This window comes from Corylus avellana, chromosome ca7, assembly GCF_901000735.1.
Source record: "Corylus avellana chromosome ca7, CavTom2PMs-1.0".
Classification (NCBI taxonomy): Eukaryota; Viridiplantae; Streptophyta; class Magnoliopsida; order Fagales; family Betulaceae; genus Corylus; species Corylus avellana.
The window spans coordinates 4,104,963-4,170,512 of record NC_081547.1 but is presented as its reverse complement, the minus strand read 5'-3'; the positions used below and the strand labels follow the sequence as shown (position 1 = coordinate 4,170,512).

General features: G+C 36.2%; 9 protein-coding genes across 13 annotated transcripts; 3 read left to right on the top strand and 6 right to left on the bottom strand.

Annotated features, from left to right (window-relative positions):
* Positions 1–515: 515 nt before the first annotated feature.
* On the bottom strand, positions 516–3,004 carry LOC132188693 (uncharacterized). The gene is made up of 6 exons (XM_059603221.1): positions 2,693–3,004; positions 2,031–2,581; positions 1,718–1,910; positions 1,371–1,435; positions 1,064–1,274; positions 516–978 (listed from the first exon to the last, which is right to left on the bottom strand). The coding sequence occupies exons 1-6, from the start codon at positions 2,852–2,854 to the stop codon at positions 706–708; spliced, it is 1,455 nt and encodes a 484-aa protein (XP_059459204.1). The 5' UTR covers positions 2,855–3,004; the 3' UTR covers positions 516–705.
* Positions 3,005–11,575: 8,571 nt separating this feature from the next.
* Positions 11,576–14,438, bottom strand: LOC132188363 (uncharacterized). The gene is made up of 6 exons (XM_059602790.1): positions 14,374–14,438; positions 13,294–13,844; positions 13,005–13,197; positions 12,812–12,876; positions 12,088–12,298; positions 11,576–11,938 (listed from the first exon to the last, which is right to left on the bottom strand). The coding sequence occupies exons 2-6, from the start codon at positions 13,599–13,601 to the stop codon at positions 11,576–11,578; spliced, it is 1,140 nt and encodes a 379-aa protein (XP_059458773.1). The 5' UTR covers positions 13,602–13,844; positions 14,374–14,438.
* A 2,245-nt stretch (positions 14,439–16,683) lies between these two features.
* On the bottom strand, positions 16,684–22,020 carry LOC132188550 (tRNA-specific adenosine deaminase TAD1). Of its 3 annotated transcripts, none has more exons than XM_059603039.1 (11): positions 21,882–22,020; positions 21,658–21,778; positions 21,315–21,505; positions 21,064–21,198; positions 19,838–19,951; positions 18,906–19,075; positions 18,751–18,827; positions 18,505–18,624; positions 18,345–18,432; positions 17,299–17,413; positions 16,684–17,084 (listed from the first exon to the last, which is right to left on the bottom strand). In XM_059603039.1, exons 1-10 carry the CDS (start codon positions 22,015–22,017, stop codon positions 17,303–17,305), a joined length of 1,263 nt encoding a protein of 420 aa, XP_059459022.1. In that variant the 5' UTR covers positions 22,018–22,020; the 3' UTR covers positions 16,684–17,084; positions 17,299–17,302. The 3 variants fall into 3 exon arrangements, with proteins under 3 accessions (XP_059459022.1, XP_059459023.1, XP_059459024.1); XM_059603040.1 differs by having other exon boundaries at positions 18,915–19,075; XM_059603041.1 differs by having other exon boundaries at positions 21,351–21,505.
* A 3,291-nt stretch (positions 22,021–25,311) lies between these two features.
* Positions 25,312–27,964, top strand: LOC132188656 (remorin-like). The gene is made up of 5 exons (XM_059603176.1): positions 25,312–25,487; positions 26,233–26,271; positions 26,662–26,749; positions 27,094–27,175; positions 27,508–27,964. Exons 1-5 carry the CDS (start codon positions 25,355–25,357, stop codon positions 27,700–27,702), a joined length of 537 nt encoding a protein of 178 aa, XP_059459159.1. The 5' UTR covers positions 25,312–25,354; the 3' UTR covers positions 27,703–27,964.
* A 911-nt stretch (positions 27,965–28,875) lies between these two features.
* Positions 28,876–32,126, bottom strand: LOC132188413 (transcription factor MYB17). The gene is made up of 3 exons (XM_059602855.1): positions 31,433–32,126; positions 30,281–30,410; positions 28,876–29,925 (listed from the first exon to the last, which is right to left on the bottom strand). Exons 1-3 carry the CDS (start codon positions 31,566–31,568, stop codon positions 29,241–29,243), a joined length of 951 nt encoding a protein of 316 aa, XP_059458838.1. The 5' UTR covers positions 31,569–32,126; the 3' UTR covers positions 28,876–29,240.
* A 4,507-nt stretch (positions 32,127–36,633) lies between these two features.
* Positions 36,634–44,621, bottom strand: LOC132186835 (DEAD-box ATP-dependent RNA helicase 8). The gene is made up of 10 exons (XM_059600929.1): positions 43,620–44,621; positions 42,127–42,187; positions 40,821–41,055; positions 40,353–40,591; positions 39,537–39,788; positions 39,264–39,444; positions 38,694–38,782; positions 38,541–38,614; positions 38,310–38,426; positions 36,634–36,976 (listed from the first exon to the last, which is right to left on the bottom strand). The coding sequence occupies exons 1-9, from the start codon at positions 43,940–43,942 to the stop codon at positions 38,348–38,350; spliced, it is 1,533 nt and encodes a 510-aa protein (XP_059456912.1). The 5' UTR covers positions 43,943–44,621; the 3' UTR covers positions 36,634–36,976; positions 38,310–38,347.
* A 1,853-nt stretch (positions 44,622–46,474) lies between these two features.
* LOC132186823 (acetyl-coenzyme A carboxylase carboxyl transferase subunit alpha, chloroplastic-like) lies at positions 46,475–51,313 on the bottom strand. 2 transcript variants are annotated; one of them, XM_059600909.1, is made up of 11 exons: positions 51,135–51,313; positions 50,420–50,886; positions 50,085–50,159; positions 49,288–49,395; positions 49,040–49,200; positions 48,698–48,812; positions 48,449–48,603; positions 48,172–48,223; positions 48,015–48,083; positions 47,803–47,880; positions 46,475–47,609 (listed from the first exon to the last, which is right to left on the bottom strand). In XM_059600909.1, exons 2-11 carry the CDS (start codon positions 50,801–50,803, stop codon positions 46,602–46,604), a joined length of 2,205 nt encoding a protein of 734 aa, XP_059456892.1. In that variant the 5' UTR covers positions 50,804–50,886; positions 51,135–51,313; the 3' UTR covers positions 46,475–46,601. The 2 variants fall into 2 exon arrangements, with proteins under 2 accessions (XP_059456892.1, XP_059456893.1); XM_059600910.1 differs by having other exon boundaries at positions 50,420–50,872.
* A 1,545-nt stretch (positions 51,314–52,858) lies between these two features.
* On the top strand, positions 52,859–59,109 carry LOC132188771 (uncharacterized). Of its 2 annotated transcripts, none has more exons than XM_059603307.1 (14): positions 52,859–53,232; positions 54,189–54,267; positions 54,372–54,573; positions 55,163–55,237; positions 55,358–55,459; positions 55,662–55,690; positions 56,028–56,141; positions 56,441–56,555; positions 56,669–56,859; positions 56,955–57,071; positions 57,299–57,379; positions 57,576–57,814; positions 57,951–57,990; positions 58,335–59,109. In XM_059603307.1, the coding sequence occupies exons 2-14, from the start codon at positions 54,220–54,222 to the stop codon at positions 58,914–58,916; spliced, it is 1,935 nt and encodes a 644-aa protein (XP_059459290.1). In that variant the 5' UTR covers positions 52,859–53,232; positions 54,189–54,219; the 3' UTR covers positions 58,917–59,109. The 2 variants fall into 2 exon arrangements, with proteins under 2 accessions (XP_059459290.1, XP_059459291.1); XM_059603308.1 differs by having other exon boundaries at positions 54,186–54,267.
* A 1,080-nt stretch (positions 59,110–60,189) lies between these two features.
* Positions 60,190–62,593, top strand: LOC132187714 (LIM domain-containing protein PLIM2b). The gene is made up of 5 exons (XM_059602120.1): positions 60,190–60,705; positions 61,151–61,250; positions 61,358–61,386; positions 61,599–61,688; positions 62,149–62,593. The coding sequence occupies exons 1-5, from the start codon at positions 60,571–60,573 to the stop codon at positions 62,410–62,412; spliced, it is 618 nt and encodes a 205-aa protein (XP_059458103.1). The 5' UTR covers positions 60,190–60,570; the 3' UTR covers positions 62,413–62,593.
* Positions 62,594–65,550: the final 2,957 nt, after the last annotated feature.

Here is a 65,550-nt window from a genome sequence, read left to right as displayed (position 1 = left end):
AAAAGAGCTTACTAAAACGCTCCAACCACAAAGACAAAAAAGAGCTTAAGAGCTTACTAAAAAGCCCAAACGACAAAGACAAAAAAGAGCTTACTAAAAAGCCCAAACGACAAAGACAAAAAAGAGCTTACTCAAAAGGCCGAACCACAAAGACAAAAATAGGTGACCACGAGAGAGTAAGCCCCGTTCAGTTAGTCCAGGCGGACCAAGTGGATAACTGTGTGACAACGGCCAAGACTTCTTCGGCGGAAGTCCGCTGGGGCTCCACACGTGTCTCAGCCCCTCGCAACAAGGCGCGAAGGAATCTTCCGAAACCGAAGAATTACTCGTTTCCGAGCCTGCATCGCTGCAGGACTGGGCCCGGGGACTTTCCTAGGTCTGGTCTTATAGGCGAAAATACAAGACCTAACCACCTCTCGTCTCGTGGTTAAGTTACGATAATACAGTAGGTTGTTGTATATAAAGCGACAAAAAAATACTTGTAGAATCGATGTGGGACGGAACAACTTTTGGGCTCGATCGTAAATATCATCTGGAATTCTTTATTCAAACCAAAATCAACAAATATATCTTTTTTCGGGGGTCTTCAAGTAACATTATTAGATGTGTTTTCGTACGTTGGCACTCCTAATAAATTATTGTGTCAACTATCTCCACTTTACTACCTTTTCTTTTTATGGTGGTTTCTAGCTAGAGCTGTAAACATCATGGGGAGGAGGATGAGGAGGAGGGCATTGTACATGGGAGTGTATCCTTGGGGGACATCACCATGGATTCCATCATGAACTGCCTCCACGGACCATTCTGAGGACATGCCATTGTCTCTGAACAAACCTCCACCGCTCCTGGAGGAATTGTTGGTGTAAATCTCATCAGCTTTGCGTATTCTCTTAACAAGTGATATGTGTAATCGTACACAAACTCCATCTTCAAATCCTCTTGAATGAATTTGCTTGCCGCTTCTCCAATTGCTTGTGCCTGCACGTCAACAAACAAACTTAAAACATCTTTATTAAGCAACGTACGTCATTGATGATCATTCATGTTCACGTGTCAGGTTTACCTTGTTAGTGTTATTATTGCCCCATTCGACGGCAGACTTAATATCCCTGCACAGATTTGAGGGGCTGATGGGCCAGTAGTGTTGCTTTGCCACCAAGCTTCTTGTGAAGAAGTCAAAATACTTGGGCTTCACTAGCAATGTCATGGAATCACAACCCAAAATGTACTTATCACTCACTGACCATGCTACTCCTTCTATGAATATTTTATACCTTCCAAATATTACTCAAACAAAACAGAAAATTTCATCAATAAAAACATTTATTGAAGAAAATTATTATAAAAAAAAAAATGTAGATAATGTATACCTGTGGGTGCATTGATCTTCTAGATGTGACTGCTTGAATCCTTGTTCAGTTTCTTTTTGCCAATCCTAAATTCAAAGAAAGAGTTAAAAATTACATTAATTCTCCAAATTTCTCTCTCTAATTAAACTTCTAGCTAGCTAGCACTCTCTAGAAGATTTCATATATCTTGAAGAAAGAAAAGCTAAAGAATTGTAACACAAATATGCTAATACCACTTAGATAAAAATATTGTATGACAAGTTTGTCGTCTTTCTTCTTTTTCAAAAGAATATAATGGAGCCTCTCTTCTGTTCAAAGGATCCGGTTCCCTGCTGATGAAAGTACCGACATGATCAAAGAAATTTTACCTGCGCATATACCCGAGCATTCCAATCTTGTTCGCCGGAGACATTGCATTTCATAAGGTCAGCTCTTCTCCCGGAGGTAGATGGGTTCCCTTTCCAGAAAGCATAGGGTTTTCTGTCCTTCCACCTTATCCTCTTGTTCGCTTCCCTTAGACCCCACAACATCGTACCCCATGGCCTTATATTTATCTCACCCCTTCCACATTAAAAAAAACAAAAGATATATATTAACCTTTTTACATGTTTTATTTTTTTTATTAACGGGTGTTTTTATTTTTACACACAAAGTATATATATAAAATGAAAGAGGCTTTACCAACCCCAGAAGGACCAATCAGGGAAGGGAATGTCCAGTGATTCATCGTCTACGCAATAATGAAACACCGGCGGCGCGTACGTGGCATGGTAGTCACGTTTTTTTATCACAGGCCTGTCACCGCACGCAAACAAGAGCTCCAGGTCCGGTACTTTCCCAGGGTACAGCCTCAGAAGCTGCAAAATCCCCCATACTGTAAACACGTCCCTTGTTTGAAAAGCCTTCCTATACATCTTAACGTAGGCCTTCCCCTTGACGATCACGAGCCTTAAATCTCCATATTTGTTTCCTCTTTCCACCATCTGCCTCGTGATTCCCGTGTCCCTCCACGGCCGTAGATCTTCGCGGATCCACCGGAAGTACTCTGGGCACGCCACAGCCCATGTGGACGCCTTGCTCTCATAGTTCACGGGGTAGTTGGCTGGGCACGTTAAGGTTAAGGCCTCGTTGATACACTTGAGTGGGTACTCGACTTTGACCGGCGGCTTATTGGGAGGAGTCCTGCTGCTGGAAGTAGACGTCTTGAAGAAGAAAGTTCCAGTTATAGCACGCTGAAAAATAATCGGAAAATTATATAAATATATAAATACCCAGAATTAAGGTGAATAAAAAAAAACATGACAATATTTCAATCTAAAATTCAAAAAACTCAAGAGACTTACAACATCAGTCCAATAGATGAAGCTGCTGGTGAGGAGGACGATGGAGAAGACGAGAAGGGCGGCGGAGGCCCATCTCTTCCCCGGAGTCTCTAAGAAATATTGGCTGCACCGTCGAGCTGCTTTTGACCAAAGCCCACGAACTGAATCGAACCAATTTCCCATGAATATTATTCACAGTAACATGAACTTCTCCATTCTTCTTCGTTCAAGCTTGTTTGCCCATTCATTGAAAAAAAAGTATACTTCTGATAATGGATTAATCAATCAGGAGCCAGGCTTGTGTATTGAAAGATGGGTGTGGCTTGACTGAATTTGGTGTTGGGCCACCTTTGTTGACCAACTCCTGGGAGGGCATTAAGGGCAAGGTGCACTTGGTAAATACCCAGTGGGCATGGCCCCGCTAAACGTGATCAAACGTCCCATTCTTCGAGTACAACAAACTATAAAAATAATAATTATAATAATTATAATTTCTTGAACCCAGCTTTAGTAGATTTTGACGCATAACGCAACAAATTTAAGTAGGACTTTTTTTATTTAATTAAATAATTTTAATTTTAATTCATTTTTGTTAGGAGGCGGTTAACTTCAACGTATATCATATTGTGTTGAGCTACATGTAATTTTTTTTATATAAAATTTAATTTGTTCTAAACATTATTTAATGAATGAACTTAGTCGAGATATTAGTTTTAATTTTAGATGAAACTATGAGTTTAGTAACTTCTTTATTAGGAGGGCAATTAATGTGACTCTTCATTTTTCTCTTTCCTTTCCTTTAAAGAAAGGGATTAAATTCAACTAGAGAATAGCCGGTCTCTTCATTTAAAATGGCAGAATTATCATTTTATAATTTTTTTAACAATTATGCCCTTCATTTAGAAGGGACCGGCTCCGCTTTAGTTGAATTCATCTGGAGAGGATCTTCTCCTTTAAAGTCTTAATATCTTATAATTTAATTGTTTGTATTTATATTTACAGTAATTGGAGCCTTAGTTAAAAGCATTTACTAACTTTTTTGTCATAATATTAATTTTTTACCATAATTGAAACCGTAATTAAAGACAATTGACTAACTTTTTATCATAATTGAGGCTCTAATTATTTTTTTTATAAAATAAAATATAATTATATTATAATTATTTGGGGCCTTAGGCGATTGCCTAATTTGCCTAAGAGTCTTTTTAGGATTTAAGAAATAGAGCTTTTAAATCAGAAATCGCTTTTTGGGTAAAAGCTTTATTTTTAAACTTTTGCCAAAAGTGCGTTTTGACCATTTTTAAGCTTTTTAACCCTTAAAATCGCTTTTAATTTTCTTACCAAATGAGTACTTTTTTCTTCAAACGAACCTCTCGAGTGTTAAACGCATTTTTAGGTCCCTCAAACATAATCTCAAACAGACTCTAAAAATTAAGCCCCAACACTGCTTTGGACCCTTCCCAGTTCCCAGCAGTCTAAATTAATAAATCTCCAAGAAATTGAAAGAAAGTCCCCCTAATCCCATAAAAAATATGGGTGAAAAACAAAATCCCTAATAACCCCAAAATGGAAAGAAAAAAGAAAATACATAATATTTATATTTATTATAATATTTATTTCGATCTCATTTTTAGGAGCTCATGTTCCAATATGCACTACTATTTCCCCAGATATGTTGTCCATTGGGTGCTTTTTTAAGACAGCTGCCGTTGAGTATACTTCGGCTGCCTGAAATGATTTATAAGTTACTTTCTTAATAAATGCAATTTTTCCGACCCAATAATATGCCATGTGTGTTTTTTTTTTTTTTTTAATGTTTTTTTTTAAGATGTCTACACAAAAGAAGAGGGAGAAAGATTTAAACTAGTGGCTTCTACTTTATGAGCCATAATCCACAGTTGATTAACTTTTTTTAATTTCTTTTTTTTTTTTTTTTTAATTCAGATTTTGATCATGTGTTTTTGGGATTTTGCCAGCGGAGAACAGGAAATCGCCATCAATGGAAATAAAATATTTGTGTTGAATCACGTACATATTGTTTGTTCCCAATGTGTGATATATATATTTTATTTCTTCTTCTTGTCTACCATTCAAAATTTTGATTTTTGAATCCCGTTATAGATGGAAGGGAAAAATAGTTAATTCTATCATTTACCTATTCCACCATATTCATGAGTACGTAACGTAGTTATCTAGCTAGCCCTTGAATGTCTGGAGAAAGTATTTTCTTGAGTTTGACTTTGATAGATGAGATGAGAGTTTTAATGGTCCTACCATCATATTAATTACCCAAAATGTCCTTTTTCACTGTAGCAAGGGAACCATTGTTTTTTTTTTTTTTTAGAATAACAAGGGAACCATGAGTAATGATACAATGCACGCCAGGCACAAAATTTTTTTTTTTATTATTTTATTATTTTAAAAAAAAAAAAATTTTGCACTGGCGTGCGTGGGCGTGCCACACACGCCGCATGCATTGTATCATTACTCAGGGAGCCATTGTTAATTGATTGTCCATGTTAGAGAAGTTGACACCTTGGTAGTATCTAGTATCTAGTAGTGAATTGACACCTTGGAAGTTGACACCGTGATATAGATTAGCACGCCCTGTAATCTATGTCTCGGCCCATCCTCTAGTAGCTGCATTCTCATTTCTTTATCTCTCTTTCCTATTTTCTTGTCCTTGGTGAAAAAGACCTCCTCCTCCTCCTTGTCTTCTTCGTTATTTTTTATTTTTATTTTTATTATTTTTTTTTTGAGAATATTGCATTGTATTATGTATAACAAATAGGTTGGCCCACCGCTAGAGTCGAAGTCAATTATATTATATTAATAACTCACACTTACGACAACACTTTAGGAGTATCTAGTGAGTTGCGACTATAATAGGTTGGACAGCTACTCACCAATCCTTTACTAGCTGCATTCTCATTTCTCTATCTCTCTTTCCTCTTTTCTTGTCCTTAGTGAAAAAGACCACCTCCTCCTCTTCTTTGTTTTTTTTTTATCTTTTTTTCTTTTTTTCTTTCTTGTTGCTAATATTGCATTGTATTATGTATAGCAAATAGGTTGGCCCACCACTAGATTCAAACTCAATTATATTATATTAATAACTCACACTTACGACATGTCTATATTACAGAGCTCAGACTTTTTATATCTATATGTATATATATACTCAATAATCTCCTTATAACTTGTACGTCACATCTACGTACACTCCCTTCTTGATCTAAAGCTATGCCTTGTTAATGTTATGGGTTATCTCTAGGACAACTTTTGTGGATATGAGCTTTCTCCTTGTTAATGTTATGGGTTATGTTGGAACAATTGACTCATATTCTACTACTGGCCCATTGAATATAATTAGTTTATGTGGGCCTGGAGACAAATAAGTTATGGGGGGGTATTTTGAGATTTTTCAAAGTACTTATAATTAGAATTTTCCTATAAATATGTTATGTTGTAACCCTAAATTGTTGAATAGAAAAATATAGCCGCACTCTTTCGTGTGGATGTATGCACATTGTCGAACCACGTAAATCTGTGTCTCAACTCTTGATCTCTCTCTTTTCGATTCTATATTATTCATCATTGTTGTGCACGGTAATAACAATTGGTATCAGAGCCTAATTATGCGATGGCTGGGATTGGCACATATTCTGCGAAATTCGACGTGATGAAGTTCGATGGATCCAGAAATTTTGGGTTATGGCAGAGACGTGTCAAAGATTTGTTGGTGCAACAAGGGATGGTGAAAGCGTTATATAAGATGAAACCAGAAGGGATGGCAGACATAGATTGGAAGGAACTTAAGGCGAAAGCGGTGGCTACTATTCGGCTTTGTCTAGGAGATGACGTGATATATTATGTCATAGACGAAGAATCTATGGCGGCAGTTTGGTTGAAACTAAAAACTCGGTATATGTTAAAGTCGTTGACGAACAAGCTCTATCTAAAGCAGCGGTTGTACGGCTTGAAAATGGTGGAGGGCTCGGATCTGAGCCAACACATCAACGCATTCAATCAGAGAATTAGAGATCTGAAGAGGGTTGATGTAAAGTTCGAAGACGAAGACAAGGCGTTGATGCTATTGAATTCACTCCAAACTTCTCCTACGTATGAGAATTTGGTTACAACTCTGACACGTGGGAAAGAGTCCTTGGAGTTAGAGGATGTTACAAGAGCCATGTTGGCTTTTCATCAAAGGAAGAAAATCAATGATGAAAGTTCTCAAGGAAAAGGGTTACTTGTAAAGGGTAACCAAGAGTGTGGAAGAAGCATTAACAAGGGTGGTTCGAATGGCAAGAATTCTTGGTCAAAGTCCAGGAGGAGAAAGGACATCATCTGTTATAAGTGCGGAAAGAAAGGGCACATGAAGCGGGATTGTCTAGACTAGAAGAAGAGAAATGATGACGAGAATGAAGGTTTCTCAAAATCTGCCAACGTAGTGGAAGACAATTCAGATGATGCTGATGGTGATATGCTTTCTGTTGCATCAAATTCAGAGCATTCTGTAGATTCTTGGATTCTGGACTCAGCATGTTCGTTTCACGTAACATCCAACAGAGATTGGTTTGACACCTACAGGTCAGTTAATTCTAATATAGTTACTATGGGTAATGGTGCACATTGTAAAATTACTGGCATAGGTAATATCAGGATTAAGATGTTTGATGGTGTTATTAGAACGTTATGTGATGTTAGACATGTACCAGAAGTGGAAAAGAATTTGATTTCATTAGGAACCTTAGACTCAAACAGTTATGGTTTTAAGTCTGAAGGTGAAGTAATAAAGGTGACTAAGGGTGCGATGGTAGTGATGAAGGGGCAGAAAAGTTCAAAGAATATCTATAAACTGTTAGGAAGTGCAGTTGTAGGTGAAGTCGCTTCTGTGGAGTCTGTGTCAGATTGTACTGTTTTGTGGCATATGCGGTTGGGTCATATGAGTGAGTGGGGCATGTTGGAGCTTCATAAGAGAAATTTGTTGAAGTGTGTTAAAACGTGCAAGCTTGAATTATGTAAATTCTATGTTTTGGAAAAGCATAATCGAGTATAATTCAAGACAGCCACACATAAGACAGATGGCATTCTTGACTATGTTCATTCTGATGTTTGGGGACCAGTGAGGATAGCATCACGGGGAGGACATATGTATTTCATGATCTTTATTGATGATTTTTCCAGAAAGGTTTGGGTGTACTTCATGCGGCACAAATCAGAAATGTTTGCCAAGTTCAAATTGTGGAAAGCTGAAGTGGAGAACCAGACTGGGAAGAAGGTTAAGTGCCTCAGGACAGATAATGGAACTGAGTATACAAACGACAAGTTCAGAGATTTCTGTGAGTAGCATGGTATAAAGAGACATTTCACAGTATGCAAGATACCACAACAAAATGGTGTGGCGGAAATGATGAATAGGTCTATTGCAGAGAGAGCACGATGTCTCAGGTTGAATGCTGGACTTGCAAAGATTTTCTGGGCAGATGCAGTAAAGATGGCATGCTACTTGATCAACAGGTCACCGAGAGTAGTATTAGATGGGAAAGTTGCAAAGGAGGCGTAGACAGGTAATAAGGTACATTACTCTGGTTTGAGAGTATTTGGTTGTCCAGCGTATGTGCACATACCTAGTGAAGAACGATCGAAGCTTGATCCAAAGTCTAGACAGTGTGTCTTTCTCGGATATGGGAAAAGGGTTACAAGTTTTTGGATCCGAAGGCAAACAAGGCGATAATCAGTAGAGACGTGGTATTTGATGAAAATTTCATGTTGAAGAGTAGTAGAGTACTCAGGATAAAGAGAAGCAGGTGCCAAAAAGCAGTAGCAGTGATAAGTAGGTGGTGCAGGTGGAGTTAGAGACTCTTATGCAGGAGAACACTTCTTAGGGTACAGAGACCTTTACTTCAGGAGTTAAGGAGCATCACACTATAGCCACAAACAGGCCTAAACGCACTATCAGGCCACCAACCAGGTATGGTTTTGAAGACATGGTTTCTTATACTCTTGTCATCAGCAGCGGAGATCCTACTACTTTTCAAGAGGCTGTCAATAGCCAAGAGAACAGCAGATGGGTGGGTACTATGGCGGAAGAGATGGAGTCTCTGCATAAAAACCAGACATGGGATTTGGTGAAGCTTCTAGAGAAGAAGAGGGCGATAGGGTGTAAATGGATGTTCAAGAAAAAGGAAGCAGTATCAGAAAAAGGGGGAGAAAAGTTCAAGGTTCGCCTAGTAGCAAAGGGTTATTCACTGCAGAAAGGGGTTGATTATGAGAAAATATTTTTCCCAGTAGTCAGACATACTTTCATCAGAGCGGTATTGGCGTTGGTAGCTCATTATGACATGGCATTGGAGCAAATGGATGTGAATACAACTTTTCTCCATGATGATTTGGAGGAGCAGATTTACATGGAGCAGCCAGAATGGTTCAGTCAACCTGGACAGGAGCACTTGGTTTGTAAATTGAAGAAGTCACATTATGGGCTGAAGCAGTCTCCAAGGCAGTGATATAAGCGGTTTGACTCCTATATAATCAGAATTGACTGCAAGAGATGTGAGTATGACTGTTGTATGTATGTGAAGAGCCTTGATGATAACTCATTTATTTTTCTGTTACTGTACATGGATGATATGCTTATTGCAGCTAAGAGTATAGTGGAGGTTAACAAACTGAAAGTTTTGTTAAGTAGAGAATTTGACATGAAGGATTTGGGCGCAACCAAGAAGATTCTTAGGATGAAGATTCGCAGAGACAGGGATACCAAGAGATTGTGGTTATCTCAAGCCGACTATGTGAAGAAGATGTTAAAGAGGTTTAGCATGGAGAATACGAAACCGGTAAGCACACCTTTGGCGAATCATTTTCGTTTGTCTAACTTACAATGTCCAAAGACAGTTGAAGAAACTGAAGACATGTTTAAGGTCCCATATGCCAATGCAGTGGGGTATTTGATGTATGCTATGGTATGTACCAGGCCAGATTTGGCTCATGCAGTCAATGTGGTGAGCAAGTACATGGCGAATCCGGACAGACAGCACTGGGATGCAGTCAAATGGATTTTCAAATTCTTGAAAGGTACTACAGAGTATAGCATCACTTTTGTCAGACAGTAAAGTGATTTGTTAGTTGTCGGATATGTGGATGCAGATTATGCAGGGGATTTGGATGACAGGAGGTCGACCACGGGTTATGTGTTTACTCTTGCAGGAGGACCCATATGTTGGAGGTCTATGATCCAATCTACGGTTGCGATGTCCACGATTGAGGTGGAGCACATGGCAGCGGTTGAGGCTGCAAAGGAAGCTTTGTGGCTTACAGGGTTAGTCAGGGAGCTGGGTATTCAGCAAGGCGGAGTTCCGTTGTATTGTGACAGTAATAGTGCCATTTACTTGTTTAGGCTTTTGGGCTAGAATTGTGTTCAATTATATATATTAATGTACTATAAGTAAAAACTCTGTAACCGCTTTATCTCTCAACAGGTTATCTCTAGGACCACTTTTGTGGATATGAGCTTCCTTTGTACCATATATGCACATTTGTCTCTACCCTAATTGCAAAAGAGACCCACTATGCATGCATGTGCACCATTTCGGTTGTAGTTGCCAAAACGATTATCATCTCTAACATATCATACATCATTACTAGCTCTAGTACCATTACGAAGATTGGCACATACGCGAGTCTTCTAGTGAGACTATAATAGAACATGGTGAATATTACTTAATCCAAAACTTAAGCCTATGAATTTAAGCCTGACCACTTATGTTATATTAATTTCTCCATCTTATAACTAGAAGAAAGGGGGAAAGGGAGTGAACCACCTCAATGGCCATAAGTGTGGTCAAGTCACCCCCAAGTGGCCTGAGGATGGTTCTAGCCACTCTAGACCGGTTATAAGAAATGGTCAAATCACCTCATGACCAAATGGCTCTTAAATTTGTCTGATCTCATGAATGAGGAAGGGATCAACTAGTCTGTTGGTAGGATTAAAAACTCTAAGGCTAATCCATCAACCATGAGGATGTCATTATCATTTATCATACCTCCTTTTTTTTTATTTGAAATAATCATTTATCATACTTGGTTGCACTTCTTTGCATGCTTTCATTTTCTTGGTCCATCCGTTATTGACAGTTGACACCACTCTGATTTCGACCAGTGGTCCAAGTGCACGATTGAAGGCCTTTTCACTACGTTTAGGAGGATAATATTGTCTTTATTTTTTAAGGGGTAAATTTTTTGGACAAATTTGTCCTAAATAAATACACTAAATGAATACTCTTCATTTCAAATGAAATGGAGAGGATTCGTTTCCCACAACTAGATACATTTCTGCCTTTTCAACTGAAAAAAGGAAAATTTGAAAATAAATAAATAAATAAATTGCATTTAATACTACCACAACATTTAATGATAGAGGAATGCTACAGTTTACTTTAGTGTTCTTTTGATCCTACGTGGATGTTGTTATAAAAAATAATAATAATAATAAAAAAAAAAAACCTTATCCCACATGTCACTCATTTTATTTTATTTTAGAAAATAATATATACGTTGAATCTGGAGAACATCGGAAAAAACCATAGCATTTATCTTAATGATATTACATCTAACTTTGTAAATGATGGAACTAAATCCTCTCCTCTCGTATTGCAATTTTTTAAAGCTTGGGAGAACATTGCAAATAAAGTGGTAGTTTGAGGGTATAAGTACAGTTTCCATATCTATTTTTGTTTGAAAAAAAAAAAGAATATTTAGGTTTGAAATCTTTTAGAATGTTACCTTTAAAGTTAGAAGATAACATTCATTAATGAGTACACTAACATCTCCAAGCACTTAGAATACAATTAAGCATTAGTTTGAAACATATTTTAAAAAAAAAAAAAAAAAAAAAACTCTTATCTATTGCTTCTTGTTTCGATTTTGCCAGTATTCGTTTTCCCACATTTCCACTTGCTTTATAGATATATCCTTTGTCTCTAGATATGCTCTTAGTGAGGAAGGGTCAAAAGGAGGAGGCATGGCGCATGGGGCTGAAGCGGCAGGAGACTTCACCATGGAATCCTCCATGAATTTCTTCCACGTACCATTAGCCAGGCATGCCATTGTTTCTGAACACAGCTCGACAGCCCCTGGAGGAATAGATGGCTTGAATCTAAAGAGCTTCCCATATTCATTCAACAAATGAAACATGTAGTCGTATATGTACTCCATCTTTAGACCCTCTTGCAGGAACTTGCTTCCTGCCTCCCCTATGGCCTCAGCCTGCATGTCAAACACAAAAGGAAAAACAAAACAACAATAATCAAATGAAAACATCAACACATTTTGCTAATGAGAGAGAGAGAGAGAGAGAGAGAGAGAGAACACATTTTGCTAATGAGAGAGAGAGAGAGAGAGAGAGAGAGAGAGACCTTTTGTGTGTGATTGTTGCCCCATTCCACAGCAAACTTGAGAGAGGTGCATTTGGTGTTGTCTCTAATGGGCCAGTAGTGGTGCAATGGCACCATGCCTCTAATGAAGAAATCATAGTAACGAGGCCTTACCAGCAAGGCCATGGAGTCACATGCTAGAATGTATTTCTCACTTACCGACCATGCCCATCCTTCTATGTATATCTTATATCTAATTCCATATCAAACTTTTTTAGGTCAAAAAGAGAAAAATGGAAATTTGCAACCAAAAAAAAAAAAAAGTTTTAAGGGAAATTAAACTTCACAAAACCCTCAACGCGTTTTGAAATTACCTTGCCAAAGTTTAAAAACTCTCGATTTAGGGTATCGAATTTTCAATTTTTTGCAATGTCTCGCATCGTTAGGATTTTCTATTAAATCTTGTCAAAATTTCCAAAATACTCCTATTTTTTATTACATAAAAACAAAAACAAAAATTGCAAAGATTCAACGCTTGAATCTTTGCAATTTTTTTTTTCCATAAAAAATGGTATTTTGAGAATTTTAACAAGATTTAATGGAAAATTTTAATGAAGGGGGACATTACAAAAAATTGAAAGTTCAATACCCTAAATTGAGAGTTTTTAAACTTTTGAAAGGTAATTTCAAAACGCACGAAAGTTCAGGGTTTTGTAAAGTTTTTCCTCGTTTTAATTTGGAACATAACTAAATTCTTGATATCTACCTGTGAGTGCATTGGTCTTCTAAATTTGATTGTTTGTACCCTATTTTGGATTCTTTGCCCCAGTCCTGAAATTAGAACATATGATACAAGAAATGTTTTTATTCATCATGATCAACATATTGAATTAATTCTTTTTTATTCTTTTTTTTTTTTTTTGTGAATAATTCATGACAAGAGAATTTGTATTATTAACCTGTACATAGAGGCGAGTGTTCCAGTCATCTTTGTCTGAGGCATTACATTTCAGAAGGTCTTTCCTAGTTGGAGCCACAAATGGATTCCCTCTCCAGTAAGCATAGGGTACCCTGTCCTTCCACTTGCTTCTTTTGTTGCCTTCTTTTATGTCCTCCAACATGCTTCTCCATGGCTTTATATTGGTCTCAGCCCTACAAAAAAAAAAAAAAAGTTAAAAGCTTAATTAATTACAATTTTTTTATTAATTAAGGATAATGTGAATTTATTTAAAGAGATTTTATTATTACCAGCCCCAAAAAGACCAATCCGGGAACACAATATCCAAACTCCATCCGTCCGAACAATAGCGAAACAAAGGCGGTGGGCCCGCATTTGGGCCCCGAAAGTCCTTAGATCGGATGACGGGGCGATCATCACAGTCAAACATGAGTTCCAAATCGGGCAATCTCCCAGGGTACCACCTCAGGAGCTGCAAGATGCCCCACAAAGTGAACATGTCTCTGGTCTGGATCGACGGCCTGTACTTCTCCACGTAGGCCTTCCCGTCCACGATCAAAAGCCTGAAATGGGCGGTCCTGCGGGCCCGCTCCACCATGTCCCTTGTGATTCCCGTGTCCTTCCAGTGCCGTAGATCCTCGTGGATCCAACGGAAGTATGATGGGCACGTTGTGTTTAGTAGTGGACGGTCAGGATTGGTGGGTTTGTGGGTGGTGGGGTAGTCTCTTGGACATGTTTGTGTTAGGTTTCCTTTGGTGCATTTGAGTGGGAATTCTTGCTTTTGTGGTGATTTTTTTAATCCTGGTATTGTTTTCAAAGTGCAACTACCAGAAAACACCGACTGCCAAGCACACAGATAACAATTAATAAATCAGATACCATTTGGGTTTCACAAAGTTGGTCATCTTCTTCTTGTTATTATTATATACCGAAATTAATAGACAATCATGATAACTTGTTTCGGATAAGTGTGCGAGACAGATAAGTCTGGTGACTCTTCTTTATTTAGAGAATGATTCTCAACTGAAAAGGAGCCGGTTTATTCTAAATAAATGACAAAATTGTTAAAAAAATTATAAAATGACAATTCTATCCTTCTAAACGAAGGGACTGGCTCCTTTTCGGTATTTTCCTCTATATAGGGTGCCCGAATTGCAGTGCAATTTGAACACCCCAATTACAACGGATCTTCGTTCAAAAAAACAAAAAAAAGATTGAAATTCATGAAAGTAATAACAAGTAATTATAATAGAAACACATGAACTTGAGAAAATAAGAATGCTATTTATAATTTTTTTACAAAACAGATATATTAAGTGGGATTTGGGGTATATATGTATATGATGAAAAGGTGGTAAAAAAAGACTTACAGCATCAATCCAGCCTTCAAACACCAAGACACAGACAAGGAGGAGGAAGAAGAAGAAGATGGCAGTAAGTGTTGCAACATTCTTCTTTACTCGTCGCCAACGGGATCCAGCAAGATGCCTGGGAAGCCCTGACCCACTACTCCATAACTTATTAACTTGTTTCTCATTACTCCTTTTCATACTGCTTTAATTTTGCAGCTGATCTTCGATCTCTAACCCCTTCAAACCAAAATGCACCTTAATTAATTCCCACAACATCTACTAGTACTGTTGGACCTCATCATATATATATTGTCAGCCTTCGGGCGTGGACTTTGGAGTTTGGAGTCCTTGGAACGTACTCCATCACATAAACTCTCCCTCTCTCTCACGCATATTCACGTTGATACATCTCAAGTTGAAAGTGATGAAAGTTGTGATTCCTTGACAGTGAAGGTAAGTTCACGTTTCATGTCCGTAATTTGCTGCCTGATTCTATGCTAGGCTTTCACAATTAATTAATATACAACACTCTCCTGCCTCTCTTTTCAAGTCCAGGCCTAACATGGGGACAAAATTGGAAGTCTCATGTTAGGCCACAATCACAACACAAAAAGACATGGTGCTCTTATTTTTCTGTTCAACGAAAAACAACTCATGAAATCACTATCATTGCTAATTAACTAATTAAAGTGTTTTTTGTTATCATTGCTAATTAACTAATAAGATGCTACTTTTTTATTCGTTTCTTCAAGTCAGCTTACCTACTACCAAAGGGTGTCTTAAATTAATTCCTAATAAATTAAAATGTGCCCCTATGTCACATATATTTTGTGTCGTTTACTTAATCACAAATTAAGGATATTTAGTAATTTACTTTAAATTTTGTGAAATTTAAATTAGAATAGTTATATTCTTAATGAGATGAATAAATAAAAGGGGTAACTTCATTGAAAACCTCTGAACTTTCACTCGATTTAACAAACCCCCACCCCCAAACTTCGAAATCTCTCAATTTAGTCACTTAATCTTTCAATTGCAATCAATTTGGATCACTCTGTCAGATTTTAAACGTTAAATGATGTTTATACCCTTGACTTTTTTATAAAATTCCAACTTTACCCTTAATTCCAAAACCTTTTTTTATTTATTTTTAAAAATGAAAATTTGGGATATTTTGGTCTTTTTTGGTATTTCTAACAGTTAAATTTGACGGAGAGGTTCAAATTGAGAGCAATTGAAAGTTCAGGGGACTAAATTGAGAGATTTTGAAGTTTATGGAGGATTTGTCGAACCGAGTGGAAGTTCAAGGGTCTTCAATGATGTTACCTATAAATAAAAATAATATTCTAATTGAGGATCGTATAAATAAAGAGCCTATATATATATATTAATTCTATCAATATGGGTCTTATGTAAATCTTTTAACAAAATATCAACTCAGTCACCCTTCGGTAGGTAAGCTGACTTGAAGAAACGAATAAAAAAGTAGCATCTGATTCTTGTGAGTCAAATTTTTTTTTAATTAATAAAAACAAAAAATGCAAATCCAAACCATCCCCCACGTTCAAATTAACGTCATCTATTAATTCCAAGTCTAAGCTTATCTACTGAGGGAGGTACGTACGTAGCACTAGGGGATGGGATTGGGTCCAATAAGATTGCCATGTGGAAGAACATGCATTGCCTAAAGCAAGATGAGTTTGACGGGTTAAAAATGTTAACTTCTTATAATAGTGACGACTACGGTTGGAATTGGGTCCTCTCTATTTCAATTAGTTATTTTATATTTAAAATTTTGTTTTAATGTATTTAATGATGCACATAATGAGAGGCCGAGAATATATTGTCATGTCAATTAAAAATTTTAAAAGATGCAACATTATATAAACCGTTAAAGGCAAAATAAAATATTAACTATAAAATGATCGGGGATGAAAAAATTGTAAGGGTTGTAAAAGAGAATCTCTTAATTGAATAAAAAGCTTACCCGTTCAAACAAGTAATAACAAAGATCTCCAATTATTGAAAATCTCCTTCCCAAAGAGAAAGACACATTACTCCTCACCTTAGGAGAAAAATCCACGACGGGCTTCAAATCTTTTACTTATTAGAAAGTAGGTTTTGTATTGTCAAGACAAGACATTTGCCTAAAAAAGAAGAAAAAAATTATCATAAGAAAACCAATGATTTCTCTTTTTGACTACCATCTTTTAACAATTAAAAAAATTGGGCTAAATTGATAAAAAAAAAAAAAAACACTCTACAGATTTTACGAAATTAGTTTTCAAAATAGAAGAAAATGAAGACAAGAAGACGATTAGACGAATATAGTAGGAAGTAAAATGGCTCCTCTCTATTTCATTTGAAATCTCTCCCATAAATTTCAAGCGGTTTTTCTCCAAGTCCAGCGTAATATTGTTAGTAAGATATCCAAAACCCTTCCAAAAATCAGTCAAATTGTCCAATAATCAAACTAATTCTGATATTTTTAACCTGTTAAAGGTGACCCCTCCCAAAATAGGCCCTGTTGAAATCTTACACATGCCTCGGACTTGTCCACATCATGGGCAGATGACAGATATCAGCATGGATGAACATTTACACCATGAGGATTTCTATATGCAGGACTGGTCCCCATCATGGCAACAAATAAGCCGTAAAGAGCAGTAATAACAGCTTAATCATCATGCCCTTCAAAGGAGCTCCAGACTACTGCTTCCTTATCTAACCTGGATGGCATAAAAGAAACAAGTAAAGTTACTGCAAACCTCTGTTTCACCCAAGTAGTATTTTTTTTCTATGAAAACTGGGTTATGCATCAGCAGTTCATCTACAACTATTTACCATCACTCACTTTAGAGGAAGACTGCAATTCAAGTCGAACAATTTACCATCTCTCAGTAATGTGCTAATAGAATTAAGAACAGAGTAGCACATTCTAACCTTGCTATCTGAAAACGGAGAAGGCCTCGTAGTCTACCGGTTTCAATAGCCAATTGCTAAAAGGTGGACTTGCTTTGAAAATTTTTGAAGCAAAAATGTATTCCTGAGCCCTTTCCTGCAGAGGAATTATTATGTCAAACCAGTGAAAAGATGGAATGTAATACGCAGCCATTGCTACCAGATAAGTGAAATCCATTTTTTCGCCTTTTCAGATACGGCAGAGATCAATACAATTGCTAAAACCAGCACAAGTGCATTAGCTTGATTGTACATTTAACATCTCATGTAGGATGCCAGCTTATGCTCTCTTCAACAGGACTCACCAAAAAATTACAAAACTGATATACACGCTTGCAGCTTTTGTCTCTTGTTCACGCGTTCGTTTCACTATTAGATTTTCATTAACAATAGTTTCTTCATTGAATAAACATCTTTTGGTAATTAGGCAATTCATTTATGAATGTGGCATCATTAATGTTATCGGCATTCACTCTATGTCACAACTAGAGTAATTTACAATATTAATGTCTGAGTCTTACAAGAAAGAAATGCCGGATATGCGATAAAATAGTGAGAAAAAAATTATTGAAATAAACTTACACTTGTTGCAGGCGAATTTTGAAAATAAACTCCTTTTTATACATATCCCCAATTGATACAGCCTTAATGCTTCAACTGACAATTCGACCATCTTGCACAAGGTGACACCTATAGATACAATATTACAGGTCATCCTAGTCTACCACCAAGAACACCAAAACTTCATTAGGTGTCATATAATACTTAAGTGAATCACTATGACCACAAAATGCTGCCTCAATTTGTAAACCATTTCAGAGACTAAGCTGGTGCATGGTTACCTATCATAACATGTGAAAATCACACTGAAACTATCCATTATCTTAGGATTCAAATGCACAAATTTGCCAGATGAACCAAACACAACTTTTTTCCTTAAAAAATCCTGAAATTACGTTATCATCAGGCTAACATAAAATTCAATCGACAACAGTCTGCAAATCAGCACCCAGAAAAGTAAATATTACCTTGAGTGCTCGATAAGAAATCTCATTGGATGGGTATTTCATTTGGCATTCATGTCCTAGTGACAAGAAAATCTCCAATAACCGCTTTCTGCACAATAATAATGATGGTGATTTATGCCTTCTATAGGTGAAATTTTTTTAAGTATATTTGTTAGCTTACTTGCATAGAGAGGACTCAGTAGATGGATAAAGTGCTCCTTTGGCGGAGGCGCCTTGCTTTCTTCCTGTGGTTCCAAGAATGACTTCATGCAAGCCAGACTTATTCCAACATATTGAATACCTGGCAATCAAAGTATACAGAAACATGTTTTTTTCTTTAATATATAAAGTACATGGAAACATGTAACAATCAAACAATTATAGGATAAGGTGTAGAACTAGAACTGATCAAATTTAATTGACGTACCCGCATGTCAAAGTGCTCAAAGCTGACTCAGCATGCTGGAACTCTTTTGGTGGTACTGGGGCAGCCGAGAATATTGGCTGCCAGTGGAATTAGGGTACTGTTGTCAAAAATCTGCCAAGTTTCCTTATTACAGAGATAATACACACTTTACAGACCTGGTTCACCTGAAAGGGACTCATTAGCTTGTTCAACAATGGTTGGATTCGATCATATAAAGCTCTTTTCAAGCAATCCTCTAAGAGAAACGTTTCAGGACTGCTAGGGGATCTCCCAACAGTAACAGAAGAAAGGTAAACAGGTTGAAGGAAGTAGGAAAGCAGAGCTCCTGAAAGAAGAGAATGAATGACCTTTCCATTTGATATAAATGATAATACTGCCTTACAATCTACAAAGCACTTTGAGTAAAACTGTAAACAATTGCCAAAGTGTCTAACCAAGAAAAAAAAAATGAAAGAAACATGCATGCCAGTATAATGCCACTCTAAAATTAGCATGTCCACTTGTGCCCACACACACACATCAGCTACACAACCACACAATTTATATTAATCAATTATCCAAGCATTCCCTCGACCTTTCGAATTATTTTTCAAGTGTGCACTAAATCCTTCAATGGCGCGGTGTCAAATGCTAGAAAATTAATTTATAATAAATAATGCTCCCAAGAAGCTCCATACAGTAGTTCAATTATTCCTCTAATTGGCTATAGCAAAATGTTGTGATGCTCTTCTATATGGTATTCATTCTTGTTCGGCACTTGGAATCACATGAAGTGGTGGTTGGAAGCTCCACAAAATCTAACCACTTTCACCTACTTCATCGCCCCTAACCATTTCTCATACCTTTACTGAGCAGAATGGTTTCATGTTCCTTCATCAATTGGTTATTCCTCTCCATTAGTATCTCTTTTTCCAATTCCAGTCTCAATTAGTTGACAAGATTTAATGAGTATAGTTAGGATTAATGATATTTAAAACAGTATCAAGGTAAATATCTAAAAACAAAATGGTATCAAGATAAGATTAGTAAGTTTAAAGGAGACCAGTAATTATCTGGGCTAGAACATGGGATTGTTTAAAAGATAAACCTTGAACTCCTACAACATTCCAACGAGCTATCTTGTCAGAGCAGCTAACTGACAATGTTGAATCACCACGACCAGGCTTTCTCTGAACCGAGCCAATGAGTTGTGAAGCATCATCTGAAAAAGAATCCACTTATAGACTCTTCATTTAGACAAAATAGTTAGTCTTCTAAAAGAAATAATAATTCTCTTAGGAAAAGAAAGAAAGAAAAGAAAGACGCAACTGCTACTAGTACGGCACAAAACAGAATTCCATTATGAAAATATTGAAGCAACCACAAGAAGGTAAAGAAGGACACCATGTGACTTAGAGTAAGTAATAATCACATAAATCAGCAATCAAAACAGCACAAGATAGAGGGTAGACAAAAGCTATTATTCAGCTGACAATGTTGCTCAAAGTTTGCCTTTAACCTCTCTAGCAATACAAGGTTTTAATCATAAACGAGAAATGTTACATATGGGGGTGTTTGTTAAACAACACCCCCCACCACGGCACTGTTTATGTGTAAAAAAAAAGAAAAAAGAAAATAATGATTGATATGGGAAAATGAAAAAAGTAGTATTGGAAAGTGAAAAATTTTGTTTTATAGTAATTTTTTTATTTGAATAGTAATAAAAAGTAAATGATGTGATATAAAAAGTAAATGATTTGATATAAAAGTAAGAATGTTTTTTTTAAAAAAAATGAAGTGAATAGTGTGGTGGAGTGTGGGGGGATGGGGTGGGGTTTAACAAACAAGGCCTATCTAATGGTGAAAATTAGATGGTCAAGTGCTTACTCCTTGACCCACACAGTGAAAATTATCATAGGATTCAAAATCTAATGGTGATCCATCCAAAATCCAATGGTGATTTTTACTGCCACATTAAAGAGTAAGCACTTAAAAGTATATGTAGCAGTTCTCCTATATAATATCACAAATCTGCAACATATTAGGGGCTCACCAACCGTACTCTGTACTTCACTAAAGTAACATAAAAGTTATAATTCAGGATGAAAATGGTAGTCTTAAGCATGATTGGAACCACAATGACTACATTATAACAGAAAACCATCAACCCAAAAAAAGATTAATAGAATGTGAAGAGGCAGAAGCCAAGCGTCAGCAGAACTAGAAGTGAGGTAGCGTGAATAACTCAGACAATAGATAACATCCAAGTAATTTAAGAAGAGGAGAGTATGAGGAAGAGGAAGAAGGGAGAAGATAACCAAAATCTAATGTTACCATTATTCTCTACCGAAGCCTCCGGAGGTTCACTCATGGAACTGTTAACATCGCCGATATGCGATCGTGAATCCATTTCTCTTGGCAGATTACTTTCAAGAGGAGACAATGGACAACTCAGCGAAGCTTCCCCACCTACAAGAAACAAAAGACGAATAGTTTAATCACAATTGAACCGTGTCGGAAGATCAATAAAAAGTTTTAGTCAATGCTATAACCAAAGAGAAATGAAAATCATCACAAAGAATTACATGGTAGTTGTGATATGTAGAGATGTAATTGCCAACCGGGTTTCATCGAATATTTTCCCTGCCCAAGACTATCTGGGTCTGGTTGGAAGGGAAAGTTGTTGACATCACCACCTTGCAGCTCGTTGCTTCCATCAACATCCTTTTGCTTATTGTAAAAACGAGTTAGACATTGAATCTGTGCATAGAAAAACCTGGCGCCATAGAAATAAGAAAGTTAAAATCCTCAAAACACCCATAACAATACTTTGAAATACCAAGAAGAAAAATGTCAGCTTTACATGTTATACTAAGCCATAGACCATTATATCAGCATATAAAACCGAAGCGAGCACAAAGAGAAAACCTCAATAAAGCCCGCCGTGCAATAATTTCAGCGTGCGAGTCATTGACAGCGTCGCCGCGCGGGTTCAAGAGCGAGCGCCCAAGACACTTGGTCCCAGTTCCCAATGCCACAACTTCCAGGTCTGAAATGCACACACCCAAAAAAAAAAACCCAGAAATTGGATACATTATCGGAAAGCAAACATAACTACAGAAGTATAGTTAGTAATTTGAGAAAGTGGCCACCTTGGGAAGGAGAAGAGAGCAGAAAAGCGGCCAAGACGGTGACTTCGCGGCCCTGAGGTTTTCCTTTCTTCGGGAGAGAGTTGTAGAGAGAGTACACCTTGTCTGAGACTTTCTCTCCCCAACTCTTCCCTGCCATGTTTGAAACAGTGACGATGTCAATGGGTCAGAGTAATCGATGGGCGGGTATCGGCCACAACAACTTCGTTTTGGGCCGGGTTTGAGGGAATAGGATCCACCCATTTCCGGGTTTGCCTAAATGCAGCCCTAGCATCATTTCTTTTCTTTCATTTTTTTTTTTTTTTTTTTTTTTTTTTTTTTTTACACATGTCCACACAAGAAAATAGGGAGTAGAGATTCGAACTAATGACCTCCACTTCATGAGGCATGGTTCACAGCGGATTGAATTACCCTTTGGACATCATTTCTATTTTCTAGTTGATCAAGATGTTCTATAATTTTTATGGAACTTTATTATATATTCAATTTTTTTTCAAGATATTAGTCATTAATTTTAAATTTAACGAGTGAGATTTTTAGTATTATTGGTCATATTTTATTATATTTTAAAAGTGATAAATATTAATATAGCAAAACCTTTTCTTTTTCTTTTTCTAATCAAATTGATTAATATAGCAAAACCATAACTACAATAGTTGGAATCTAAGAACTTGTATATTGTAGAACACCATATGAATAATGAAAGATATTGATTCTTTCTTGTTCGTTTAAGATTTTGATAAATTTGTAGGTTCCCAAAAAAAAAAAAAAAACAAAAAAAAAAAACAAAAACAAAGGAGAAGAGAAGGAAATGGCCTCCGTTATATGAAAAAAGGTATTTCTTCGATCTTTTTCGATAGGGAGGAGGATGGCATATTTTTCCCACTCCTCTAGCAATCATAACCATATAGAGGGCGTGGAGAAGGTGGAGGCCTATCCCTCTCTAGTGGTCTACCTTGTAGAGAGAGATTGACCATCGTAAAATGGGAGAGAGTGAAGGCTCATCCCTCCGAGCCTTCATACCACCCTTTCTCCTTTTCCGGAGTGAGGCGAGGAGATGTACAGTACCTCCCCGCATAATGTTATATATTATTTATTGTATCACCTTTGTAGCACTTCAAAAGTTAAGGTGATGTAATTTGAAAGGATCACGACACATCAATTTTAAAGTGAGACATGAGTGATTTATGACACTATTTGTACCTCCCCTATGCAAAGGAAGATTATCGGATGGGGGTGGTGGCAAAGGGCCCACCTTTTGTCCTATCTATTTTTTTGCCATGTCAAGTTGGGTCTACATTTGATTCAACGACACAACTTTTGTTACAAAAACTTTATAAAGTATGTATAGGACCTAATTAATAATGAGCAAAAATAGAAGTACCTCCTATATAAATTTTGAACCACACTTTTAGAAACGATAAATCACAATAACCAATTTAATAATGGTTTTTCCAAAAAATAAAGTGATATGAATCATATGATAGTATAGTATGAAAGTGTATAATCACCTATAGAGAGGGAAATTACTAGGGCATAGTATTATTATTAGTATCAAAGTAACAAGATAATTGAAATACGATTAATCTTTTATCAATTTCATTAACAATCTCATGAGAATCTTGAAAGTAAGGTTGGAGGAACCAAAAAGTGGGTTTGTCAAAAGAAAAGGCTGGATTGATAATTGATTAGTACAAGGTGGATTAAAAAGAAGCTTTATTTATTTATTTATTTATTAATTCTTTTATTGGGAGGCACCCATCTTTATGATAACACAGAAAAATTCAAAGCCCATTGGCCCACCAAACATGCCAATTTGCCACCGATTTGCTAGTTAGTCACCAGCACACATCTGCTTGAATGCCATTATGCCCATTGGGCCCTCACTCACATCACATGGTGATTGGTGACCAGCCTAGATATCTTTGATACGAGATGGCCATTAATTACTTGCATTTTACATTTTCTAATGTACACAAGGCATGCTCTATTTCTTCATATGAATATTGTCTAATTAAAAAAAAAAAAAAATTGGGAAAAAAATAAAATATCATAAAACTATCTTATCAGACATATACCCAATTGATCTTTAGGTTTGGGGGTAAAACTTTTTATAAAAAAAAAAGATGGAGAGGTAAAAATTTGACTTTAAAGGGATTATAGGGGTATTTTTAAAAAATAAAGAGAAGATAATTATGATTCCATGTAGTTTGGCCCCTACCTTTAATCATTGACCCCATACCAATAAGGTGATAATTAACTTCTGTTAATATTTGCTTTTAGAGAAAATATTAAAATTATATTTCAGATGAATCTTAGAATTTTCTTCTAAATCTATTGTTAGGTTGGTGGCTTTGTATCCAAGTAAAGATCAATAGTAAAAGATTCATGGTAACTACCACTAAAGGATCTATCTATCCAATCTCATTTTAAGCAATCAATAAAAAATCGAATAGTCAGTAAGAATATATAGCATTTAAAAACTTTATATTATATGAGGAAAAAAAAAAATGCTAGGCATGCAATTCCTTTACAAATTTTTTACAATTTTTGACACGTGTCATCATGTGATTGGATAATATAGCTTCAATCACATTTGACATGTGTCAAAAATTCCTTTGTAGTATGTGTATGTAAACCTATTAACATGAACTTTATATATATAAAATCATATCATCATGGTGAAAGCAATGGATTTGAATCCTCTGGAATTCATAAGATAATTATAATTTCTGAAATTTTAGATTCAAACCATTCATTTTCATCAAAGAGTCATTATCTTGTCACGTGTCCCACTACTAATAAAATAATGATGATTATTAATATCATTAAAAATTTAAATATTATTTTATTATTTTATTAGTAGTGAGACACGTGGCAGGATAATGGCTATTGAATAAAAATAAATGACTTAAATTTAAAATCTAAGAAATTGAAATTCCAGGGGATTCGGATCCGAAAGCAATTGTGAGCCAAATTAAATATAACACCAACTAAACAAGTTGACCCACAAAAATTGACACAAAATCATCTTTAATTAATTTATCCATCAGTGTTCGATGCACCCCATTCGTCGAAAGGCCATGTTTGAGAGAGAGTTGATCATATCGGTAAAACTACGTCGTATTCCGCGTGCCGACGTGGACAGCCTCTGCCGCTCAGTCTCATGCACGTCCCGACATCACATCCTACCCGTTTTACCAGTCGGCAAAGGGAAATTACAACACGCTTCGGTCCCACGGGATACTCAATTAGCACACGGCATTTTCACCGTCGGATCACGCAAATCGCTGCACCGAAAACTGCCACATCTACAACAACGGCTCTCACGCCACGTGTAGTAGAAACGATTTCCGTGTATACTGTAGCACGTAGCACAGGACAAAGAACACGTAAGATATTCTGGAAGATTTGCTATTTATTAAATTTGGAGAGTTCTTCCATGTTATCCACATCGATCGCTTCGAAGAACAACAATGGAGGAGGTGAAGAAGGTGGAAGCCGAAACGCCGCCGATTCCGAATCTGGCTTCGCTTGAACTGTCCAACGACGTTGCCGATGAGAAAGCTGCGGCTCAAGCTCAACCCAAAGCTTTAGCTGTAGTTGAGAGTAAGCGATCTCACAGTGCTATTTTCTTCTGGGCTTTTTTTTTTTATTTTTTTTTATTTTTTTTATTATTTACCCATATATATTATAAGCTTCATTTGATGAAAGAAATTTCCTGTTGTTTGTTTAAAACATGGTATATGTATGTAAAACTAGTTAACTTTTATCTGGTACGGAAAATCCCTGCAAATTATGGTTTCTTCAGCATTTTTTTATATTTTTTTATTATTGCTTGCTGTCTTGATATAACATGCTATGGATTTGGATCTAATTATATTATATGGGAGTTATATAAAATATAAATCACTTAAGATGATGTTTCCACTCGATCGATGTGAGATTTTTCATCACACATGTATCTCCAGCAGTTTATGTTTTTTGAGAAAGTACATTTACGCCTCTAAAACTGCCAACCATCCTCAAATCTCCCACAAACTATCTACCATTGGAACTCTCCAAATTTTTCTGAATTTTTTTTTGGTTTTTTTTTCTGTTATTTTATTTTATTTTTCTTTTTTCTTTTAAATTTTAATAAGTGGAAAACTTCCAGAAAATCTCTGATAACAAATTTTAAAAACTTGGAAAAAAAAAAAAATTCAGAAAAATAATTATCAGGAAAAAAATGAAATGCAAGTCCTAGTTATCAGGAAAGAAAGAAATCCTGAAATCTTGAGAGGGTCAAGTGGGTGACATTAAACGAGCATATAAGCATCATTTAATTGATTTTTTTTTTTTTTTGCTGTGACAGAGGCTCCAGAACCTGTGTTGAGGAAAGCTTCAGATAGAGGTGAGTGTTGGAAGTACTTCTCAACTTCTTGTATTTTCTATCTGCTAGAACTTGGTGAAAATAAAGAGACTTGGTGCATTTGCATATGGCCGGTGTCCCAGAAATTGAATTGAGTCTATATATTCTGCTTTGCAATTTACAAAGCATTTCAAATGAGTCCATTGTGCTTTTGTTAGTATTGTAAATAATGTGGAATTCATGAAGACATTTTATCCTGAATAGCATGGAATGAATTTCAAATGACCTTTTCCTCCATTTTCCTTTGGCAGTCAATGGTGATGCAACAATATTACACCATTAACCCTCTTTCTAGATGCCTGTGTGAACCAGGACAGACTGTTTAATTTCCATGGGAAGTTGATAACCCATGTTCTGCTTTATGTTTTTCAGATATTGCTCTTGCAGAGGTTGAAAAGGAAAAAAAGTTGTCTTTTATCATGGCATGGGAAGAAAGTGAAAAAAGTAAGGCAGAGAACAAGTAAGCCTTCCTCGAAACTTCTCTTTCATTTAGGTGTTTGTGGGGGTTGGCATAGAGCAAAATTGCACTAGGCTGTTTTGATAAATTGTTATACAACCATCAAAATAATCCTCAGCATCATGTTCAACTTTTACTTACTTCAATAATGCTTTTGCTGCTGATTTTTATGTTCTTCTGGCCAATTCTGATATTATTCCTTGAATACAAGCTCTGATTGATGCCAATTATTTCATCTGGTAGTTCAAAAAAGAACTCGATGTTTGTTATTTTTCTTTTTTGGTTGGTTCCGGGATAAGTCTCTTTCGGCTTAAAATTTGGTTAAACTTGCTGCAACTGTTAAACAGGGCCCAAAAGAAGCTCTCTGCTGTTGCTGCATGGGAAAACAGCAAGAAAGCATCTGTGGAGGCCAAACTAAGAAAAATTGAGGTAATTCTGCTCTTGTTCTTTTAGTTTTAGATTTCTTCGTTTTCTTGATTTTTTTTCTCTCCCTGATCCCCCATGGTGCTGCTGACTATGATATTCTTGATGTTCCTTGCTTACTTGATTGGTATGCACTACAGCATGGTAATGGGGATCATCCTCTTTAATTCACAGAATATAGAGATTTTCTAGAGAAATGACAGGACACATACATATGATGCTGGAACCAACTAGACTTACAAATAAAGCACTGCATGAAATGTGAATTCACTTATGCAGGAGAATATTCAGCCTTTTACAGTTTAGATTGAACTTTAACAACTTCAAGGTATTAACAGGAACAATTAGAGAAGAAGAGGGCAGACTATGGAGAGAAAATGAAGAACAAAGCTGCCTTGATTCATAAGCAAGCAGAAGAAGAGAGGGCAATGGTTGAAGCGAAACGTGCGGAAGATATTCTCAAAGTAGAGGAGACGGGTGCAAAATATCGTGCCACTGGGTCCATTCCAAAGAAGCTCCTTGGTTGCTTTTGAGGTACTTCTGTGCTGGAATAAAGCATTAAATGTAATTCCCCTGTTTTACCTGTATATTTTTCTTGTTTGTTCACTATGTGTTGTTTTTGTATTCAACTGATTCGAAAATCAGCAAATGTATGATATTCTGTGTGTAACAAATATCATGTTTGATTTGAAGAACGAGTTTGATTTTTTCACTCGTGATAGGAATCTTTTACAAATATCTACAAAGATTTCAGGAGCAGTCTTTCCTTTAAATGGGATTAATTCATTCTTGGTTTTTGCATTTCTACGTTCCATTTACTGGAACTTGCTTGTGTTTTCTAAGAAACATTGTCTGGATATTGCTGATTATTTGTAACTTTATTTCACTAGAGTGAGATTTCAATTATCATTTAGCCAGAGTGAGATGGCCTATAATCATAGGTGCCCATGATCCTTCATGCACCTTCTTCCTTTTACCAAAACTCAAAATTAATTGCAGTTAACTGTATCAACAATGCAAAAAACGATTATTGATTGCCCGTCGTTAAAAGATTACTTCTTCATAATCACAAACAAGACAACTGGACGATCTTCGTCTTTATAGAAGTCCCTGTCCTTGTCTGCTGGACATGGGAGCTTACTGTAGCAATTGCTTGCTTCGATTTGCAAGATAGTATCTTATAGTTACAGAACAGAGGAAATGCACATAGGTCTCCTTGAATAAAGAAGTGTAAGCAAGTCAATCTTGGACAGCAACAGCAGCCAACCATTCGACTAATGCAGATAATGTGGATGTAGAGTATTTTAATTATGCAGATAACCTGGAACATTTGAAATCAGACACCACAACAGACCATAATATGGTTGCAGCAACTGGAGATAAAGATGATGTAGCATCTCAAATTCAAACTCCAACTTCTTATCCTTCCACACGGCAGAAACTACCAGCATGATACAAGGAACATTATCTTGAGTTGTTCTGTTATTTGAATTTCACTTTGTAATCTGATCTTTTGTAACTGGTGTTTTTCATCATTGTCGTCTTAAGATTTGAACAATTCATTCATTCTCCATTTTAGTTTTACCCAAGTGTTCATAACTGGTCTTATGCCTTAATCTTATCCAAACTAGCTAAATCTGTAAAATATTTTCAAAGTAAGCCATAACATAAACAAGCATATAGATAGGAGTTGTGAGAAACCCAGAGAAAATGTAGTGGAACAGCTGCATAGCTGGAATAACAATGATAAAAATAAACAGTTCATATTAATTAGTAGCATCACCTGCACTACTCAAGTACAAGAAAGACCTAGTCTGCTTATCTACCACTGAAGCTTTGAAATGAAGAGAGGAATATGTATCTCCTATATATACTGAGCTAATAAACAAAACCTAGCAAATGGTAAAGCACCATTCTAACTGCACTCCGTCAAGAAGCTGACTAGTACACTTGGGCTTAGCCCCACTCTTTGCTCTCGCAATTCCTTCATAATCTTAAATACCAAAACAAAAGGCACAAACTTCATGCGGCAGAGGCTTCAAAAATACACAGCAAGCACTTGAGGCATGCTTCAGAGGTGGCAGATGAAGGAGTTTTCTGTCAACATGGCACACGGCATTGCATACTTATCCATGTCTTCCTCCAAAAAGCTCATGTCATTGTTAATGGGGAAATCCAACAGCAGCTGCAATGCATTATCTGATGAATCCTCTGAATCTTCGGTGCTTGAGGAATCAGACCCAGCCATCATTTCTTCAGTGTAGGATTTGCAACTCTTGCACTCCATATCTTCATTTTGATTGCTTCCTGCAGTTGAGGACCCTGCAAAAATGGGGCCAATCTCTGCTGAGACAGCTGAAAGTGATCCACATTTAGTCGATGACGATGCCTGAGAAACTGGGCTCTGGCAAGCAGTTTTATCTACCCTACTGAACTTCCGAAACGATTCTCCAACTTCCGAGTTCCACATGCGAAGATAATAGTCCGAATCAGTTCTTCCTGAAGGAATTGGATTGAAGAGTGATGACTCCCTTGAAAGCCGAGCCTCAGCTTCCAGCCTAGCACTCTCCCATTGTGCCATGTGGCGAGTGGTAGGGGATGCAGGTGCTGTTATAGTTGTACTGCAAGAGGTAAAGGGCTCATGTGTTTGAGGGTCAAGGCCCATGCAAATGAGGCGCTTCTTCAGGTGGGTGTTCCATAAATTTTTGATCTCATTGTCAGTTCTCCCTGCTAGTTGAGTGGCAATAGCAGCCCACCTGAAAATTCTCATAAGAGGATTAGGTACAGGACAAGTGTTATACATTAGGTACTAACAAATTCACTGCATATAATAGTTCCAATCTGATTAATATGTAAGCTGCAGATAACATTACCATTGTAGCAGCTTGTTTTGATTCTTGGATGTGTATGTGTTGTGAAACAAGACTGTTTCCAGATACCGTTGAAGTATTTGGTTTGATTTTAAGTTTTGATTATTCATAAATAATATATGCAACTCTGAAGTCAAACAGAATCAATCAGAATAATGAGTTATTCATGCATGCTGAGGGTTTGTAGGCTCCTGTTTTAATTTTTGTAAAGCAAATCTCCAAGGATGCAAGCAAACCGTACCGGTTTCCGAGGATGCCGTGAAGCTGTATAACAAGCTTCTCTTCCTCTACAGTAAATGGACCACGCTTAATGTCTGGTCGAAGATAATTTGTCCACCTAAGCCGGCAACTCTTTCCACAGCGAAGAAGACCTATTCAAAAGAGAAAACCAATGCTCTATAAAACATAGGAAGGACGCTGCCAATGCTTTTTGAACAGCCAAGGAAATTATCCCCCCTGAATTTTGTAGGTTCCCTTTCACAGAGAGGCATTATCCTCGGATATTCATAAAACATACAGGAGAATTAGTGACACACATAAATAGAACACATTTAGAGTTACCGAAACAATAATGTAACAATATAGAATTGAAAGACAAATTCATTTATAAGAGTGGGTATAATAGTTTTCACTATAAAGTCACTTTGTAATATATTGAAAAGAGGAATGCATTTACAAATGACCAACTAAAGATGGCGCTTATGGCATGAGAACTTTGTCAATTTCTGTAAACCAAATCAACATAAAGAGATGAGAACTGAAACTGCTGTTTTGTTTTGTTGCTGTTCCTCAATTTTCTCAACAAAAAGATAGCAGGGCATTAAACCTATTAATAAACTGTAGCAAACTTATGTATAGGTGGGCATGCATTAAACCCACCAAGAATCTTAATGTAAAGAACAAGAATCTGAACTTGTTCCTACACCCTCTATTGAATATTCTACTCAAAAACACCAAATGTGAAATATACCAAAATGTGGCGAGAAATTAGAGATCATATTTTAAAATTTTGAATAGGATCTGGGTGTTAAAAGACAGATTTCCACCTAAAGGAGCATCCACAGAAACAAAAACTTGAAACAATGCAAAGATTCACATTGTCGAAAACACCACTAAAAAGACAAACACTGCTCAAGTGGCAACACAGATATAGATCAGAAGCGAAAGCTAAGAAACAGATTCAGCAAAGTACCAAACGGTTCACAGATTCTGCTCAGGAAAAAAAAATGATGTCTTTCTGTTTTCAAAACCTATGGCGGTCATCCCATAATTAATATTGCAACCGTCTCTTCTAAGTTAGCACCGTGAGAAATGCAAAATCAACTTTTACTTCCAAGAGCAAGAAAAGCGTTTCCACAAGTTTCACCCGGCTATAAAATGAGAAAGTTCAAACCTGCAAGCTTAGGGAGAGACCTCCAGCTCCCATGGCCACCATTCTTCTTGATATAATCAACAAGAATCTCATCCTCCTCAGGAGTCCATGGTCCCTTCTTCAAACCCCTTTTGTCACAACAGGGTGTTCTCCCCATAGCTCACTCCTAATTTTCACAAACACGCACACCAAAAGAACCCCCCCCTCAAAAAAAAAAAAAAACCCTTTAAAGCCCCACTGTTTCAAACTCCACCACCACAAAACAATAACGCTAAAAGATCCAAGAAAACCCTTTACTATTATAGTCCACCACCACCACAAAACACCAATATTCCAACACTAAAAGCTCCGAGGAAAGCCTTCACCCAAAAAACTTACACAAAGAGAGAGGGAGACAGAGATAGAGAGACTATAAATGCTAAAACTTGGCATTTATTGCCCTCTAGAGGAATTCGAAAGTGATAATTATTGTTGTGGGCTTGCAAGGACAATAATCAGCGAGTTTTAGGCTGGCTTTTGCAATAAATGTTGAGTACAGAGAAATTGAATCATCATTGAGAGAAGAAGAAAAAAAAAAAAAAACTTGAACAAAACAACGAAGGAGAGTTAATGGAGTTGTTTCTCTGTTGAGATTTTCAATTGTACCTATATATGCTGTGAGAGAGAAAGATGCAATAAAGATGATCGTGAAAGCATTAATGGTGGATTCTAACACAGAAGACAGAGAGGATTCGTGTAGAGAGAGAGAGAGTGACATTAATGTTGCTGACAAAGACATGCAGAGTACGGACACTCCATGAAATGACCTTTCTTGCTTCTAAAATATTTTTTACTTGCCCAACAAAATTTTGCTAAATATTTTTGGTGACACTTTGCTTAATTTTCCTTATTTGGTTGGTTAGAAAACGAAGGAAAAGAAAAGAAAAGAGCTGTTTTGAACTAAATTCTGTAAAAATATTTGGTCAAACAAGAACTGCAGAGTGAGAAAATATATATTCTGGGGGGGGTGGCTCTTACATGGATTTGAAAGAACATGAGCGAGAGTTATTGCTCTGGCGATCGAGCAGCATGTTTGAACAAGGTGGGAAACTGGCGCGTAACCAATGAAGGGACGACAGCGTTAGATGTCCGTACAGTTGCGCGTGGTTGAATGTTTCCAACACGCGCGGGCTGCCGATGGAACTGGTTGTCGAAAGTAAGTTTGTTTGATTGTCAAACTGAACAGATGTCGCGAAATGGTTAAGATGGCAAGTCCACGCTGTCGCGCCTACCTAATAAATGCGGTCAATTGAAAGTAAGTAGGCCCCACTAGTTTTATTTATTTTGTAACATTTCACAATTGTTGTCTACGTGTGATGTTTTCAATTACTCAGGTTCAATTTTAACTTCTTTTTTAACTAATCAAAAAAAAAAAAAAAAAAATTATAACATTGAAAAAATTACAATATATATATAACACCCAAGTCAAATTAGGTAAAAAAATTAATTTATAACATCAAAAGAATTTAAAATGGTATATGACTTACACATGATTGATCACTGTTAATTTTAATATTTTTAACTGATAGAATGATATTTTTTTTATAAGATGGTAGTTTGATGAGGTCAGATATCATAATTAATAGTTCATAAAGAAAAAATGTCAAACGCTGTAATTTATGAAGGTAAAAAATAATTATCCCAAAAACTTATTAAACAAGAGAAAATGAATTGAAATAAAATTTCCATAAGAAACTAGTAACTAAAAAAATAGTGAAAGAATTGAAGAAAAGAAAAATAGAATATAGAGGATTTGCCACAAAAGATGATGGGCATTCATTACGAGTGTGTATGTATGTATGTTCAGAGATGATTTGAAGTTACAAGTACAATTAATACATACAAGAGGTGGGGGTCCCCCATCCGCAAAATACCCCGCCGGCCACCCGGCCCAGCTGTTAATGCAGCGGAGGTTTCGTGTGGTTCAGGATTCCTTCGCTTATGTTGTCGGCAACTCGTACGTACAGATCACATTACTAATGCTGGGGATGATGGATCCATGGCTGAGATGAGTTACCTGTTTTCGCAGGAATCTCGGGCACTTTCCTCATTTCATCTTGTCATCCACTCCCTCCCTCCATTCGCTTTGTATTCAATTGTAAACAAATTCTTAAAACGCTCGTTTTGTTCGTGTAATGTGTATTTTATTAAGAAAATGAAGTAGTTATTATTAAAAATAAAAAAGAGTGGAATAAAATTATTATTCTTTTTCTTTAATTTAATAACAAAATACATGCAAAAATTAAAATTTAGTCAAAATTACTAAAAATCTCATGCTATTAATTTATTTATTTTTTCCTCAACTCACATTAAAATAAATAAAGTGGGTGGTCGACCACCCATAGAAATGAACGAGGGTGGCCGCACCACCTCAGAGGAGCACTGGGGTGGCTGCAACCACCCTTGAAGCAAATCTAGGGTGGCCGCACCACTCTTAGTCGTCTCGGGAATGGTCCTCATAGGCATTTAGGGCTGGTGCGGCCACTCCCGGCCTCTTCTTTGGGTGGCCAGCCACCTACCTTATTTTTTATTTTTTATTTTTAAGTTTAAAATCAAATAAAAAACAATATGAGTATTTTTTTAAGGGAAAAATGTAAATCCAGTCCTTATGGTTTACCTGATTTGCAATTAACTTCTTGTGGTATCGAAATGAATTCAAAAGTTCCTAAGGTATGCCAAAAAAATAATTTAATCCCTACAGTCAAATTTCGTTCACTGACTTAACAAATTCTAATAGCGTAAAACATTAAAGCCAATATAATTGTGATACTTGTCTTATTTAAGTTAGCGTCATACTAAGGAAATTTGTTAAATTAGTGGACGAAATTTGACTGTAGAGACTAAATTATATTTTTGACATACCTCATGAACTTTTGAGTTCATTTTGATACCTTAGGGAGTTAATTGTAAATCAGGTACACCACAAGGACTAATTTTACATTTTTTCATTTTAAAAAAAATGTATTTCATTCCTTAAGAAATAGCTATCTTCTCATGTTTTTAAGAGGACTAACTACTTCTCTATGTAAGGGATTAATCATTCCCATATGAATAACTATACCTCCTCTACCAAACATAGGAATAGTCATTCCATTCCAGAGATCTATTCCACAAACCCAACGAAACCTTAAAAAACAAAATAAGTAAAATGAGTGGCTCACTATTTTACCTTTCAAGGTTTGCCATTCCAAGAAGAAGCCGGCTTAGACCACTCGATAGTTGTTAGAATAGGATCATCGCTATTTCACGAGAAATGAAGATTAATTATTTTATATTTAAATTTTTATTTTATTACATCTAACAATGTTCATGATGTTATGTTATTTAAAATTTAAAATTATATTACAATATATGCACAATTAATCTACAGAATTTAATTTAGAAAATGAAATAGTTCATCTCAATTTCAAATAAAATGGAGAGGATCTTAATCCAGAGTCATCAAGAGATAATCACACCACACCTCTTGAGCCATTAGGGATAGAAGACGTATCACCCTTAAACTTTCAAGTGATGGCCCCAAGCCTCCCAATGTGTGGTGCGACCACCCCTCCAAGCCCTTGGGGATAGTAACACCAATCTTGGGGTGGCCAAGAACTACCTTCAAAAGGTAGGGTTGTTAACCACATTTTTAGAGATGATTAGCCCGCCCACCCAACCCCCACCATTGGGGGTTGTTAGCCTATCCATCTTCACCCTTGGTTGCCGACCACCCCTTTTCTGGACGAGGGGTTGGCCAACCACCTTAAGAGTGATTCAACTACCTACTAGCTTATTTTAACTTTTTATTATTGTTATATTGCTTTTCTGACTAAATCTAAATCATTCATTATTTTTTCCTGGTTAATAATTGATTGTCTTTGCTTTGTATGAAAATCAAATTAAGTACTCATACAAGTAGTACACACACTAATCAACTATAAATCACGGGCGACCATCCAAGAGTTCTCCATCTCCGTCGTGAGAGTTCCCCGTCTCCCATACAAGAGTTCATCATCTCACATTATTTGTTCGTCCATTTTAACCCTTTGGTCTCCTCCACCCTTTCTGGGCGTGTCGCGTGTGGCTTACAAGCCCCTACATCAATCGGCCCATGAGCATGCCCATCCACCCGCTCATTTTCCACCCATAAACTGACCCCTTTTGCAGCGTCCACAAATACTCTGAACTTAACTTGTACGACACATACCAAAGAATACCTCTATAGGCCCTCGACCTCGAGCAATATCCTCAAGTGAACTCGATTGATGGCGTCGCAGTCGTGAAGACCAAGCCTAGTTTTCTTTGCCAGTTCCCTTAGAAGTGCAACACGTCAGACCCCTCCCTCTCTCAAGCATAGAAAACACTGCCCAAGAATTTCTTTATCCTACCCATTTTCATCCACATTCAGAAACATTGAAGATGTTCAAACTGCCTCAGGCAGTATCCACCCTTTTCTGCCATGCTAGAAGGCGATCTTCCTCAACCTTACACCCGGTTGTTTACCTTACCTTCGATTTATTTGTGATGTGCTTAATGCCCCATCCCACAATTAATGCCCCATTCCCCACCCCTTTGTTATTATATTATTTATGTTAGCCACTCTCCCGCAATGAATATATATATATACACACACACACACACATATTTATGATATAATGCTTTACTTCGAAAGAATAATATATACATGTATAATGCTAGCACGGAGAATAAAAACTTTTTCACCTTATCGATGGATAATCTTCATCCCATTTTAACTTCTAAACTCAATTTCAATGAGACAAATCAATATTCCAAGTCAAACAACGACATAACGAGGTGCTCTACCCCAAAAAAGACAAGACAAGATCGAAAAGAAAAAGAAAAAAAGACCAGGTATCTTCCTTGCTCACCTCAGTCCTTGGTTTGTGACATTTTATCCACTGAGCTCAGGAAACCCTCAAACCAATATGTTCTTATTCTTGAACATTTTCACTTTTTTTTTTTCTCCCTTTAATTAATTAATTTTTATTATTATAGATTAGACCCAAGGAGCCACCTCGTTCACACCCATGCCTCATTTCTTGGACCCATTTCATATTTCCCGTTTAGCTATATAATCTACCCATGAGTATAGTGATAAGCTAAACTCAGCACTGGGCCGTCTGTGGATAACTGGACCACGACCTGTAGTTTGCAGCAAAAAATAGCTAGGAAAAAAAAAAAAAAAAAAAAAGAAGGGTAATGGATTTCTTACGCAAGGTAGACCCTTCAACAGTTGAACAGTGATCAAACGAGAATAAGAGCACATAGTACGACACCAGTCTTAACAAAATCTAAGTCAACGGTGTACTCCACCCAACATCTATCTGGGATTTATAAGCCAATCTCAAACCCCATTGCGGTCCTCTTGGAAGTATCAGGGCTATGAAAATCCAGAAACTAATAAAAGCAATCCAAGGTAAATGCCCTCTACACCAACGGAAAGACTTTTACCATGATACATGAATCCCGGAATGCGTCCTCTATAATGAAGATATACCTTCTTGACTGGACAACATCATCCACCTTAAAGACAAATGAAACACATTAAATTTCCAATTTACTGGTAAAATAATCTAAAATCATTGCACTTAAAGAAACCTAATTTGGCAGGCCAATCTAGCATCAAATAAAAAAAAAATCTCATGCCAAAAAGTGTCTAGCGACTAGGAACTTGAATCTCTTTTCTACAGAGCCACGTGGTGCTAGATTCAACACAATCCTCAACACTTCTATATAAACGAGCCACAATGGATTGGAGAAAAATAATCGTAAAATCCTTCTGAAAGTAAAAGAAAAGCACTAACAATCAAGCACAAAGCTATCTCACATAAAATATTTCATTGCTTCTAACATGTATATGACAGGATATGGCAAAGAGGAGACACGGGTAGAGAGACAAACGCAATCATGAATTTTAGTTGTTGCAAAATGAATGAGGTATGATCATGAGAGAGCCCTTTAGAGTTCCTTATTTATTTATTTTATTGGAAGGTTATAGGTTGTAGCACCCAATAACGAAACCAATTAACTTTTTTTCCTTTACATTTAAATGAGGTATGGCCCTAGGTGCCTGAGGAAGTAACTGTGTTTATTAGGAACAGGTGAGATTTAATTTAGAAATCAATTTTTTTTTGCAAAATTTTAAGAAATTATGCAAATTTAATCACATTTAACTGTTACAAATGAATTCCTTAAATGAGTTTCGACTTGCCATACTTGAAAGCCTAACGGTTCTAATCAATTGCTTAATGATTTCCTTAAATATATTTTAACTTACATATTCTGGAGTATTTACCGTGTAAATATAGAAGCATAAAAAAGGTGAGCATGCATTAGTGCATGACTCAGTATGGCAGAAAGTGTACATGAATAGCATTTAAAGATCACTGGTTCGTAATATGTTTAAATTAGTATATATCGATTATACATGTAATATTCTCTCACTGCAGTGGACAAGAGATACCTTAACCAGATAGGCATGTGTATATCAATGGTTCCATCTTTAACTAGTCATTCCCTATTGTTAATTCTTAAATAAGGAGTAAATACTCCTGAAGCTGTAATTGGAAAATTTATCAAGAATTATCATATGAAGAGGTATTGCACAATAAAATACATCATTCCCTTATCACCACTTTTCCTGCCTAAACACAGAATGAAATCTTGTCATTTAAGAGGGCTAGGGGGAACAAAAAGAAGAGAGGAACAAGCTTATGTCGACTTTTGGGTATCATAATTACTTTCAATTGAAAAAACAAAATGAAGAGAAACTGTGACACTCATTCTATAACTAAATAAGAATAAAAGAAATGCAAATTTTAGGACGCAGCAGTGGGACATGGTATGGCTTACTCACCATTGTTGTTGAGCACACAGCAAGGTATCTACCACCAGTCACCGGCAGTAAATTGCCTGATCGATATGTGGCGGAATTTGCTTGATCTCAGTCCCAAGTTCTTGCTCAATCCTGTACCTATGGGGAAGAACACAAGGAAATTAAAAATCCTGAAACTACTACAAATAAGTACCTCTTGATAACACTGAATATAAAAGAGAAAAAAAAAAATTGATAAGCCAAATTATTTACAAGTTAAAGCGGTCTTCATAGGTGATCAAATTCACAGCTAAACCAAGGTGCCCAAACCTTCCAGATCGACCAACCTGCATGTAAAATGAATATCAGTGAAGCATAGAACACATACATGGAGATATCTGTACGAATAAACTGTATCTTACATACCCTGTGCAGATATGTTTCTGAGTTCTTGGGAAAATCAAAGTTAATAACAACATTGACTGCTTGAATATCTATTCCTCTTGTAAATAAATCTGCCATTTCACCCACCCAAAAAAAACAACCAATAACCGGTTAAATATGAAACAGATATCAGGAAACAAATGGCAAAACACAGTATGCACATATAAAAAAAAAAGTAAAGCAAACAAATTGGTTAAAAATACAGCCAATATCATCTCTACAATATTAAAACTATTGACATGATCACCAATATCATTTCATAATGCTTTATATAACAAATGATATCCAATCATGTATTAGATCCATCTCCCCATAAACCAATATTCAATAATATGAGATTCAATCAGCAAAAAACTTTGTTTTTGTATAAACAGATCCAATCTGCACAATTATAGGGTTTTTGTCAAATAAAAAATATTTTGGAATCTACAATACTATGAATTTATTGAAACATTAAAAAAAAAAATTAAGTTGGTCTTAATAATTAGGGGGAAAATAGGAGATATAGGTGGTCATTAACAGCTACAAGACTGATTTATTAAAGCAACATACCAGTACAAACAAGATTCCTACATGCGCCATTACGGAAGTCATGAAACACTCTGTTACGATGGTCTTGCAGCATCTTTGCATGAATATAAAAACATGAATAACCAAGTTCTGTAATTTTCTTGGCCAACAGTTCAACCCGATTCACTGAATTGCAGAAGATGATAGATTGGTTTATTTGCAGCTGAAATAAAAATAAAAAAAGACATTATATTATATTCATTAATCTATGGGAAAGAAAGAACACATGCATCAAAAGTTCATAAGAAAACAAACCTTAGAGAAAAGAGTGTTTAGGCAGTGGACTTTCTGTCTCTCCTCAACAAAAGCATAAAATTGTGTGATACCCTTTAGAGTAAGCTCATCCATAAGATTAATAACATAAGGCTTTTGTAGATATCTATCTTTAAAGTCCTTGACTGTAACAGGAAATGTGGCTGAAAACATCAAAATTTGACGATGTTCAGGCAGAAATCGAATCAGCTGCTCTACTGAAGGTTGAAATTCCGGAGATAAAAGCTTATCAGCCTAAGACACATAAAGAACACAGGTCTTCAGATTTTGGCAGCTCATGACATCTAAACCAACCAAATTGCATTTATAATAAGAATCAAGCAAAAACATCATTGTCATAATTCTATTCCACATTAGTTAAATTTGAACTAGAATAAAAAAACCAAAAAGAGGCCATGAGGATCTGGACATAATCAGGGGATCTACAAAAAGAAAATTCACCTCAGAATCATACAAGTGAAAATGTACATCATAATGATAGCTACTTCAAGTGGAAATCAAAGCCTTATTATATTTCCCAAGTTTCTGGTAGAATCTTGAACCATTTGAAATATTCTAAATTGTCAATTGGAAAAGCAAAACTGCTACTTTACCTATAAACTTGACCCCCCAAAAAATGCTAAGCACAAATGAATGTTCAGATTTTTTTTAACAATTAACGAAAAAAATGTTGAAATGCACATAAGAAAATAATCACCATCTCAACATCCTAGAATACTCGTACTTTTTTCTTAAAACAGAATATAAAGTGAAAAATAAACCATCATTGTCAACAAAACTAAAATATCAAGCATTTACCTCATCCATAACAAGCATAGAACAGTCTTTCAAAATGCAAACTCCTTTTTTTGCAAGATCTAATATTCTTCCAGGAGTTCCAACAAGTAAATGAACTGGTTGATATAAGCGCATGATATCATCCTTCAAGCTGGTACCACCCGTTGTAACCATAACTTGGATTTTCAAATGCTTGCCGAGCTCTTTACAGACTTGAGATGTTTGAAGAGCCAACTCTCGAGTTGGAACAAGTATAACAACTGCATGAAAAAGACATTCAAGTTAATACACAATGATGACAAACAAGTATCAACATGAACTCCAAATGTGTACTACCAGTGCAATGAACATGATAATAACAACTCTTTGTAAATCTCAATTATCTACTGGAGGCACCATACTCTCATCTTTAATAATCACAAACCTTATCATGCAACTGAAACTACAAATGCTATGCAAGTACATGTATTCAGATGCCAGTGATCAAACCTTGAATAGCATTGTTATCTTGATCAATTTTTTCCAATGCCGGAATGCAAAATGCAGCCGTTTTGCCAGTTCCATTTTTTGCTCTAGCAAGAATATCACTTCCAGTTAAAGCAATAGGAATACTTTCTTCCTGAATTGGAGATGGTCTTTCGAAGCCTTTTTCATATATTCCCATAAGCAACTCACGCTTCAGAAAGTAGTCCTCAAATTCATTTCCCTTGGTTGCTGTCACATCCTGAACAAAAAAATTAATGACCACATCAGTGCTAATTTGAAGGTTATAACATAAGGCTACATCTCCAGACATAATTTTAATTTACATGTCCAACCCCAATAAATAAACCAATTCATAAAGCTTTGTAGCTATATAATCATGATACACATAAGTAGATCCAAATAACATCAATAAACTTATTGTATTTGTTCATAGCTTATTGTTTTTCCATGCCAAAACCGGGACACTGAGTGGGTACTGACATTTTTTCTACAGTGCAGAAGAAACTTTGGAAATCGTAGAAATAGCAGATATTATTTTTCCCTTCTACGCATATACAGAAATCAAAACATTTAAACCCTGAAACCAATAGAATTAGCAGGCAATTATTCCATCCGTATGTGAACATCACAATAAGGAAACTAGATTTATCATAAATGTGTAGCTGAAGTTCACACAAAAACCAGGGCAAAACCTCCCCAAATTCATTCAGCCACAAAGCAGTTTAATGTCCTCATACCCAAATATTTATTGTAACAAAGAATAGTATTAATAATTAACCAAAATAACATCAAAGCTGAAAATATCACAGAACTGTGGTCATTTTCTGTAGAAGAATCTTGTGTCTAAAATAAAAAAATTTCAACCAACCAGCACATCTGACAATAAAATTCTAGTTTGTCACTTTGTTATAAAGGTCTTTTAAGCAGTGAACAAGGGTCGTAAATATACACAGGCCAGTACCTTTATATTCACTGGCATGCTACTTCACCCACAGGGGACATTGTCCAAGAGTTAATAAGATATAAGATAGAGAGATTTGGTGAAGCAGTTATAATCTTGAAGGGTGTTTTATGCAGTTCATAGATAAAGTAGGGTGCCAATGTAATCTGAAACGTGTTCTATAATTTAAATAACATGGTAGCCTATCTCTGCCACAGGATTAATTTTCACTACCATTTAGCCATGTGTAACACCACATTCCACCAAGAGTAGTGGGGAGAAATAGAGGCAACACAATGCTAAAAACAAGTACGTGGCAGCTATATATTGCATACAATAATTCATAACAAAAAGCATTTAAAATCATACCTCAGTTCTGTAGCGTGTATCAGGGGACGGTATGTTTAGCCTTGCCTTCCAATCTTGCGAACTAGAGATGAAAAATAGAGAACAAAGGGATAGCAATTCAGATTTCATGCAACTCTAAGCCCTAAGATATGTAATTCACAGAAAATGAAACAGAAACAATTTAGCAAACAATTGAACATCAACAGAAATAATAAGAAACTACATGGAATCAAAAAAAGAAATATTTGAGAATCTCAGCTTGATCTCCAATAAAATGTGCGTGATCATTTTGCAAATTCAAGGACCACGTCAAAGATACTAGTCTATAAAAAATCTTCGCAAATATCTTCATGATACTAAATCAACGCCTTTCCAACAAAGAAATCAATGGTGACTGTAACTGGAAAACACGTCAATCATACTATAAGACAAACAAACCCCACCGGGAGGTGTAATTCTTACTAAAACACCTCCTAAAGGACTAAATTTGCAAGAAAAAGTTTCCTTAATTTATTAATTATTAATGTTTGAATCATAAGAGGAGTTCATTCATATTACAGGTGTTTTCATATCTGTACCATGGAAGGAGTTCATTCATATTCACATATGTCCCTAGTACAAGTTGTTGATCTCATTCATCCGACTAGATCCATAGTATGGTTCCTTCACATGTCATCTGATTGATAGATAGCATTAAGAGTTGGTGCAGATAACAGTATAACATGATTAGGTGTGCCAAAATATCAATTGAATTAGATGAGAATCGAATCCACGAAATACAAGGGAGCAACGGGGGAGGGGGGGTTATTAAAAAAAAATCTCTCCCTTTAAGCATTAATTACCCAATCGCACAGTTACTGGGCCATCCCAACTATAACAAAGGAGAACAGCTCCTAATACAAATAGCTAAAGCTTCTAACACGTATACACCAGCCAAATAAGCCACCCTATACAAAGTGAGTCCTATTAAAAGACACCGCTTTATACACACATCAAAAAAAGATCTGCTACATATATGTATAAGCTTTCCAAATAGTGACCCTCCTTACCCCATTAAAAAAAAAACCAATTACCCATTTAAATAAACCTACAAGCTACTCCAGGATAATTAACTCGGCAACCTTAATACCAACTCATAGTAAATCAATAATCACCAACCACTAAAAGAAATACAAAGAAACACCAAGGAAATACAAGTCAAGCATTCCAATTAACACTGTAATTCCTTTCAGCTTATCATTACTTCCACATTCTTATTTTACTTTTACTTTTCTTAACTACGACACCTCAAGCACAATTCAGAGGCCAACAATCCCTAAATTTCAACGACCAAAAAAATTAAATTACACAAAACGAATAAGGCTATCATTCTACCTTAATACTCCTCTAATTCCAGGCATTCCATCAACATTTCCACACCAGGACACTCACACTTAATAGCTGAATAGAACAGAATAGCATAATACATTCAAACATAAACAAAAATACAGCTTATATATCTGAGGGAAACGCACCTCGAGTCCACGGCCTCGGACTGCACGGTCTTCTCGACCTCGTCGATGCCCGAATCGACACCGCCCAACTGGCCCCTCCTAAGCCACTGTTGCTGCTGCTGATGCTGCTGCTGCTGTTGCTGCTGCTGCTGTTGATGCTGCTGCTGTTGCTGCTGCTGCTGATGATACTGCTGTTGCTGGTGGTGGTGATTGTGCTGTTGCACCATGCTCCTCTGCACGTACTGTTGCTGTGGAGCCCTCGACTGGAACGCCGGGTTCGCGTTCATGCCTCCACCTCGGCCCATGCCCATCCCCGGCAGATACCTCCCTCTACTGTTGTTCATCGAACCGGTTCGAATCAAACCCCACCCAAAAGGTCGAAAACCAGGGTTTGCTGGAGAACCACGACTCTAGGGTTTCCTGCTGGTAGCGATCGTTAAATTATAACAAAAACCGTGTCCCTTCTAGCGCTCGATGGAGATTTTTCCAGAGAATAAAAACCTAAGTAGAGAATAATTTCTAAAGCTAGGGTTTATAAATGGCAGGATCGCAAATTGAAAGCGGAACCAAGAGCAAAGAGTCTGCAATCGGCGAATATAGAAAGAAAAAAAAAAACCTTCTTACGCAGCTAGGGTTTCCTGGTGGCAGGATCGCAAATTAAAGCAAATTTAAAAACGGTTAGAACGAGTAAAGATTCAATTCCAAAGCCTAAGAAAGAAGCAGTGAAAGAAATTAGGGTTTAATACAGAAGCTCGAGAAACAAAGAAAAAAAAAAAGAAAAAAAAAAGGAGAAGCGATTAATGACCTAGGGTTGTGATTTTTACAGATCTATAAGATCGGAAACGAGAGGAGGCTGATGTCTTTGAATTGGCAAAGCCAGAGAAATGGGAGGGCTCAGTTGGGTTTGATGGTTGCGGAAACACAAGAAGGAAATGACGAACTCGCACCGCGCTGAGGAGCAAGTGAGCATCTTAGGGCATCGTCAGAAAAAAGAGAGATTGTTTCTAATTTGCTTAACGGCCCCGCTTTCTTTGTTTTTTTCGTTTAAACTACCGACTCGGTTAGCTTTTTTGTTTTCGCCTTTTTCCTCCGTATAATAAATCCTTCTTTTTAAAAACAAACAAAAACACTCTATGAGTTAAAACATAAAAGTAGAAGGAATAATTTAGGAAAAAAAAAGAAAAAGATGAAGTTTAGATACTCCTCAAACTACCACTAAATTGATAATGTATGTCTTAAACTTTCAATTGTGACAATATCATCCTCAAATGTTTCTCTAAGATTAGCAAAAAGATAAAAATACCCTTATATATTTCTCAATAAGACAAAAATATCTCTATAAATTAAAAAAAAAAAATTAAAAATTTTAATTTAAAAAGAACGATTTTTTTAAAATAAAAAAATTTTCTTTTTTTTTTAAATGGAAATTTTTATTTAAAAAAATAAAGAATTTTTATTTTTTAAAAAAATTGTTTTAGAAAACGAAAATTTTTATTTTCTTAAACGGAAATTGTTAATTTAAAAAAAACAGAAACTTTTATTTAAAAAAGTTATAAAACAAAACAAAAAAATTTCAATTTTTATAACCAAAAACAAAATTAATATTTTTTTTTCTTATAAAAAGGATTTTTTTTAAAAAAAAAAATTTAAAATTTGCCACCCTTTGAATTTTTTTTTAGAAGTTTTAGTGTTTTTTTTTTTAAAAAAAAAAAAAAATTATTAAGGTTAGTTTCGTCATTTGATGGAACATTGACAATTTTTGGTAGCTTGAAAAGATATTGTATCAATTGAAAATTTGGATGAGACATTATCAATTTGGTAGTAGTTTGAGGGGTGTATGTGAAATTTTTCCAAAAAAAAAAAAATTATCATTAGATCTAAATTTAATAATAATTTATCACAAATCTTAATTTAAAAAAAACACTAAAAAAAAAAAAAAAACAAAAACATAGATTTTCTATTTAGCACCACTAGAAAATGGTTTTAAAATCCACCCAAGCAGTCTATAACAAAGAATGTATTTTTTAATTAACTTGTTTTTATTATTAGTTTGGGAAATTAGAAGTTATTAAATTTATTGGCACATATTAACGTCTTTAACTATAAATATTATTAAATTTATCCAATCGACACTTTACACATTAGACGAACCAATCAGATGCGGTGTCGAGGTGTTTGACCGCCCCTGTTTGCAGCTTTTGCTGTGCAGTATTTGTTGGCGTTGAATAAAAAAAAAAAAATAGTCAGCGTTATTGAGCTTCAAAAACGGATAAGAAAACAGGGGGGAAAATAGGAAAAATAGGAAATATTGAAATGGTAATGGAAAGGGACATTCCTTTTTGTGGTTGGAACTGGAAAGATGATGGGATCTTTACAAAGTGCCTTCTTCTTTTTCCCCTGTAGGTCATATCATGTTTTTGCTTTTTTGTTTTACTCTTATGATTTATTATATCTAATAAAGGAGAAAATGATGGAGGATCTGATGCATTGCCTAACACAGTCATGAAAGAGATGTGGATAAACATTTAAATTCCACATACAATACCAAACCTTATGTTGCAAGTCACAATCTCGAACCTCAATTAATGCGGATAGATTGAGATCTTTAGCAATTTTATTCTACGGATTGCTAGCAATTCGAATAGTAAATATGAAATAACTAATATAGAGCTTACCTACTCAAGCAAATTTTGGTCTTCCCACTACACGCTTAAGTAGATGGATTCCGTAGAAACTCTCATGTTTGTTGTCTGATCATGCCTAGTCATCTATGAAATGAGACTGCACCAGCAATAGGAATGTATTCTCCATACTATATGTTTCACTTTAAGGTTAAAAAAATAATGTATTTGAAAATAACACTGGGCTGGCCAAGCTTCATGAAACAGAGGTCGTTGGGATAAAAAAAATAATAATAATATAAATACAAGGAAACATAATTTGAATACAACAAGATGTATCATCATATCCTATAGCTATCTCTTTGAAGGAAAGCAAGTTGTTTCACCATCTGCCATTTTCAGCACCAACCTTACCTTCAGAAGCTCTTCCTGTGGAGGATGCCAACTCCACTCTCAGATTGTCAACCTTTTCCTTCAAGACCGAGACATCCAAAGCAGCAAGAATCCCCTCCTTTATCTCTGCTTGCAATTTTTCTACACCTTTTGAAGTTGAGCCTTTTGCTATCTCCTCCTTCAACTCCTTAAGTTTGCTCCTAAGGCCTGCTTCTTCTATTACCCTCTCAATCTCCTCTTGAATCTCTTTGTTCAATTCCACAATCTTCTTTCTTAAATCTGGAGTTGAAGTTGCCACCTTTCTCTTAGTCACCCCAACAATATCCAAGTTAGCTGACTTAAGAATCTCCTCTAGCTCTTTCCTTGCTCTCTCCACTTCCTCTGCTAAATCTTTGTTTATGGAATCCCCTTTGGATGATTTTTCCTGAGCATTCTTCAGAACTTCTATCTTTGCTTTGATATCAGGTGGTATTTTCTGATTAATCTCTGCCTTCAGTTTCTTACTTTTCTCTGTAATCTCAATGAACCTGCTAACCAATCTTAACTTTGCAAGCTTGTACTTTAACCCAAGGTAGGCCCCCGGCTGCAACAAGTTCTGTTTAAATTCCTGCATTATTTCATACATGTCCTCCTTTACATTACCATCAGGGGGGTGATCAGGTGGATTTGGGGCTTTGGATAACTCTGCCTTAGTCGATTCAAACTTTTCTTGCAACCCCATTGAAATGAATGCTCTGCTAATCTCCTGGTTTACATCTTGCTTGAGTTTTTCAACTGCTTCAATGGCAGTTGAATTGGATGGTCCTGCTTCAAGAATCTTCTTTAGATTGTCAAGCTCTGACACCATATCAGCAGTCTTTGGCATGCTGTTGTCTGATGGCTTCATGTTGCGTTTCCTCTCTGGCTCCACAGGAATGCCTTCTTGGAAACCTCCGATTGACCGGAATTTGAGCCTACGGTGGTTCAACAACTCTTTCTTATCCATATTTGCCAATTCCTATGAATTTTAAGTAAGATAAATGACACCCCAGAAACATATCTAGTAAAATGAAAAGTTATAATGATAAAATGTTCTTTCATTATTATTTCCTAAAAAATCAGGCAATGGTTGGAAAATATGTTTAGGAATAGAACTTCAATGCATAAATTTATTTTCCTATCCGTGTGTGTAGAATGATAATATCACATACCTTCATGGCCTGGGTGATTGCAAGCTTAATTTGTTGGGAAGTCCAAAGAGGATCTTTATGTGCACCACCAAGAGGCTCCTGTAAATAATGACAAAATCCGTACCACCTGAGTTGATCATCAATCAGTAATAACAAAATACAAAAGAGTTTGGAATCTTATAATTTTCATTTTCAGCCCAAATTGTTGTAGTACTCAGGACCAAAGTGCTTACAGGAATTATACCATCAGCAATTTTGAGCCTGTAATGTTCTTGGGCAGTTATCCTCAGTCTTTCAGCTGCCTGCACTAATTTAAAACTACACCTGATAAATTAAAATGGCCCACATTCCAATTAATCACAAGTTAAGACCACCATATCATCCGATTACCTTAGGAGCTGCTTGGGAAGATTTCCATAATATTGCAGCACATGCTTCAGGACTGGTTAAAGAAACATTAGAACCACCAAGACTATGAGAAATGCTAAGGAGCAGCTATAAACACAGGCAACTAAGGTGGAACTAAGAATTCATTGATTCAATTTTATATAGTAAATTAATGTGTACCAATTTCATGATTTAAATTCTTCAACTATCCTGATGTACTTTCTTTTGATAGCTTTTGAAGGGAATACTTAAAAGACAGAAGAAAGAATAAGAATAGCACCTTGCAACATAGAAAGCAGAGTTCTCTAGCATAAACAATTTATTGGCACAAGCAATGGCAAGAGCTCCACCTGAACCACCTTCACCTGTTACAACTGTTACTATGGGCACTTTCAGGCCAAACATTGTCCTTAAGTTCTGGGCTATTGCTTCGCCCTGGATAAATAAAGACCAATTCATCTTTAATTATGCATGACAGAAGTACATCAAAGACAGAACTTGCAAGGTGAGAAGATGGTTGCCTACACACTTGGCCAAGTTCCTCAGATTTGAGATCAGCAAAGGCCCCAGGAGTGTCAACAAATGTTACAATAGGAAAACCATGATGATCAGCATACTTCATCATACGCAAAGCCTTCCGATAACTGTTTGCAGACATTTGTTTCAGTGAAGTCGATCAGTATTTATTAAAAAATGAAAAAGATGCACAAAGCTGAGAATTACGCATCACTTTCACATCTCAATTGTGCCCCCTCAGGAATTACATAATAAAATTTGTAACTCAAATTTTTGAAAATGGGTTCAAAAATTTTGGAGTCTTGTATACTTCAAAGAGGCTAATAATCTATCTAATTAAGATCTTGACACATACCCATGAGGAGTTGGCATTGCAAAGTTGCGTGCAATGTTCTCCTTTGTGTTCCTACCTTTCTGGTGGCCTATAAACATGTAGCTCTTACCATCCATGCTGCCAATACCAGTCACAATGGCAGGGTCATCATAGCCTGCACGGTCTCCATGGAGTTCCACCCACTATGAGATTGAGGATCTTAAGTAAGAAATTGCACTTTATATAGAGCTACAATAAAATATAAAAGAGTATTACAAGTGACAAACTACCTTCTCTGTGATATCCAATATATAGTCAAGAACTGTTGGTCTGTTGGGATGTCGAGCAATAGTTAGGCGTTGGATGGGTGTCAAATGTGTATATAAGTCTCTGAGAGCCTGAACTTGAAGTAGAGAAATAGCTAGAGTGATGGTTACATGAATATATAAAAGAAAAAGAAAGTGAAGTAGCAATGTGGATTGCAACTTTACCAAGAATAAGCAAAATAATAATTGAATATCTGTCAATAAGATTGATAAGATTCCACGCCACCCAACTCAGTAAAGCTCATCATAGTTCATAACAAGATCCCCTGATTCACATGCCCATTTCTATTTTTACATTACAGCCAAAAATCTTGTTTCACTTTCTCTAACCACGTTATTCTGGCTATTTCCACTCATGCTCGAAACACCTTTATACAATTTATCCCATGGAGAAATTTACTCCCGGTAATGACCTGACTGTTAGGATTTTACCACAAGTAAAGGTTTCACAGTTGATGTTGCTTATGTAATTTAATTAGTTAAAATCTTCACAACAGGCAAAGCAGATGCCAGAAGAAAATAGGAATATAGGTGCTAAAACTGAAATTTTTTGCAAAGACAGAAAAAAATAAAAATGGGTTATCATTTATTTGTAATTTTTCCTTGTTAAACAAATTGCTTAGAACTAGAAGACCATCTCAGATTTGGTTATAATCAAATAAAATTTTCTTGAACTTACAACCCAATATGGAAAAGGCAGCAGCTATAGAACTGGTGTTTGAAAATTCAGACAATAGAAACTAAACACTTTGGAAATTCACCTGTTGATACTTGCTTTCCAAAGCACCAATTTGATCACTAAAATCTAGACCAGTTTCATCAGCCATCCTACGTACCTGTAAGAAAGATAGTAGTAATACTAAACAGTAGATATATGATGGGGATGAAAGATCTGAGGTCCATGTTGGTAGCTTAAGAATAAAATGTGATGTTTAACAGCAACATCTAGAAGATATAGCATTACTGAATGGCTCTTCATGCTTATTCAATTATCAAATGTTTTCTAAACTCTAATGCCGGTTGTAATTTTTAGTAAACTTGTTTAATAAAAAACATAGAACTTATTGACATGAAGTTCCCCAACTGAGCAACTTACCTCAATAATCTTTTTCTCTAGATCAACCAATGGCTTTTCGAAAGGAAGTGTGACTGGTTTTGGTTTCTCAGTTAAAGGCTTGAAGTGAGACAGGTAAGTCAAGTGACCACTGGTGATATTTGGATCAATATCATCCGGCCATGGATAATCATGCTGCTTTCCCTTTCTGACTTTTGCAATGACACAAAACCCATTTCTGCTTCTAATCACAGAACCTTCAAAAGCCTTTGACCAATTTCTGTTTTCTCCTCTAAATGAAGTTTTGAATAAATAGCTAGCGAAAAAGTCCTTGCCAAAATACAGATGTGACCTGGATTCAAAGCCTTGATTTCTGCCTTCTCTTTGTCCTCCACACTTTCCAGTTAATATTGATAAGGTAGCCATTTCAACATTGAAATCTCTGTGCAGATACCAGAGTTAATACACAAATGCCTCTTCACCTGGGCTGCATTCCTGCCATTACATCCCTACAAAAAATGAGTTCCTTTTTTCTTTTTATAGTTCAGAATCTCTCTGCTAGGAGCCAGAATCATATTCTCAATTTTTTCATGCATATTAAACTAGTCTGAAATTTGAGAAAACTTCAAAGCAAGAAAGAAAGTGACGGTATGGTTGATCATTGGGAAAATTTAATGTAGTAAAAGACGAGAATTATAGCTTAAAATGTTTGAGGAGGCTTTACTATGCTGGCGTGAAGAGTAAGCTAATTGGATACCTTTACTATACGGGAGTGAAGGCTGCCGGAGAGGCGAAGAAGCTCAGCAATAAGTCAATAACATCTCAGATGAATAAGCAAACTGTGGCTAAGATGTTTGAGGACCCAACAGTTGGGGTAGTATTTTACTGCACAAAAACTGTCAGCATTTCCTGGTTCACTCCGATTGCTTGGGAGAGTTGCCTTCAAAACAAAGCATTTTGTGTTTTGCGCAGAGCTATACAGTGCAGACCAACTGCTATTGGATAGTGAGAGCCACGTGCGTGAAGGGTGAGTGGCGTGGGTGTTGACATGCATTTATCCAGAAGATACACGTGTCATTACAGTTTGGGATAACTGATGACTCTCATCTATAAAAGTAGCCCACCATTGATAGTAGGACCATCATGGTATGGGGTAAGGTTTTACGTTTTTCATTAAAATACTTTTCATTAAACGGCTCAAAATTGGTTTTAGCTTTAAGTCCCATTAAAATACTTTTTCAACGAAAACACAAAAAATATAAAAGTTTTAAAAACACTTATCGCACTTTTTCCAATATAAATTCACCGAAAATCACTTATTACATTTATATCATATTAAAACACTTTTCAAAATCATTATCAAACATACCCTTCTTATATGAGCTCAACCTACATATTCTATGGCAATGCATTAATTAGAGGTTAACAAAGGTCTATGGTTCTCTGGTTTTTTCATTTTGCCCTCCAAAAAGGACTACCGGGGTGACTAGTGATGGGCAAACCATACGAGTGTTTGGGACTCATTTACTTGACAAAATGCCCAATAAGTTACACGTTCCCACAAGAACCAAGAAATACAAAATATATATATATATATATATATATATATATATAAGCAAATACAGGGTACATTAAAAGTCATAAGAGTTACAATAATAATGGAGAGTTACTGAGATAGAAATTACTTGAAGCAGAAGAGTTTGTATCGTGTAGTGAAAAATTGTTAAGGTCTAGAGTGTTAATAAGTGTACTTGTAACGTGTAAGAACTGATGAATTGCACGTAGTTTATTATAAAGTTCTCGCGTTGATTCAATGGGAGTCAAAACCGAAGACCTTTTGTTCATCAAAATCTAATAAAGCCTCCTAGTTTGACAGGCATGTTTCTGCACTTTCTCAGCCTTTATCGAATATGAAGGAGATGAGAGCTGTCTATATTAGGCAGTCCTTCAGATATGTTAGCATTTCAATGTCAGAGCAACAGGAGAAACAATTCCATCACGGTTGGTTGTGAGTAGCAAAATGCAATCTCACAATGCACTCTTATACACGCACACACACGGAAGAGAAACTCAAACTACAGAATCCATTAAAAGAAACCGTGGTGCCAGCGCTTATTCTAGATTTTCTAGTAGTCTCCGACTCCGAGCTTAATGCAACCATTCGACTCGCATTTTATTTTCAAAAATCTTTCTTTTTTCTCGCCAACCAAACATAAAAGCTTTCGTTTCGGAAAACGACTCCCAATCTATATTACCCCCCACCCCATATAAAAGATTTTATTTCCTTCATTTTCTAGAGAACCAAACTGAGGGTTAGCGTTGTACGATGTAGCGTACTTGACTTTCATGCGAGCGAGACGATCGGCGACTGAGGTGTCTTTCTCCATGTTTGGCTCTTTGGTACCGAAGGTGTAGCTCGATAGTCTCGAGGTTTCTCTGTAAGCCTCCATGCACTGAGAAGAGAGGAGCTCCTCACACAGGCAAATAACAAATGAAGGCAGAGAACATCGAAATGACGACAATGTCCACCTGCTACTTGCGGAAATTACGATCATAGATACCAAACTTATACCAGTGCAGTTTTTGTTCTCCTGTCTAAAGATAGTGATACGGCTAGCCGAAGTTTCATCCACCCAAATAAAAAATTTAAATTTGGATCCACCAAATTTACCCAATTACTAAAAGCTTCCCCACTTTTCTCTAAGGGTATCATGGTAATTGAAGGAGAAGGTGGGTCCAGCTGACTAAGGCCAATAGGGTGAGCGAGTACTGACTTGAACTTCTTCCCAGTTGTTGTACGCAACCCATTACAGCAGAGGTTTGCTTGTTTCTTCACCTTCCACAAGGCTTTAGTGGTGAGTCGGTCTTTCTTTCTCTCAAGCACATATTTCTATAAATTTGGATTCTTTTTTGTTATTCCGTTCTAACTAAGAGATAACTAATGCGTATACAAAGAAAGTTGATTAAATTTGATTGCTGATTTGGTGGAAAGAAATGTGTGTGTTATGACTTGTAATCGAAAGGTGATTGATGCGTTTGTTTGACATAGATAAATTGAGCAATTGTTGGTGATGTTTTGATGGTGAAAAAACTTATGGGCTTTTGTGGTGGGTGGTGGAAAGGCTTTCAAATGTTAAAAAGTAAGTTGGACTGTGATGGGTTTGTACAAGTTCAAAGCTTTCTTTGGGTGTTTGTAAAAAGTGGGTGCTTCCTGAAAGTGATACTGAAAAGTCCAGTGTTTTTGGTGGTTGTAGCCACATGGTCATAGATACTTTAGGGCTAGTTCAGTCTATATTTCCAAAATTTAAGTTTTTATTTATAATTTTACACGTTTTCCTTTACAAGTTAGTATATGATTAAGGCAAATGGGCTTTTAAGGCTGTGTTTGGTGTTTGGGAAAACTAGTTTCTTGATATGGAATTCGAACACACCCTTTAGGCTTGTGCTTCTAGCACTTGAAATATGTAGTTGATAATTATTTAAGTGAGTGCATGACATGTGAAATGATGGAATTGTGTTCTTTTAATTATAGAAAGCAAAGGAAATGGTCAGACAGCACATCATTGTTATCTCATGTGTGCCAATTGTCCAATTATAGAGCTTTTACAAATTACAATCGCAATCAATCACGTTATCACCCATCAGTGTGGATTGATTTCTTTCATGATTTCATTTTCCATGGAGAAATAGGGCCTAAAAACATCGATTTGTATCATGTCTGTGCAAAGCAAGCCAGAGGTGTCTGTCTTTCCTATAAAGTTGCATTAGATGGTTACTTAGGCATGATATCTGATTGTTAATTTTCCAGCAGGACCACCTTGCTCTAGGGACTTCAGGTGACAATGGAAAGCCATGACAGAGATGAGATTCATAATTGTGTGATCAAGCTGGTAGTTTACTTTCCTTACCCTTCAGTTTCTTTCATTCTCAATTGTCTGCCATCTGGCACTGAGAAGTACAGGAAAAGCTAAGTATGTTGACCTTTGAACTGCAGCGAGTGAATCCACAAAAACGAAGGGAAAAAGTTTTCATTGGCTGTGGAGCTGGATTTGGAGGTGACAGGCCATTGGCTGCTCTGAAGTTGCTTAAGAGAGTCAAAGATCTAAACTATCTTGTACTGGAATGCCTAGCTGAACGTACGCTTGCTGAACGATATCAAGTTATGGTCTCTGGTGGTGATGGTTATGATTCACAGAGTATGTTTACATTTCTTTTACCAATTTAAAGTTTTTCATACCACTGTGATATTTATGCGAGTTCTTGCCATCACGATTAGAATGCAATTTACAATCGATTAGAAGCATCCAAATAAAATACTCTTTTATATTTTGGCAAGAAAATAAACTACTTTTGTTGACAATAATTTATTTTAGTAACATTTAATATGACCTCACTATATTAAATAGTTTTGGATAAGAGGTCCTTATGTACTGCCCAGTATATCTATTGAGCAGACTTTGAACCTATTTGCTACATGTCTAGACTTCTTTAGAAAGGAAGTCACCAAGGGGCTCCATCTTCTGTTGTTGGTTATAGCTGGGAAATTTATATATCCAGAAAACCCTGGTTTCTTACAGTCAATTTCACTCTTAATTTCAAAATGAGAAAGACTTGTCATAAACAGCTGTCCTAAAAAAATTTCTTAATTATTTTTAGATCCTTTACTAGTTGTTTTTCTGTTTCGATTTTGTTATGCTGATCTCTTCAGGCCAGTTTTGTGATCTATGTTTTCTAGATATTTTTTTTCTGGTGTTGATTCTCTAGTACTTTTCAATGATTTTGCAGTTTCAGAATGGATGCGTTTGCTCCTACCTTTGGCTATGGAGAGAAGAGTTTGTATAATTACAAACATGGGTGCAAGTAAGAGACTAATATCACTTTATTATGCAATTTGCATACCACTTCTTAATTATTTTAACAGTTGGTCTATTTGATCTGACTCTTTGTTCTTTGAATTTTATCTATCATTTTCCTGGGAAGTGGATCCCTGTGGTGCCCAAGAAAAGGTTCTAGAAATAGCCAGTAGCTTGAGGCTTAGTGTCTCTGTTGCTGTGGCTCATGAGATTGTTGTCAAAACATCAGGTATTCTCGGTCACTTAAGAGAATGCTAAAGATTCATATTAATGTTTTCAAATCACTAAAATTCACTATCATGCAATCTTCATATCAATCAGGATAAATTATGTAATTGAATTGAGTATCGTTTATACTTCTTTTTCCTTTATTTTTTGATGCGGAGGGTTGTAACTTGCTACTCAATTGTTTTCATTGTTTATGTGTTCAGGTTCAGGCAAAACACATTTAATGGAAAGTGTAAGAATCTGGTCTTGTGTGTACTCTTTGTTAAATATTCAATGTTCATATCTGCAATTGTTTAATACTTTTTTTTTTTTTTCAAACTTCTGTTGCCAATACATGCTAGCAACATAATTTGAGGGACCCTTTGATTAGCATGTGAATGCTTGAATACTTGTCAAAGTATGTGAAGGATGTAATCTATTTTTCATGAGCTGTCTATTCAATTCTCCTTCAGATGAAGAATTTGATGCATGGCAGTTGATTCCGTTTTCTTTTTCTGTTCCCCCAAGCACGTCCCTTTGATAATACTACTTGTAGAGCTGAATCCCATCTTTTTGTCTAATCTATGTAGGGTATTAGCACATATCTGGGAGCAGCTCCTATAGTGGAATGTTTGGAAAAGTACCAGCCGAATGTGATAATTACATCAAGAGTTGCAGATGCTGCCCTATTCTTAGCACCAATGGTATGAAATTTGATTTTTTCCTATCAGTTCAATTCTTCTTCTTTACCTTCTTCTTGAATAAATTAATAAAATGGTTACTGGATTGTCTACATTATTAAATGAAATTTGTTTTTAATGAACCAGATTACTGTATTTCTTTTATACTTAATTGGTTGAGTAGCACTTATTTACTTAATTTAATGTGTCTATAAGTTTCTTTAACACTATGGATAAATTGAGTCCTCTCATCTTGTCAACTTTGCTGTTTTCTGATTTCCTTTCAGATAGTGAGTTGAATGATTGCACTGGTTTTTAATTAGGTTTATGAACTAGGTTGGAATTGGAACGACGTAAAGCAGTTAGCACAGGGGTCTCTGGCTGGCCACCTTCTAGAGTGTGGCTGTCAACTCACAGGGGGATTTTTCATGCATCCAGGTGACATTTTCTTTTAGCTTGATGTGTAATAAAGGTATAAGTTTTTTCATATGTGAATTTTATCTGATTGTTGTAATGTTTTTTTATTTTTTTGTTCATTTTTACCGTTGCAGGGGACAAGTATCGTGACATATCTTTCCCTCAGCTCTTAGATCTGTCACTTCCTTATGCTGAAGTCAGTTTTAATGGAAATGTGTGTGTAGCAAAGGCAGAAGGTAGTGGTGGGGTATTAAATGTCAGTACATGTGCTGAACAACTTCTTTATGAGGTTGGTGATCCTGGTGCTTATATCACCCCTGATGTGGTAAGTTAGATGTGTGTACACAATCAATTTTATAATTGCATATATAAATGGGAAAAAATGGAAAGAAATGTGAAATTTTGTCCGTCTGAACACAGATCATTGATGTTCTGGATGTTTCATTCCACCCATTATCAAGCTCTAAGGTACTCTGTGCTGGGGTAAAGCCAGCTGCTGCATCAGTGCCTATTACACTCCTGCAGTTGGTTCCAAAGGTAACTCTTGTATGCATTGTTTCATTTTGGTTTTGGTTATAAATGAAGAAGTTAGGATCTATATTTAAGATTGTCATGCTTTTAGTTTCCAAGTTCAACTTGGAAGATCTGGTGCTTATGTACAGCTTGTCTGGCTTAAATGATACTGTGTACTTGAGTGATGCCTATTTCCTTTGTTTGTAAGTTGTTTCTGTCTTCTCTAGTTTTGTAACGTTTTTAGTTTTCAGGACTCTGGATGGAAAGGATGGGGAGAGATATCCTATGGAGGATCTGGATGCGTTAAACGTGCTAAAGCTGCTGAATTTCTGGTAGATAAACTTACTACATTGACATATTCTAATAATATTGGCTACTATTTTTAAGTGTGTGAACTGAATTGAATCTGGCTTCTCAGAATTGCACTCATTATAGTGATTCTGCTGTTTGAAGAGGACTACTTGGTACATCAAACTTGTTTAGCTTATACCTTTATTAAGAAGTAATATTTCTTTCATATTTTGTTAGGTTAGGTCATGGATGGATGAAGTCTATCCTGGTGTTAGCTGCCGTATACTTTCTTATATAATTGGACTTGATAGCCTGAAGGCAACTAGCATTGATGACAATGCTTCATGGTGGGAAACTGGTGAAGATATTAGGTTACGTATGGATGGTTTATTTGAGTTGAAGGAACATGCTATCCAATTTGCTAGAGAGTTTACAGCTTTATATACAAATGGACCAGCCGGTAGTGGTGGCATCAGGTCAGTTTCTTATCTACTTGTGCAACCATTTTCACGTTTAGGGCTTGTCAATTAAGAAACTGTGAGCCCTCGCTACCCGTAATAATGATAGATTCAATCATGTACATGATTGTTCTGCTTTTCTTACTGAATGCAGCACAGGGCACAAGAAAGAGATTGTTCTTGAGAAACAACTGGTACTCTCTCTCTCTCTCTCTTACTTTTACTTTTATCCACAGTTGGGATCAGTGCCTGGAAAAAGTATTGGTCCAACCAATCACCCATTTGAAGAACATGAAACTTCACTCATTATTAAGCTATAATCTCATGGCCCTTTTGCGAAGTAATAATTAGTTTTTTGGTCCTTATTATTTCTTTGCATAGTCCTGTTATGTTAACCTTCAATTTCGGTCGAACCAAAACATTTGATAATCTTCACTTTAAGCAGATTGGCTTGTCAGTTATTTTCAGCAATTGGTCAAAAATATTCTTCAGACTTTCTGACATGAAGAAATTCTCGGTTAAATGTTTGGCCTTTCAGGTTGACCGCGAACATGTTCTATGGCGAACTGGAGTGAAACAGACCCCAGTAGTAGAATCCAATAACCAAGGAATTGGCTCTGAAGATCCGACAAAAACCTGTGTTTTGCATGAATCGGAATTGCCACCAACGACACCCACCGATGCCAATAACTTCTGCACCGATTTATCATCTCCCCATATCGATCCCTCTCCTGCTCCATATGGCCAGAAGATTCCACTCTATGATGTAGCACATAGCAGGGCTGGTGACAAAGGAAATGACTTGAACTTCTCCATCATCCCACATTTCGCTCCAGATATTGAGAGGCTCAAGTTGATCATAACACCCCAATGGGTAAAAGAAGTGGTCTCGACTCTTCTAAGTACCTCTTCATTCCCCAACTCAGATAGCAATGATAAGGACAAATGTGTGGATGAACATGTCAAGGTGGAAATATATGAAGTTAAGGGAATACAGTCTTTGAATGTTGTGGTGCGAAACATTCTAGATGGTGGTGTCAACTGCTCTCGGAGAATTGACAGGCATGGTAAGACCATCTCAGATCTCATATTGTGTCAGCGAGTCATATTGCTTCCCTAATTCTCTGGTTCAAGGAAATGTAGCACAGTTTTCTCTTATGGTGTGCACCTGATCTGCAGTATTACCTTCCTGGCTTCCTTCCCCTATTTATTGTCAGTATGTTATATACAAATACAATCTATAATGGTAGACTTTGTCTTGCAAATAAGTGTGATGAAACTTTGGAGCTACCATTTGAATGTGTGCGTACTTGTCTCAGTAACTCTTCTAATTTTTGTCCTCTTATAAAAGTATGAATAATTATGCAGCAAATTTTTAGAAAGCAGAAGAAAAAAAAAGGTGGGATGTTCTTACACTATGGTTTTTTAGACTAATTCAGTAACTTATCTGCAAGATAACTGAAGAGGTACTTAGAATAAAATAAATAAAATCTTAATTTTCTTTCAATTAATGTACTTGTCTTCTTTTTTATTTCTTTTGTGCAGGCTTTCAATATGTGAAATAACTTTATTTTATCATGTATAAAATTGTACAAAGGTCCTTGTACCAATTAGGAATTTAGGATATCTTTTCTTAGGACATTAAATGAACCATTACGCTTTTGTCATGTCATTTATTTTGAGTTTAAAAAAATAACTAAAAAAACTCATTTGGCCAATCACCTAAAAAGGGTGGCCGGACCCCCCTTCAAAATTTGTGGGATGGTCGGTCACCCCAAAAGAGCAGTTGACCATCACCTCAAGACTTTTGGGAGGGTGGTTAGCCAATGCTCAAGGCTATTGGAAGTGGTTGGTCGCCCCCTTAAGAGTTTTTGAGGTAGTACAACCATCTTTGAGAAGCCTTGAGGGGGTAGCCGACCACCTACAAAGGCCTTTAGCTTCAAGGCCCCTCTCAATTCTTAAGTGTGTGGGTGGCCCTAGAGTCTTGAGGGGTGGCATGATCATTTTTATTAGGGGAATTGGTTGGAAAAACCTTTTTGTTAATGAGAAAAACCACATGCTACTATCTCAGTGGCACTCTTGATTATGTACAGGTAACAAGCTCTCCACACCCTTCATTAATCTACTGAGAAAAACCATATTTGGAAGAACTTGTCTCCACATTCTCCATTAAAGCAAGGATTAGAGTGGTAGCAGAGAATATATATGAGCCACATTTAGCCAGCTTCAAAGATTCTATTGGGCCTTTAGCACACCTGATCAGCACCAATTTTATTGATCTCCTATCAAAGTTAGGACCACAAACACCCCCCAAAAAAAAATAAATAAAAAAAATTAACCTACATAACTACCAAGACATCAAATAGCAAAAACCAGTTGGCTTTAATTTTTCATCCCAAAAATGTCCACTGTTGAAAAGGTCAGAGCACCAGCCTTCTTTTACTCCAATCCATTCGGATTATCTACAATTACACCATTAGTTTTCCATCTTTCCATCGTAATATTGGGATCTCCAATCACTTGTCCACCATTTACTAGCATGAAAAGATCCGTCTTAATCTGATATAAATTGGTTTTGCCCACACAAATCAAAGACTTTGCTCAATCCTATTTGTCTGAGGTACATGTAAAAACCTCGGTGCCTTCTTAGGAGCTTCCCTTTGATCCTCAGACAACTTGAGCCACAGCAAAAAATAATACATCTTCATCTTCAAGAGCCTTAAACAAAACAAAAACATAAAAACAAAGAAAAGAAGAAGAAGAAGAAGAAGATAATGGCATTCACAGGAACTCTGGATAAATGCAAGGCTTGTGATAAAACTGTCTATGTGGTTGATATGATGTCTCTTGAAGGGCTACCTTATCATAAATCCTGCTTCAAATGCAGCCATTGCAAAGGATTTCTTTCGGTATTTATCTTTTATCAACTCTCAATATATATTTCAATAATGTCTTTTATTTTTCTTTTTTTTTTGAACCATATTTTTTTTTCTTTAGCTTCTTTTAATTTTCTTAATTAATATATTGATCTTTATATTATTAGGGGATGAAGGTGCAATTCCAATGCAATTGACATAGTGATAAATAATATAATTTATGTATGTAATTATGCATGTTTTATGAGGTAGATCAAAACTAATAGCCATGCAATTGAGTTTTAAGGTTAATCATTTAAACCTTAACACTCTTCTTACACGCATGGGCTCAAATTCATCTCAACAAGTGAGATATAATAGGTCAAATATTTAACTAAAATGGGTATTTCAAAATCGGCTCTAATATCAATATAAATCATCACTCGTCTCAAAAATTAATTCTCCATATCAGAGGTGCTAATCAGCCTATAATTTGCAGATGAGCAGCTACTCCTCCATGGATGGAGTCCTGTACTGCAAACCTCATTTCGAGCAACTTTTCAAGGAATCTGGCAATTTCAGCAAGAATTTTCATGCACGTAAGATTTTTTTTTTTCTTTCAGGCCATTATATTATGATACTTTTACAAAAATTATAAATGAATTTTGTATCTGGGTGGCTAACGGTAAGCTGTAATATTATGCAGCAAAGTCTTCTGAGAGGCATGGCGATCTGGTATATTCATCCTTCTATGAACTTAGCGTTTTTGGATGTCCTGTGACTCTAAAGGCTGATCTTTTGTTTTCCTTTCTGGGGGATGATGCCTTTAAATGCTAAAAAAATCTCATGGGACATCCAAATCTATATACAAATTGATCATTTTTCTATTTGTTTATTTTTATTTTTTTCATTAAGAATAACAATCGAAATTTGATATCTTTTTATAGGCTCGAGCTCCAAGCAAACTCTCTTCCATGTTCAGTGGAACCCTAGACAAATGCACCACTTGCTCGAAAACTGTGTATCCTCTGGAGAAGGTTGGTGATCTTAATCAATGGTGAACAAGCTCTTTAATTTGTGCCAAAAGCTGAAGAAAACAAGGCCATGAATGAAATGTGTTAGTAATGTTTTCTTGTATTAAATCATCGTTTGTCTCAAAATTTTAAGTTGATATAAATGGAAGAAATTAATCATTTCTTTCGTACGTGGGCTCAAACTTCCCCTTAATAAGTGATGGTTAACATGTAAAATATTTAATTGAAATGGAAGATAAATGATGGAGACAACGCACGTTCGAAGTCATGATCTCTTATTTAATATCATATTAGCCCAATACGGGAACCTTATATATCTCCGTCAATGTAAACCCATTTTGTTAGAATATTAATTTAAATGAATAAGTCTATCTTTTTCTGTCACGTCAATCTTTTAAGACAAACAGTTATTTGACACGTTGAATAGAGTTAACCATGTAGCTTTTTTGCTTTACCTTTGCAGATGACTATGGAAGGAGAATGTTACCACAAATCATGCTTCAGGTGTGCTCATGGTGGGTGCACTCTTACACATTGTTCCTATGCTGCTCTTGATGGAGTCCTCTACTGCAAGCACCATTTTGCTCAGCTCTTCATGGAGAAAGGAAACTACCACCACGTCCTCCAGGCTGCCGCTGCAAACAAGAAGAGTGCCTCGACACCGCCAGAACCTGCAGAGCCGGAGCCAAAGCCGGAAGCCGAGGACAACACAAAGGAGCAATCTTAGAAGCCACTTTGAATGGTTCCTCCCTGTCTTTCAGAGTTCTTAATTAATTAATCAAAAAAAATTTATTGGGTGCAGACCCTCTCATATTTTTGAATTCTAGTCAAACTTGTTCACAAATTATTTTGAGTTTGTAAGCTGATTTGAGAAGGAGTTATATATTGATGTCTTTGAAGCAAACAAAGCAAGGAGCAATATATATATTTATGCATTTTTTTTTTTTTTTTTAACAATTGATTTGTTGGGAAAGAAATTATTAATGGCCTCTAATCTCCTGATTCCTGTGGAAGTTTTATTATATCTATTTACTTTTTGTTTCAATTAATTTTGTTGGATAACTTTTGTGATGAGATTTGTTAAAGTACTAAAGAACATATTTTATAGACAATTTAGCAATTTAATTTTAGCAAACTTAATACTTCTTTAAGAGAAAACTTGATACAAATCTCAGGTAGAACTCAACCTTAAGCCACGTGGGACATATGGCCATTACACTCTACATTCAATGTCTATGACGACTCACTCTATTCCTTTAGCCTTAAAGTATTTTATTGCACTAAAAACTTTTATTTAAATTTTCATGCAACCCAATTTCATTAAAAACCATACAAATTCGGCATACCAGAGATTGCAAATTAGACAACAAAAACTTATTATCGTTGAATCCTCGACAAATATGCCATCCACCGAGGACTTTCAATTGAGTAATGCTAGAAGGAAGATACAAGTCCTCTCAAAATTAATATGACTTTTAAAATTACTATTAAATTTGTTATAAATTATTATTGAATTTTAATCTAATAATAATCTTATATGTGATAATTGATAGGCAAAACTCAAGGTGGTAATTGTTAAAATAAATTGAAATCATTTAAAAAAAAAATCCAAGGAATAATTTTATATATTTTTTTCCTTTTTAGATATTACCCGCACAAATTATAATAAAGGTGGTTCGGCTACCCCCAACGGCCAATTGAAAAAATAATAATAATAATTAGGGTTAGCCCTTGGGGGTGCCTTAAACCACCCTAGGCCAAACGGGGGTGGCCAAACCACCCCTAGGGGCCCCCTGGGAGTGGCTCGAGCCACCCCTTTCCCTTGTTTTTATTTATTTATTTTTTAATAATATTTTTAATTTTAAAATTTTAATTTTGTATTTTTAATTAATATATGAACACATGTCGATTTTTTAATGGTGCTGACGTGGCTTTCCATCAAATTTTGGACGAAATTTACGTGAAGGTACCATTTTTTTTTTTTTTTGGACATGTCCGCACAAGAGGGGGGAATGGAGATTCGAACTCGTGACCTCCACTTCATAAAGTGTGGTCCTAGCCGATTGAGCTACTTCTTGGGGACGAAGGTACCATTTTTTGCCATTATTGAGATACTATCTGTGACACAAAATAAAACCGAAGTAACAAAAAAATAAAGTTGTTTAAACGGCGTTGGACAAAAAAGTATTTAACCCCAAAAACCATAACAGAAACCCAATCTATAAACCCCCGGGTTAACTGACTTTATAACATATTGAAACTGAAATCCCGTTGAGCTCCATAGCTTTCCCGCCAACCCTTTTCTCTCTCTCAATCTCTCTCTCTCTCTCTCTCTCTCTCTCTCCACCATGCTATCGTTCGTGGTAGACCAAACTATGCTTCAAATGGCCGTGCGGACGCTCACTTTGATTACTACACAAGGCACTGTCATGGCCTCAAAGGAAGGGGTAAAGCTGATAGCCCGGTGGCCTGAAGACTACTACGTCTACGATTTCTTTGCGGTTCTGAGTCTCTCATCACTAGACTTCATACACTTTTACTGCACCTTCGGAAGTGTCACTGGTGTCAATCTCGAGTGCTTAATGGCGATCCTGGGCATGATAGTAGGAGATGCTTTATATGAACAGGAGGGGCAGGGATTCATATGGTTTAATGCCCTAGACTACCAACGAACGGCCCGACTTACCTTCATAAATAACAGTACGTATCTCTCACTCAATTTCTTTCTAAATTCTCTTTCTTGGCATTTAATCATCAATGAAATCAGGTCTAGCTCTTTGTAAAAACTATATATGCACTTAGAAAACATTTCTTGCAACTTTTTTCTGCCGGCCAGCTTCTGTACATCTTGTAAGCTCAATTTCCACTGAAACGTATGTTTTTCTTGAGTCATAATTGTCTAATTAATTGTGAATTGAATCAGGACCTCACGTCTATCCTACACAACAAATTGATTTGCATCCACCTGATCATGCCGCTGTAGAAAGATACTTGCGTGAGTCACAAAGAGAATACTGTGTGGTTGCTGCCGTACCTTCAACGGTTTTTAGATTCATTAACAGGCTTCTGTTTGATCTTGGGGACAACGGTACTCATATTTTTGGCATTTTCCATTCAAATTTATTTAGTTTTTCAGTAGTGGGGGAAGGGAAGGGCAGGGAAGGGAAGGGAAGGATTCTTTATCCTCTGTTTCTTTCATAATTTTGCATGTTTGATTTGACTGCAGTTACTATAACTATAACACAAACAAAAGTGGTGTTCTCTGTATTGCGTATACGGGTTACCCTTCGGAAAGAGGTAAGGCCGAGCACCCATTGATCAAACTCTCTGTTTCTTGTTTTCACTTTAACGATTACTAATTTGCACTTGGTGTTGTCAGCAGCGTTTGGAGTGTATAATTGGGGCAACTTCTGCTGAGGATTATCCAGCTCAGGTGATCATAGACACAGACTTCGCCAGACCCTTCATGCACGCGTCATATCTATCAAACATGGTCTGGATACTCCATTGTGCTGATCCGATAGCGCTTCACAAGTTTATTATCCCTCTCGGAGCAACTGGTAAATTCATGTTTTACACCCCATGATGATAATATCATCATTTGAGGAGGAGGAGCTGATGCTAATGCATGACATGAAGTTTTTAATCTTCTCAGCTCAAAACAATGTTCCTTCTTATATCTCACTGCATTTCAACATTTTAAAAAGGCTAGGCCTTGTGCACAACACAGAAATGTGTGACAAATTTGAGACTAATAATTAGAATGTGGAATGTGTGTGTTTTTGCTTTAGTAGCCAACAACCCCTCAACATTATTGGTATTAGATTGATTTCGTTGGTTGTTAATGCTTAATTATAAAAATATT

Excerpts from the sequence above, each read along its gene's own strand:
- LOC132188693 (XM_059603221.1), bottom strand. The coding sequence starts at position 2,854 with ATGGGAAATTGGTTCGATTCAGTTCGTGGGCTTTGGTCAAAAGCAGCT. Across the intron at positions 1,436-1,717 it reads ATGCTCGGGTATATGCGCAG|GATTGGCAAAAAGAAACTGA; the intron begins GTAAAATTTCTT and ends CTTTGAATTTAG. Across the intron at positions 1,275-1,370 it reads GAAGATCAATGCACCCACAG|GTATAAAATATTCATAGAAG; the intron begins GTATACATTATC and ends AATATTTGGAAG.
- LOC132188363 (XM_059602790.1), bottom strand. The coding sequence starts at position 13,601 with ATGGTGGAGCGGGCCCGCAGGACCGCCCATTTCAGGCTTTTGATCGTG. Across the intron at positions 13,198-13,293 it reads GATTGGTCTTTTTGGGGCTG|GGCTGAGACCAATATAAAGC; the intron begins GTAATAATAAAA and ends TTTTTTTTGTAG. Across the intron at positions 11,939-12,087 it reads GCAACAATCACACACAAAAG|GCTGAGGCCATAGGGGAGGC; the intron begins GTCTCTCTCTCT and ends TTTGACATGCAG.
- LOC132188550 (XM_059603039.1), bottom strand. The coding sequence starts at position 22,017 with ATGGCAGGGAAGAGTTGGGGAGAGAAAGTCTCAGACAAGGTGTACTCT. Across the intron at positions 21,506-21,657 it reads GCACGGCGGGCTTTATTGAG|GTTTTTCTATGCACAGATTC; the intron begins GTTTTCTCTTTG and ends CTATGGCGCCAG. Across the intron at positions 18,625-18,750 it reads TTGAGCACTTTGACATGCGG|GTATTCAATATGTTGGAATA; the intron begins GTACGTCAATTA and ends TTTGATTGCCAG.
- LOC132188656 (XM_059603176.1), top strand. The coding sequence starts at position 25,355 with ATGGAGGAGGTGAAGAAGGTGGAAGCCGAAACGCCGCCGATTCCGAAT. Across the intron at positions 26,272-26,661 it reads GAGGAAAGCTTCAGATAGAG|ATATTGCTCTTGCAGAGGTT; the intron begins GTGAGTGTTGGA and ends TATGTTTTTCAG. Across the intron at positions 26,750-27,093 it reads AAAAGTAAGGCAGAGAACAA|GGCCCAAAAGAAGCTCTCTG; the intron begins GTAAGCCTTCCT and ends ACTGTTAAACAG.
- LOC132188413 (XM_059602855.1), bottom strand. The coding sequence starts at position 31,568 with ATGGGGAGAACACCCTGTTGTGACAAAAGGGGTTTGAAGAAGGGACCA. Across the intron at positions 30,411-31,432 it reads GTCTCTCCCTAAGCTTGCAG|GTCTTCTTCGCTGTGGAAAG; the intron begins GTTTGAACTTTC and ends TCTTTTGAATAG. Across the intron at positions 29,926-30,280 it reads CACGGCATCCTCGGAAACCG|GTGGGCTGCTATTGCCACTC; the intron begins GTACGGTTTGCT and ends GAGAATTTTCAG.
- LOC132186835 (XM_059600929.1), bottom strand. The coding sequence starts at position 43,942 with ATGAACAACAGTAGAGGGAGGTATCTGCCGGGGATGGGCATGGGCCGA. Across the intron at positions 38,783-39,263 it reads TAGGAATCTTGTTTGTACTG|ATTTATTTACAAGAGGAATA; the intron begins GTATGTTGCTTT and ends GTGAAATGGCAG. Across the intron at positions 38,427-38,540 it reads TATGAAGACCGCTTTAACTT|GTACAGGATTGAGCAAGAAC; the intron begins GTAAATAATTTG and ends TCTTCCCCATAG.
- LOC132186823 (XM_059600909.1), bottom strand. The coding sequence starts at position 50,803 with ATGGCTACCTTATCAATATTAACTGGAAAGTGTGGAGGACAAAGAGAA. Across the intron at positions 48,084-48,171 it reads CTTCCCAAGCAGCTCCTAAG|GCAGCTGAAAGACTGAGGAT; the intron begins GTAATCGGATGA and ends AAATTAGTGCAG. Across the intron at positions 47,881-48,014 it reads TTGCTGATGGTATAATTCCT|GAGCCTCTTGGTGGTGCACA; the intron begins GTAAGCACTTTG and ends CATTATTTACAG.
- LOC132188771 (XM_059603307.1), top strand. The coding sequence starts at position 54,220 with ATGGAAAGCCATGACAGAGATGAGATTCATAATTGTGTGATCAAGCTG. Across the intron at positions 54,268-54,371 it reads ATAATTGTGTGATCAAGCTG|CGAGTGAATCCACAAAAACG; the intron begins GTAGTTTACTTT and ends TTTGAACTGCAG. Across the intron at positions 57,815-57,950 it reads GCCGGTAGTGGTGGCATCAG|CACAGGGCACAAGAAAGAGA; the intron begins GTCAGTTTCTTA and ends TACTGAATGCAG.
- LOC132187714 (XM_059602120.1), top strand. The coding sequence starts at position 60,571 with ATGGCATTCACAGGAACTCTGGATAAATGCAAGGCTTGTGATAAAACT. Across the intron at positions 60,706-61,150 it reads ATTGCAAAGGATTTCTTTCG|ATGAGCAGCTACTCCTCCAT; the intron begins GTATTTATCTTT and ends TATAATTTGCAG. Across the intron at positions 61,689-62,148 it reads CTGTGTATCCTCTGGAGAAG|ATGACTATGGAAGGAGAATG; the intron begins GTTGGTGATCTT and ends TTACCTTTGCAG.